General features: G+C 35.9%; 1 protein-coding gene and 1 long non-coding RNA gene across 5 annotated transcripts; both read right to left on the bottom strand.

The window, feature by feature from the left end:
* Nucleotides 1-19,107: 19,107 nt before the first annotated feature.
* LOC110726023 lies at nt 19,108-21,559 on the bottom strand. Its single transcript, XR_002512287.1, has 2 exons — nt 19,750-21,559; nt 19,108-19,299 (listed from the first exon to the last, which is right to left on the bottom strand). It is a non-coding gene; the product is annotated as an uncharacterized LOC110726023 (long non-coding RNA).
* A 31,616-nt stretch (nt 21,560-53,175) lies between these two features.
* On the bottom strand, nt 53,176-65,395 carry LOC110726022 (3-phosphoinositide-dependent protein kinase 2-like). 4 transcript variants are annotated; one of them, XM_021905492.1, is made up of 11 exons: nt 65,330-65,395; nt 64,982-65,224; nt 61,742-62,077; nt 59,828-59,929; nt 59,623-59,731; nt 59,396-59,549; nt 59,101-59,266; nt 54,354-54,488; nt 54,094-54,257; nt 53,697-53,919; nt 53,176-53,484 (listed from the first exon to the last, which is right to left on the bottom strand). In XM_021905492.1, exons 2-11 carry the CDS (start codon nt 65,204-65,206, stop codon nt 53,401-53,403), a joined length of 1,698 nt encoding a protein of 565 aa, XP_021761184.1. In that variant the 5' UTR covers nt 65,207-65,224; nt 65,330-65,395; the 3' UTR covers nt 53,176-53,400. The 4 variants fall into 4 exon arrangements, with proteins under 4 accessions (XP_021761184.1, XP_021761187.1, XP_021761188.1 ...); XM_021905495.1 differs by lacking the exon at nt 65,330-65,395 and having other exon boundaries at nt 61,742-61,794; nt 61,897-62,077; nt 64,982-65,323; XM_021905496.1 differs by lacking the exon at nt 65,330-65,395 and having other exon boundaries at nt 59,471-59,549; nt 61,742-61,794; nt 61,897-62,077; nt 64,982-65,323.
* Nucleotides 65,396-72,089: the final 6,694 nt, after the last annotated feature.

The raw sequence follows: 72,089 nt of genomic DNA, 5'->3' as shown, positions 1-72,089 counted from the left end.
TGAGGGATGGAGTGAGACATACAAGGTGGAGAGAATGCCACCTCGGGCTGAGGCTGGGGTGGTGGAACTGGTGGTGGTGGTGCTTGCCCCCTAGCGGTGGCAACTAAAACATCATAAGTGTAAGAAGGTTGCCCTGGGGGAAAGGCGGTCAAGTCAGGACTGGGTAGGGGAAAGATAGGCAAAGGTTGCTCGCTCCCATTCCTAATACACCAAAAGGGTGTCTGCTCGCTATCCGGTCGAACCCACCCCAACTCCTCAAAATACCTAGCAGTCATATAGGTATCTGCTCCACAGTTGGTCAGCTGGTGGGGTCCATCCACTACAAAACCGGCCTTTTTCACTGCTATCCGAGTGATAAGGCCTCCTAAACGGATGGGGGTTTTTGATGTGGTGCTGGCCGTGGCATGCCTACTCAAATGGTGAACAATAAACCTACCTATGGTTCAATTTCCCGTACCCATACACATAGTGTCCTATGACAGCTAGTTCGTTAAATTGGGCATTATGGGGCTCGGCCCTACCTAAAAAACACAAACCCGCAAATCTTTGCCAGATTTTTGGGACAGGGTGGTGAATAGGTTTGGTACTAGCATGTTGGGGGTCAAGAGTAGGCAAACTAGTCAAAGCATTATATATGTCACCCATTTTATAGTCCGCATGCCATTGGTGATATGGTTCAGAATTTAATTCAAATAATTTACAAAATTCTACAAAAGTTAAACTAATATTTTTATTGTTCAACCTAAAAAATAAATTTGGCCCATTTCTACTACTAACAACATGTAAAGAAGACAGGAATTCACAAGTAAGTTCTCGGAATGTAGGATAGTGCATATCAACAAATTTTCTCATGCCAATGTCATTTAAAAATCGTTTTACAAAATCATACCTACCAAATGATTCTAGAGTAGGGCGGTGTAACCACCGAGAAGGAATTACCTCACGACCGATTAAGTGTTCCAGCCGCTCCTTTTGCTCTCGGCTAGCAATACGGATCGTCGGCCTTTATGGAAGTTGCAAATCTGGGTCGTATTCCTCCCTCGAACTGGAGCTCCTACCGAAAATGGACCTAGCCCTCTTTGAAGCCATGGTAGAAAATGGGTTTGAAAATTTATTTGAATAAAACTGAAACTTTTTATATGAAAATGTAGAGGATGAAGAGAGGATCACAAATATGTAAAAAGTTTTGAATTTGGTTGAGAAATGGAGGAGAAATCTTAGAGAGAAGGTAGAGAGAATTTGAGTTTTTGAGAGAGAAAGTAATAGAGAAAGAAGAAAGAATGAGAAAAGATGAAGAAAGAAGGAGAAAAGGAGCGTCGAGTATGGCTCACGCCCGGTCGGGCGATCTAACTTGAATATTGCGTTGTGTTCTCGCGCCCGTCCAGGCGGAGTTTTCCCGGTCGGGCGATCTGTTGCCCCGATTTTCTCCAACTCTCGCGCTCGATCGGCGCCCATCGCCTGGTCGGGCGATCTATAGCTCCAAAATTTCCCCCCTTCTCGCGCCCGGTCGGACGAGGCTTGCCCGATCGGGCGGACAAAATTGTCCGTATACGATGCTTCTCGCGCCCGGTCGGGCGAAATTACTTTACTTTAAAGCCTTGCTCTCGCGCCCGGTTGGGCGAGCTTTGCCCGATCGGGCCCGAGGCTAAATCGTAGAATTATTATTTTCTTCTTTTCTCCAAAATTTGGTTAACTCTTTTCCATCAAACCAGTACAAACACTCATAAAACGCATTAAATTCCCTCATCTTTCCTCTCATAAGAAAAAAAAACGAAAGAAAAACTAGTCTAAAAACATTAAAAATACGGGTTGCGTCCCGCAAAGCGCTGGTTTATCTAGGTCCCGCACGACCTTCTTACCAAGTACAAGAACTAGGACCTTTTGCCTAACGCTTGATCGGGTGGTTTCTCACCCGGCCTAGCGGTGTTTAGGCTGCGATGCGGCTTCCTGACATACCCTGTGGGACGCCAAATCACCTTATCTGGTGGATCCTCCTTGACTTGGACTGGGGGATCTTCAATGCTACGCACTAAAGATCCTTCTTTGATCGAAGGTTGCTTCAAATTGTCATTGCATTCAACACTTGTAACTCGATCTGGCGGAACACTTACCGTAGGCTCAAAACGCACAACTTGCTTGATCGGTTCCACCTTTTCATTCTCGAAACCAAGACCAACAGTGTAAAGTGCTCTTTCTATTGCATAGACTTCCTTCTTCCATTTGTCTATCTCATCTGAAAGGGATGCAACACAAGATACCGCCTCCAAGGGATCTTTTTCAAGAGCTTGGGGCTTGTTAGAACAATCTTAACCACATTAACACTGAAACATTTTTCCTCAGTCATTGAGCTTTTAGGGGTATTATTAAGATTGAAAATAAATTTATCATCCCCTATTGATAGTGTTAACTTACCACTTCTTACATCTATGACTGCTCCTGCAGTGTTAAGGAATGGCCTACCCAAAATAATTGGGGTTTGCATATCCTCAGCCATATCAAGAACAACAAAATCTACAGGTATATAAAATTTACCTACTCTAACGGGGACGTCCTATAAAACACCTAAGGGGTATTTGAAAGAACGGTCGGCCATTTGTAGAGTTATATTGGTGGCTTTTAATTTACCCATATTCAACTTAGAACACACAGATAATGGCATGACGCTAACACTAGCACCCAAATCACATAATGCATTATCAATCAAGAGATTGCCAATATGACAAGGGATAGAAAAACTACCCGAATCTTTTAATTTAGGTGAAGACTTATTTTAAAGTACGGCACTACACTCTGCAGTGAAAGCTACTGTCTCTACCTCACTAATAGACCTTTTCCTCGTCAATATTTCTTTCATAAATTTTGCATACGAGGGGATTTGTGTGATTAATTCAGTGAAAGGAATTGTTACCTTCAAATCTTTTACCACCTCCAGGAACTTACCAAACTGCTTATCCAAGTTTGTCTTTAATTGACGATTGGGGAATGGAAGTTTGGTAATTGGCTTAGGAGCATTGTTGCTCTTGTCTGGAGTAGCCACCTTCTCTGGAGTCGTACTCTGCAATGTAGAATTAGATATTTTAGTTCTATCCTTTAGCCTTGCAGGGCTATTAACTACATTTTTTGGTTTAACGGAATCAAGATTAGCATTATTTAATAAAACAGGTTCATCAACTCTGGGCATAGGGAGCCCTTCATAGTTTGAACTACTCCTTAGAATAATTGCAAATGCTTGATCCGTAGGCCTGGTTGGCTGTGTCGGCAGAGCTCCCTGTTGGCGGGCTTGTAGAGTAGCGGAAAGTTGCGCAATTTGATTATCTACAATTTTATTATGTGCTAGAATTGGATCAATTGTCGCATCTCTACTCTCCATGTGCTTTTGCATATTAACCAACATTGCTCTAATTTCCACCAGAGAAGGGTCGGAAGATGAGGAGGTTTGTTGTGGTTGGTTCTTTTGGCCTGCATTGGGATGATAATATTTCTGCTGCTGCTGTTGTGGCGCCTGTGGTTCTTGTGCTGGTGGATTTTGAACATTAGTACTCTGGTAGGAAAGGTACGGATGATTCCGATACCCAAGATTGTAGGTGTTGGAGTATGGGTTATTCTGCCTATAAGCTTGAAAGGCATTAACTTGCTCCACGGAACTCCTGCAATCTTGCTCCCAATGACCTATAATACCACAATTTTCACAGAAAGCCTCATTAGAATTATTATTAATCGCAGAAACATTAGCTACATTAGCAGTGCTCAGATTATCTAATTTTTGGCATATAGAGGTCAGTTGATCTTGCAAAAAGGATACAGAGTTAACACTATGTTTCCCCTTGTTAGCAAATCCTCTAGGATTCCCATATTGGGAATTGTGTATCGGCATATCTTCAATAACCTGACCTGCATCATCAACATTAAGATTCATAAATATCCCACTAGCTGAAGAAACTAAAATTATTCTAGAGGAATTTCCAATGCCATTATAAAAGGCTTGGATTAACTGCCATTGTGCTAAATTATGGTGAGGGCATTCTCTTTGTAAGTCCTTGAACCTCTCCGAAGCCTCATATAAAGATTCATCGGCTTCTTGGGCAAAGTTCTGAATTGCACTCCGTAGTACGGTTGTTCTCTCTGTAGGATAATACTTGTTATAAAAATTCAAAACAAGAGTTTCCCAGTCAGTTATACCAAGTGCAGTTCTATTTAAGCCATTAAACCACAATTTAGCTTTTCCAGTTAAAGAGAAGGGAAAGAGAATCTCCCTGATTTGGTCTTGAGTGACCCCAGCTTGCCTGATGGTGTTACAATATTGACAATAGTCGGCAATGTGAAGATTCGGGTCTTCACCCTTGGCTCCACTGAATTGCTTCCTCTCTATCATCATTATAAATTGAGGCTTAATTTCAAATTGAACCCCATCAAGAGCCGGAGTAGGGGTGAGATGCGGAAAATCTGTAAGCTTGGGTTGTGAGTAATCACTAAGCTTCTTTGGAGCCGTCATCTCTGATTCTGGATCTGATGATACCTCTGAATCGCTAGAACCAGTTGGAGGATCGCGGTGATTATTATTATCACCAGAATCCGCCAGGATTTGCTTGTATAAATTTTTCTGTCAATGGAAGGAACGTTCGATCTCAGGATCGAATGGGATGTAACCTGATCTGGAACACCTAGGCATAAACAAAAACTAGAAGCAAATATGAGATTTGCCTCAGAGAACTAATGTTCTCTGAGACAAAAAGAAAATAACCTAGACTACAAAAATAATTAGAAATAAAAATAAAACCGTTTCCCCGGCAACGACGCCAAATTTTTACAGGGTAAAGTCGTATCCCCTAATCAAAAATAAATACCTAAGTCCTCTAACTAAAGTAGATAGGGAAGTAGGGTCGAACTCCACGGGGAAACAAGTCTTTCTATTCCTAATTAACTAATATAATCCAGATTACGTAGTAAACAACATTTATATTTGAATAATAAACTAAACTACGAAGATTGAGAATAGGGAGAAAACAATATATAAAAGGATCTAGGGCATAGGTTCACCAATAAATAATACGCGAGGGTAAAACATAATAATCAATCATAGACATTGCGTAAATAACATGATTAACAAGCTCTCACAATTTATTAATCAACATAGATCTAACAGGCTCTCGCAATTTACTAGATCTAAGTTCTTATTGAAAATAGCCTTTAATATCAAATTAACATCTGCTCGATTCATCAATTCAATATTGCTATACTTTTACAAGCCATAATTGTAAAGCGTTAAAAAAATTCAATAAGAAATTATTATGCAATATCAAGAACCAATAATAGTCAATCATCAATGCATCAATTAACCAGATTGTAAAGGGCCTTCTCTACATATTACAATCACAGAATTAATCTACCGGTATTAAATCTCATCTCTCGAATCTCAACTTAACCATTTATAAATTAATCTGCCTATTGAAACTAGACTTAAACATCAATTCTCATCTGTCGAATCTCGAATCAATATTGTTAAACTCATGCATAAATAATCTGCGCAAATCTAGTCACAGAGCATTAAACCAATCAATAGGGAATTAATCTAGCATTAATAATCAACAACAATAAATTACCCCTTCATATTATTTATGGATCCCCATAAACCCTAGAAATAAAACTACTCACACATAATAGAAACTAAACTAATCAAAGCAATAAAGTAAGACATGATTAAAGGAATAAAATAAAGAACTAAGATTAAGAGAAGAGAAATCGTTACCAAAATAAATCTGGAATTAAGAGTAGATTAAGAACAAAGGTTTAAGAGAAAGAAACCTAAGAGAACAATTAAGAGAGTAAAGAAAGAGTAAAAAGGGAAGAGAGAGGAAGAGAGTGATCTCTAAAATCGTATTACGGAGGAGTATTTATACTCCGTACAAATCCTAAATTAAAACTAACTAAAACGACGCTAATCCCCTCCTAATAAATACACGCACCCGATCGGGCGAGGCACCACCCGATCGGGCGCGCCTTTTTGTTTCCTAATACTAATCTCGCGCCCGGCCGGGCGCGTCACCGGGCGCCAACCTTAGCTTCTCCCGCCCGGCCGGGCGCGCCTCTGGGCGCCAGCCTCTTTGGCCGGGCGACTCACTTGGACCACTATTTGGACTACGATTGGGCTCCGATTCTTTGAAACAATCTGGGTTTCCTCTTCCGGTCTTGAATACTCGGTCCAAATGCCCCGGTATCACCTATACCGAGCCCTTAATCACCGGTTCGATGGCTCTAACCGGCCCTGGGCTATAAAATCTGGTCGTGCTTCTCCAATGTTCGTGATTGCTCCAAAATATCTCGGGAGAATACTCCAAAAGCATAAATCCCTGCAAAAGTCAACCAAATCTACGAAAACACTAGAAAACACCAATTAGTTATAAAAGTGGCTCTAAAGAGCCAAAAACACTACCAATTATGACCAAGGGACGGGGGTAAAATACTATATAAAACAGACTCATCAATGTGATACCAAATTGCAGTGCTTAACATTATTAATGTTGCGCAGGAACTGCAAACAAGTGAAGCTAGCATGGAGATGGAGCTTGAAGGTGCACTAGAAGTGTTCGAGTGACCAAAGATAGCTTCATAGTTTTAATGTCAGAAATTTTATAATGATTTTAGAAATTTTCCGGTTTTGATGAGACAATTTTCAATGTTATTTTGAATACTGATTTGGTTTTACTTGGCATGGAAAGTGTTGATCCATGACCAAGGTAATCAATTGTTTTCATTTATGCTAAATATGAGTTAAAATTTGTTTATGACATTATTATAAGTATATCACAAAAGAAAAATTAGATGATTCAAAGTAAACTTACTTACAAGTAAGGTTAGATCAAATAGACTATTTTCACATCCAAAATTACAATTGGATGGACTTTTATTATTATTTGATTATGAATCACTTGAGAATTTAAAGTCATGCTTGATAAGGTAAAATGACCATGTCGCCTTTTAATCGAAATAGTGAAAGAGCTAATGTCCTTTTGGAACTCATACATATGATGTAAGTGGACCAATAAGTTCAAGAATTAACAAGAGATTTAACTATTTCATTGCTTTAACTAACGATTTACGTAACTATATCGATAATTACTTAATGAAGTAAAGCTTGAAATCATTGAAACGTGCAAGAATTCCAAAATGAAATGCAAAATCAACTTGAGATAAACAATTTAACATAACAATATGATTGTTGTGATAAATATTTAACTCAAAATCAATGATCATCTAAAAGGAACTGTTGAATTAGTTCACAATCCAGAAACACTACAATTAAAATATGTGTTTAAAGAAGGAATCAAAAATTTCTTGCCATGGTTCGATCCTAGATTAGCTTTAATGATTACAAACACTACAAGAAAAAGGGGAATTAGCAACTGATTTTTGCGACTACCATAACAATTAGTCGCAAAAATATTTGTTGCGACTGAAAAAGGCGAGTAGTCGCAAATTTTGCAACCGATTTTGCAGTAGTTGCTATACGGTCGTTAATTAGCAACTGATTTTTGCAACTAAAATGATAATCAGTCGTAAAAAATATTTTTGCGACAGAAAAAGACGAGTAGTCACAAATTTTACAACATATTTTATAATAGTTGATATGCGGTCGCTAATATGCAATGCTCTTATAATAATTTGCAACTAACACGGTAGGCGCTAATATTATTTTTAAAATTTATTAAAAAGAAATAAAAAAAACCCTTTAGTATAATAAAAAAAAAACTGTTATTCCTCCAAAAAAAAAAAACAAGTTGTTGCCGCAAAAAAAAAAAACAAGAATTATCTCTCTTATTCCTTTATTCATTACGTACAGACGTACAGTACATACTCTTCCTTACAAAAAAAATTCAGAACTTCAAATCAAGCCGCCATCACCGTCGTCTTCATCTACTGCCGTTGCACCCCCACTACTTCACCCAGGTTAGTTACTCATTCTTCCCCTTCGTATCCTCCATTCAATCTTTCTCTTACTGCAATTTTTCAATTGCGAATTTTTAGAGTTGTCTTTGAGTTTTTTGTCAAATTTTTTATTTTAATTTGGTTTCTATTGCGAATTGATAATAATCTGATTTTTTTATTGAATTGCAAATTGGTTTTAATCTCATTATATCACAGAAGCGAGAATTATTCTTGAAAATAATATGAAGTGAGTAACTAGAATTAGGAATCAGTATTTCTCAATTAGGTTTATGGGTTATAAGGGGTTATTCTTGAAACACGAAGTAAGTAACTAGAATTAGGAATTGCAAATTTTAGGGTTATCATTGTTTGTCTAATTTTTTCTTGGGAAATTCTCATTTGTAGCCTCGTACTTTCGCTTATTTCCATTGGTAGCCACTTTTTATATGAATTATCTTTGGTAGCCTCAAACTTTTAAAATTTTACTTCCGTAGCCATATTTACTATTGTAGGGAATATTTCAAGCATCCCACACTTGAGCCCCACTGTGATCATACACTTAAGCATGGTGGCGTCTAAAGGAAGGAAGCTAGAGTAAAAGAGTCGCCAACAAGTTTTAGAAATTTGAAAACTGTTCACATGGTGAAGGTTACACCCCTTAACGATCCATGAGATCGTTAACTCCAATAGGTCTGGAACCATGACTGGAAGTTCGGGGATGAAGGTACAAATCAAACCTAAAGGAGATTGAACTTGCCCAAAAAATAGGCCTCTACTTTATTCTTCTCGTATTCATGTGCGTTTTCTAACTAACATGCAATCAATAGGTTAACCATAAACCTGTTTAATCTATGTTGGTTGAATATTAATGCACAACCAAATCTATTATTGGCGATCACTTAATTTATAATCATATTAGCCTAAACAAGATTATTAATTATCTTATTAAGCATGATTACAAGTACAAATTCCCTTTAAATATTCATGAAAGTGTGATCAAGCAATAACAATAATAAACATCAAGCAACATAACAATCATCATCATAATCTCATCAAAGCTTAATAATCTAGCAAGATCCTAGGCATGATACTAACAATATTAATAACAAACCCTAGCATGTCACTAAACATTAAAGATCAATTATCCCTAACATGATACTAACATGATATTAGGAAAGAAATAGGAAGCATCATAATATTAGAAATATTAGTTAACCCTAAACATATTACTAGGAGGCAATAAAACATCCTAACATGATACTAGGAATCAACAAAATAATCTAAGCATGAATATCAAAGTAATTACTTACTTGGATGCCTCATACCTATTTCTAATAACAAAATACACACGTTAGTAACTTCAAGGAAAATAATAAATCAAACAATTAATTTAAATAATTGAAATAGAGATTAGAGACCAAACCCTCTGAAATTATCAACCTTTCACGTTTAGGGAGAAGGCAACTTCGAACTTGGCTAGGTGTGTCTAGAACTAATGTATGAGGAATTTTGTAAGAGGGAAGGTTTAGAAAAAGAATAGAGAGAAAGAAAGCTTCTAGCTTTTAGAGAGAGAGAGAGAGATGATGGATGTGAATGATGAATTACGAGGAGATACGACCCCTATTTATAGAAATATAGTCTGAGATCAAATCAATTCATATTCAGAATAAAAATACCTCTTGTCGCCAATGACAGGAGTTAGCGCCTAACAACAGGAGCAGCGACAGGCCTGTCGTTTGGCGCTGGGACAATTTTTTACGGATTTTTTTTATCATATCTTTTGATCCAGAATTCCAAATAACATAAGATATGTCGTTGGAAAGCTCTTGAAGTCAACTTTCCAACACAATTGGAATTAGATTAAAATATGTTTTAGATAAAAAGATATGGCCGAAATAGTGGAAGGGTGTCAATTTTGGATAGAGTTTTGTATTCCTTTTTTCGTTATAGCTCGAAATTAATATTACTACCTCCGGTTCAAATTAATCGCTACTTTGGAATATTTTATATCTCACAAATAATACCCCAAAGTTGCGAGGAATTTGTACCGGAGGTAGTATAATATATCATTGGAAAGATAATTTTAAGATCTATCCAACCATATAAGATTTGGATAAAGTTTATTAGGCACAAAAATAATATATGACTGTCTTTGAACATCTTTAAATTCAAATAGAATTAGGACTTAAAAAGGAAAGTTTTATTCAATTTTGGATTCTTTGATCATATCTTTTCAAAAAGAATAATTAAGATCTTTTAGAAACTCAGAGAATATTTTAATTAATCCTAATTAGTTTAGGATTGGGATTAAACCTTTGGACCCTCCACATGATCATTGGGCCATAGGTAAAATCCGGTTTGAGCCCATTTTAGTATTTTGGCCATAACTTCCTCATTATTCATTAGAATTGGGCTTATAATATATCGTTGGAAAGGTATTTTCAAGCCCCATCCAACTAAAACATTATAGGACCCTTATCGTGGACAAAACTAAATTGGATGGGCTATTTTTCATAAACAGAAAAGGAATATTTTCAAAAAACAGAAAGAGATATATTTTTATTAAAAACAACCAAATCACTAGACTTTTCACAATTTCTCTTTGTTCGATAATTAATGACGTGAAAGATATTCATCACTGGGTTTGGTTTTGGGGAGACACATTTGGGTGTCTACAGAAGCCCGCACTTTGACTGATTTTGGAGAAACGTAATTTTTGAAAACAAAAGTCAAAGTAGCTATAGGGACGGAGAATAATTCAGAACGCTCTACGACCCTAAATCATTCTTGTAATGTCGATACCTGCAAACTAGCGTTAATTAAACAGATAGGAGAATCAAGAAACGCGTATCTTGCACCGTCGAGCACATTTCTCAAGCTAGTAGACATCGCCTGAAGACTGCTCCGCTTGTAGCTGCCTTCAATTTCTTCTGATTTGTGACCATCTTCCATATCCTAGGGAATATGATCGAAGATAACTCCGCTTGTAGTTACCTCCTGTTTTTTGACAACCTTCCACATACTAGGGAACATCATCGAAGATTACTCTGCTTGTAGCCATCTTAGCTTTTTTTTTTTTTTGGAAAATATGAGAAATTTTATTACCAAAAGGAAAAGTTACAACTTACAAAAGCTAAGTTATAACAATCACCAAACTCCACAAGACCTGAAAAAACAGGCCAACCAACCACCAAACAGTTCAAGCTCAAACTCCTGCCACCTTCTAGGAAGGGTTCAGAAGAAAGAGACAAGAACAACCTGAACTCAAGTTTCCAGCCACCTTCTAGGAAGGGTTCTGGAAACTAAGCCCAGGAACACAGAACAAACACAGAGCAGGACAGACCTGCAGGCAAAAAAGACACCACTCAAGCAAAAGAAAACCTCCACCTAGACTCAGTTGCAATAGCAACAGGACTAGACAAAAGGAGGAATAACACCAGTTCAGAGAAAACAGCCAAACTAAACACCATAACAAAGTGCTGACCAAAAACCAGCATAAACAGCAACTGCACCAAAAATCAGCAACAGAAACCAGCAACAAAAGCAGACTTCGGCAACAGCAAAGCTGGCTTGCAGCACCTGCAACACAGACCAGCAGAACAGCAACCAGCAAAAGCAGCAGAAACCAGCCACAACAGCAGATTTCAGCAACAGCAGCACAAATAGCAACAGGTTCAGCAGAACCAGAACCAGCTGACTTGCTGCCCTGAACAGCAACAAAACAGCACAGCAGACCAGCAGTCAGCAACAGCAACAGATACCAGCAACAACAACTGGTTTCAGCAACAGCAACAGGTTTAGCACAGAACCAGCTGATTTGCTGACCTGAACAGCAACAGAACAACAACAGCACAGCAGGACAGTAGCCATCAACAACAACAGAAACCAGCAACAGCAGCTGATTTCAGCAACAGCAACAGACAACAGTATCAACAGCAGAAACCAGCAGCAGAACAGAGACCAGCAATAGCAACAAAAAACGGCAACAACAACACAAACCAACAACAGCCTTCAGAAATTAAAAACCAGAATTCAGAAACCAACAGCAAAGCAATAAGAAATCAGAATCCAGCAACAAAGATCAGCAACAGCAACAGAAAAACAGAACAGCAGAAGCAGCTCCCTGAACCAACTAAGTAATCAAGTATTTGCTACCCGCTGGGATTCTACAGGCTGAATGGAAGATAATATCCCTAACTAGGACATCAACAGGCTTGCAACAACCACTGAACAAAACTGCATTCCTCTGAATCCAAATACCATATACTGTTTCAGTGAAGGCTACATGGATCACTTTGTTTTTCAATCTGGAACTTCTGTAGATTTTCTTCAACCATTCAATCTCATCACCAAACTGTTGAACAGGCTTGGAAACACGTAAGATACCCAACACCTTGTTCCAAACCTGGCTAGAGTACTCACAATCAAAGAATAAGTGCTGAACACTTTCATTGCTATTCAAGCATAAGAAACACCTTGGATCACAAGAAATGTGTCATTGTAGCAACCTATCCTTAGTGACAAGCCTATCCCACAAAGCTAGCCACAAGATAAATACACTTTTAGGGGTTGCTAAATTATGACAAATGACCCTCTTCCAAGGAACCTTAGGAACTTGAGGCCTAATAGCAGCATAAAGCTTCTTGATTTTCATCTTGTTGCCCTGTATGAAACCATCCCATCCCCCTTGATCATTCACAACATCTCTACAACTCAAAATCTTCTTCAAGAACTAAGAGCATTTGGCAGGGGTAGGAGTGGTCCAACAATCTTTATGCTTGAAATAATAGATATAGACCCACTTAACCCAAAGATTATCAGCCTTGTGAGCAATATCCCAAAGTAACTTAGTGACAGCTGCTTTATTCCACTCAGGAAGAGAAAGCAAGTTCCAGCCACCACAGACTTTAGGAAGACAGACATAATTCCAAGCAACCAAAGATTTCTTAGCAGGGGCAGAGGATCCAGTCCAAAGAAAGCACCTGAATCTAGCCTCAATCTCTTTTAGAATTTTCTTTGGCAAGATAAAAATTTGAGCCCAATATGTCTGAATACCAAACAACACACTCTTCACCAACTGAAGCCTCCGAGCATAGGACAAGTGTTTAGCTATCCACCCTTGGATTCTAGTAGTCACCTTCTCCACCAAAGGCCTACACTGAGCAATAGTAAGCTTCTTGGAAGAGAGAGGGACCCCAAGATACCTAAAAGGAATGGTACCTTGAGAAACACCAAGAAGCTCTCTCAGCTCTGTCTGAACATCAACAGAAAATCCTCCAAAATAGACTTCACTTTTATCAAGATTAGCAGAAAGCCCGGAAGAACCCGAGAATTTCAAGAAGGCTTGGAAGAGAAGCTTAACAGAGACACTATTAGCTCTAGAAAACATCAATAGATAATTAGCAAACATCATGTTAGTTAGGTTTAAATCCATCTTAGCTTTGTTGTGACAATTTTCCACATCCAGGGGAACACCGTATATCAATGTTGCTACATCTCAAGCTTTTTTCTTGAATCATGGTGACAACTTTCCCAATCATAGCGAATGTCGTCGAAGACCCCCTCGTCACGATCTGTTCTTCTAAAACCTAGGTGACAACCTCCACAATCTTAGCGAACGCTGTCGAAGACCGTCCATCTCGTCATATCTTCTCAAATCTAGGTGACAACCTCCTCAATCTTAGCGAACGTCGTCGAAGATCGACCATCTCGTGCCATCTTCTCAAATTTGGGTGATAACCTTCTCAATCTTAGCGAACGTCGTCGAAGACCGCCAATCTCTTGCCATCTTCTCAAATCCATATGATAATTTCCACCATCTTAGCAAAAGTTATCAAAAATTGCTTCATCTCAAATCGTTCTTTTCTCAAATCAAATAATAACCTCCCCAATCATTGTAAAAGCTATCGAAGGTTGTTTCATCTTGAACCATCCTTCTCAAATCCAAGCAAGAGACTCTTTTAATCTTAAAGCCTCCTATCGAAAGCTTCTTCATCTTGAATTTTCAAATCTTCTTATCTTTACTTTTAAGAGTAATCGACCTTTCTAGCTTTGGGAAGAACCTTATCTTAAGATTCTTCGATCTTGAAGTCAATATCTGTAGAAATCTCCATCCTAAGAATCTTTTGTGATTACAATCAATCACTAATCAAATTAGTTTTCAAATTCGCTAAATCAATATGAAATCGATAATTTGATTGTCATCAGGCCAATCATCAATTACAACCGTAATTGAGCCGACTAATAATCAAAGGTGTCAAAAGTTGTTCATTCGATATGACCGTCATCAAGCCGATCACTTACCGTGATTGTAATCAAGCTGACTACTAATCATCACTACTAGAAAACATGTTAATTGCGACGGAAATTTTTCATCGGAAACACCTTGTTTTCCGTCGGAAAACCCATTTTCGACGGAATTTCGTCGTAACCGGTTGTCGGAAAAACACCCTTTTCCGACGGAATTTCCGTCGGAAATGGGTTTTCCGACGGATTTCAGTCCGCCGAGAGTATTTTCAAGCCCGGCAAAGTCCCTCGGAAAATTCCGACGGAATTGAATTCCGTCGTAAATTCCCGACGAAATTTCCGTCGAAAAATGATTTAAAAAAAAAAAAAGGCCACCACCACGCTGTACCACCGCAAGCCGTCACCCCACACCACCTACCCCCACCTCACACAACCAGCCAACCACTCACCAAGTCACCTAACCCACACCCAACCCCACCAACCGTATCACCATCACACTAGCCCGTTGCACCACCCACACCATACCCACCAGCCACCTACACCAGATCCACCACCCCACTACCCACCTACAACCACCACCGCCACAGCCACCTAACCATATTTACTACTCCACCACCCACCTAAAATCACCACCGCCACCACCAAAAATCATCACAACCCAAAAATTAACAAAAAAAAAATCTGAACGCAATCCACAAACACAATCTCCATCCAACAACCACCACCCACCACCACCATAAATTGTAAAAAAAAATCCAATAAAACAACAAAATAAAATCAAAATTGAAAAAAACGAAATACATACCTTAATTAGACCACGCATAACCTCGAAATTGGGTTTAAGAGGCCAAATTCGAACATAAAAACTCTAAATCTAGAGTTTTCATGGTCGAATTTGACCCGAAAACCTTTGTTTTAAGCATGAAGAGAGAAAGTAAGGGCGAAAAAGATGAATATTGTTGTTGATGTTGATGTCGGCGATGGTGTTGTTGATGTTGGTGTTGGTGTTGTTCGTTGTTGATGTCGGTGGTTAGTGTTGGCTATGGTGGGAGATTTAAGGGGAAAGTATAGTAGAGGAGAGATGGAGAAGGAGAACGAGATCGAAAGAGGTGTTGGTGTTGTTCGTTGTTGATGTCGGTGGTTAGTGTTTCCTTTCAACCTAATCTGCTAAAATCTTTTGCAAATTAAAGCACTTCATCTCTAATTTACCAATCCATGTAAGTTTTGCTCAAACTCCTCTTATCTTGGAAGAACTTCATGCGTTTTATTCGCGATTTTTCGAAAAATCTGGGAATTTCCATTCTCGCTTGCTCTTCGGGAGTGATAGTGCCTTGAAACTCAGTTAAAAATCCTATCCTTCAAGATTTTAACGAATCCAAGTTAATTTTTGTAGAGATCTTTCATCTTTGGAAATTCACCATCATGACCAATTACTATTCCAAACGAGGTTCTTGATCAAAATCTGGATGTGCTCAATTAATCAGGCTGATCATGAATCTAACTGTGATCAGGCTGAGTCTAGTTTATTTGCTGAGCCATTTGCGTCCTTTTTCTTCAAATCTTTTGTGCCTACATTTATATTTTGGACTATAGGACTTTGCTCATCTTTTTTTTTAGGGTTACCTTAAGGCTTAGTGTTGCTTGACTCATTGCATAATACTTGTCATGACTCGACTTAAAGCGTTTTGACATATATGGCTTCAAGGTGTAAACTTGACTTAATAATGACTCACTTCGTGTAACTTGTGTGTGCAAAGTATTGACTCATGAGACTCGATGTATACATGACTTATGTGTGCATTCGACTCGAAAATGCAGAAAACATAATTTTCGTCATTTTTGTTGAGTGTACCGACTTTCTCCCAAAAAAGAAAGATGCAAAAAGACATGAGTTAAGTGTTACGATGCATATCGAATGAGCTTAAACAAATGTATGGATCAATGTCGTATCTTAGGGCACGAAGATTGTAACATTCTAGGCTATCTCCATTGTAAATTTTGGATGAGAGTATTTAGGTAACTTAGGCACGGTGGCTAAGCACTTCATACTTTGTGATGCAATGATGACAAGGTATGCTTCCACGTTATGTTAAGATTTCGTGGAAAAAGGTTCTAAGGGAAGTATCATTTGGGCATGAATCTGTGACGTGTGTGAAAGTTATACTAAAGTTAGGCTGTAAAGGCTAACGGTATGGAAAAATATTATTTCAATAAGAGTCAAATGATGGTGAGTCTTAGGATAGGTAAGCTAATGATGTAGGGATCAAGCACCCCAAGTCTAGATCCAAATGGATAGGGATGAGCATTGAAAATTCCTTGATACGATCATGGTGTAAGTGTGTGAATATGAATATGAATGCATTTTTATTACGGTCGCACCCCAATGTGAGGTTGCCTACTTTTCCGTTAGGAATCAGGCCGAACGTAGCTCTAGCTTAACCTCACACAAGTGTGTGTATGCCTCAAAGAGTTTTTTTAAGGGTTGTAATGTGGTTAAGCTAAATGTTGAATTAGAATAGGAATGAAGGCTCAAGACCCTAGATAAGCCCCCAAGGTGTAATCTTTATATTTTTATGCTTGAGGTTTTTTTCATTTTTGAACTCTCTTTCTTTTGTTTATATATTTATCTTTTTTTCTTTTTTTACTTTATCATTTTTTATTTTGATAAGTGTGGGCAATCTCGATCATGCGTTCTCTCACTCACTTGGCATTCATGTTTATCAGGCACGATACCGAGCACTCGATAAGAGACGCAATCTGAGACGTATTCTTATCAAAGATATGTTCATATCAAAGACATTGGAACACTTGCCCTTTTGTACACTTTTATTATTTTTGCTTTTTTTAAAAAAAATCACTCAAGCTTTTATTCTTTGAAAATTGCATAAATTGCACACCATCCCATCCTAAGTTTAGGTAGATGTGGGTCGAAGAAAGAAAGGTCTATCGTTAGACGAAGCTCAAAGTGGTTTATCAAGAAAGGATGTATATTTATAGGTTGAAAGGTGATATGATAGGCTATAAGGGATGTCTCGAATCTTGGGTCTCGTTACGCTGTCTTGGATGTTGAGCCTACGTGCGATGAAAGAGATGAAGATGATGCTATGCAGACTGACATCTGGGAACAAACTAATTCCACCAGTTGACCGGAGACTTGATTATTGGTATATCGATCGAACCTTTGGTATACCTTGTGCTTAGTTCGATATAGCTTTTTTTTTTAAAAAAAAATTTAATGCAATGCGATGATCATATGCAAGAAAAGAAATGCTCATTTTTATTAAAATGTAAAAAGGAAAAAACCTACAAAATAAGATCTAAGGAGAATAAAAGGGGCCTATGCTAGACTTATTGGGGAAAGGATTAATAATAGAAAAAGGTCATGAAATCTTGTTTTTGAAGCTCGCTTCGTGTCTTGCGCTCTTATTATCACTCGGTCTTCTTGCTAGCTGGAGGTATGGGAAGCTTGTTATTATCAATTAAGTATTGGATGGCCTCTTTTAGCTTCCAACAACTCTCAGTAGTATGACCCCTACCTTGATTGTATTTGGAATGTGCATCTGGGTTCAACCTAGGCAATCTCTTCTCAGGTGCGGGATCTTGAATAGGTCCTATGGGAGTAATGAGTCCCTTGGCATGGATTCGATTGAAGGCAGTATCATAGCTCATCCCAATAGGAGTGAAATCTTTCCTTAGTTGCTTTTTAGACCCTTGATTTTCCATTGCTAAGACTTCATTGAGATCAAAGGTACTGACATAGTTACTAGAGTGGGAATTTTTGGATGAAGAAAGATTATCGTTCTTCTTTCCTTTCCAGTCACTGTAGTTACTATTGTTAGTAGCTTTTTGCTTTGCAAGGTCATTTTCGATTTCAATACCTATGTCATAGACGGCTTTAAAAGTATTCAAGTTGTGTTGATATTTCAAATGCTTCGAATACTTATCTTGAAGGTTCTTGATGAACATCCTTACAGACTCCTTTTCAGTAGGGACCTCGACCATATTAGCGGAAGCTTCCCTCCACTTGTTAAAGAAAGAAGTGAACCCTTCGTTTTCCTTTTACTTTAACATCCAAGTTGTATATGGTCTGTTTCACTTTGAATGTTGCACTTATATCTATTAATGAAAGCGTTTATTATTCCATCCCAAGTAGAGGTCTTCTCTTTATCAAGAGAAAAGAACCAATGTTGACAAACGGTTTTTAGAGATAGTGAGAACAAAGAGTGAAAAATATTCCTATCAATTCCCTGAATGTTCATTATAGTTTCAAAGCCCTTAAGTGAAAATAAGGATTGTCTGTTGGCTTGAACTTAGGGATGTCATTGGCATTGAACTTCCGCGGAAGAAGTTCCTTGTCCACTAAGACCCCTTGTGAGCTAATGCCCTGGAATCTATAGTCATTAGATAGTTTTCTCAAGCTTTCTTGCATCTCCATTTGTTGTTTCTTCATAGGGTCATTGATTTTAAGTGTCATAGCCTTCACCAATTCAGTTACGTTAGGCACGTCCTTCCTAATTTCATTGACTTCTTCTTGAGTTGCCATTATCTTCTTAGCTTTTGTTTTCCGACTAATTAGTTTGTCAAAAAGCAGTACTTTTACAAAGGTGTTGTCCTTGATTAATATCCCCACTACTACAAAATTGGCCAAAGAGACCCGTCCAATTAGCTAAAGAGACTGCCTTAGAGGCGGTCTCTAGCTAAGCGGTATCTTTAGCAAAGAGACTGCTTTATTAGAGATGGTCTCCAAATTTAGAATACTGAGACCGCCTATATAAGATAGGCAATCTCTTTTTTTGGGAAAAAAAAGACCGCTTATTAAGGATAGGTAGTATTTTTTTTTAAGAAAAAAGAGATCGCCTATTTAACTTAACAGGTCTCTTTGGGCGCATTTTTAATAAAAAAAAAATAGCTTATTTAATTTGATTTATGCTATTTTCAGTTCGATAAAATTAAAAGAGAATAATATATTTATATTGCCACATTAATGTTTGTACTAACAAAAAATTTTAACAAACTTTAATTAAATTCTAGTACATATAATTATATCAAACATGTAGCTTGCCTACTTGAATACTCTAATTTCTTCCTCTCTCTTTTGTTATGAGATTCTTGTGTGAAAAACAAGCATATCTGTCAAAAAAAAAGGCACACAATAAATCTATCATAATAATTGAGAATAACCAAAAAAAAATTAAACATTCATTTAGAAAACTTAATGAAAAAATGAACTAATAAAATAAAAGATCAACTTCTTTTAAAAACAAGAATTTGCAAATTAATGGTAGCAATTAGATGAATGATAAACAAGAAATTTGCTAAATCAAATCCAATATATTTCCAGCCATGTAAATTAGATACTGATCCACTACTCTACAGTTTCATGAAATTAAAACGATCATAATAACAATGATAATACTACACAACACAAAAATCTAAAGTCTAACCGCAAAACTTAGTGTAAAATACATCAAAGAGATCAAAATCAACTAAAATTGAAACCACCACAAAAAAACAAACAAAAACCAAAATATAGAAATAATAATCAATTAAAAAAACGAAATCAAAGATGAAGAGACCTACAAGTAGTCTCGGAAAATTTGAAATCATTATCCCCAAGAATTTGAATCTAGATCATCAATTCATCTTTATAACAATCAATCGATTTATCAACCAAACATAAAATGAGTATCATCTAACGACATAAACCCATAAAATGCTTCTAAACCATGATAATAGAACTTAAATCGCTCTTTCAAAATTTGAGAACTGGAAATGCTTCATCAAACCTCGCAAACTGCAATAAATCGCTTCAACACTCATCACCAAATCAAAACTTGATTCCCCTACAACCACGCATCTCTCAAACGATTTTGACGCTCCAAACAGGAGGGTTACTCCGGGGATTTAAGAGGTGAAGGAGAGGAAATCCGTTTAAGAGGAAAGAGAGGAGAGAGGAGAGGAAAAGGAAGATAAAGAAGATCAGATGGAGATTGAATGTTGGAGGCGGAAGTGGCGGAATGAAGAATAGTGAAGTGTTAGGGTTAAGTTGTAACATGTCTCTCCCTTTTCTTAATTTTTTTTTTTTTGAAAAAAAATAAGAGAGACCGGTTAAGTTGCATATTGGTTTCTCCCTTTTTAATGTTCAAATAAAAAAACTTAAGAGAGACCGGTTAAGTGACATACAGGTCTCTCCCCTTGTAAATTTCAAATAAAAAGAACTACGATAGACCAATTATCTATGATAGATGGTTTCCGTTAAATTTTAACCTCACAACACAATATCAAAGAGACCTGTTATCTATGAAATTGGGTCTCTTAAAACAAGGAGGCTAGTTATTTAATTAACAGGTCTCTTATTTCAGGTCTCTTTGAGCATTTTTATAGTAGTGCCCTTCTCTCTATGACCAAGTGATGTAGAAAGGAAACTCGGGGATACTTACTGTTAATTATTTGACTCAAGATCTATTCAACATACAATAAATGGGAAAAGATCATGGAAGAAAAAGAAGAATGATAAGTATGGAGAAATCATGTAGAGAATGAAAATTTGATGTAGATGGAGAGATATGAAAAAATTAGGAATATAATGTACCTCCAACTCAAATGACGGAAAAATCGACTCATGCATGAACCTAAGACATGGTCATGATGACATATACACAAAGTTAGTGCTAAGGCTAGTGAGTGTAGGTGACATGTTTGACTCGTGTCATGACCATGGGACTAGACTATGTGACTAGAATTAATTAAGGACTAAGTCAAGACTTCACGTATGTGCACTAAACTAGACAAGTTGTAGTATTTTAGTCATAAATTTTTATCTGTGTCACCAAATTAGACGAAACCAATGCCAAATCAAAGATAAAACACGGGGCTACAGATCCATAGGTTTTACGGCTCGTAACTCTTCCTAGAACTCTGGATATGACCAAAACAAGTTGACGTTTGTGCAGAATACGGGAATAAAAAGCTGGGTTGACTCAAGGGAACTATGACTCGATTTTAGACATATTTATTGGTTCAAATTAATTAATCAATTAATTAAGCAAAGTCTTTTAGCCGTTGGTTAGTTGGTTAAGACTTTAATTACAAACACAAGACAAGACAAACGGTTAGCTTAGCCACATAATAAGTATGCACAAGTAGTCAAGTAGTCACAATATGATGCAATGAGTTTGCATCCTAACCATGACTCAAGTTCTCTAAAGTTTAAGGATAAGGTTTAGTCAAAGAGGGTCCATGGTTATAAGTCCGGATTCACCGCGCAGAAGCCTTACCTTTGGAAGGGTTGGCGCGAGTGGATGGGACCCCGCGAGTTAAACTTGCTTCCATGGTTTGGTGAATTCATCAAAATCGGATGTACCCTTCGTTTCCAGGAGCATTCAATTGGGTAAATGGAGTGTGATGTTTTTGAAACTTGCGTTTCTCCAAAGTCAGTCAAAGTGGGGGCTTCTATAAACACCCAAATGTGTCTCCCCAAAACCAAACCCAGTGATGAATACCTTTCACATCATTTGATTATCGAACGAAGTGAAAGTGTGAAAAGTCTAGTGATGAGGATTTTTTTTATTAAAATGTTTCTCTTTCTGTTTTCAAAAATATTTTTTTTCTTACTCTATTTATGAAAATAGCCAGTCTAATTTGGTTTGGTCCATGATAAGGGTCCAATAATAGTGTAATTGGATTGGGCTTGAAAAGAGCTTTCCAACGATACATTATAAGCCCAATTCCGATGAATAATGAGGTAGTTATGAATTTGGCCCAATGATTTTACATGTGGACTAATGATATAGAGGAGGGCCTATTAATTATTATTCCTAAAGTAATTAGGACTGATTTTAATATTCTAGGAATGTCTAGAAGGTTCTTTTTAATTATAATAAGATTATGATTTATAATTATATTTTGGAAATTTTGATTTTTACCACCTTCAAATAACAACTTTATTGAATTTACCACCTCCAAAAAAAATGATTTACTTTACCACCTCATAAAAAAAATAACATTCAGTTTTACCGCCTAATCAGCACTCCGGTGACGGAAAACGGCTGTGGGGCCCTTTCTCACCTCCCTTTCTCACAATTTCCCTCTATCTCCTCCCTTTCTCACCTTCCCTATTCAATTTATCACCTTCCTCCTCTTCAATTTCTTCTCGCCTCTTCGATATCTTCTCTCTCCTCTGTAATATCTTCTCTCTCCATTGATTTTTCATCTTTCTCTCTGTAAAAAGTCTTGCCATTGGAGCTCCACATTGGCATTTTTTCTCCTTTGAAGGTGATATGCTAAAAGAAGACATTCCCCTCTTAAATTCATTAACAAAAGCATTGAAATTAATTGTATATGAACACAATTGCCATAAACTAACCCCAATTTTACTGCCCAATTGAAATATCAAAAACCCCCAAATTAATTTACACTTACATGAACCCTAATTATTTATAATGAAATTGGTCTTGAATTAATAACACAAAACGTGCAATTTCAATTATACTTAGCAATTGCAACATAATCACGCAAACAATTGCAAAAAAATTACAACAGAATTCATGAAATTTGCTTACATTTTTGTTGTTTGTCGTCGAACAGTTCACTTGATTCAGGGCCGATTACAATCTTCAATAATTTGATAATTTGAGGATGTGGGATTGTTAAGGATCACCCAAATTAAGGATTTGTGAAGAAAATCGCAAAAAAAGCTTCAAAATTCACGAATTTGATGTAGAAATGAAGAAGTTAGGTTTAGATAGAAGGGAAATTGAGAGAATTTGGGGATAATTTCAAAAACTAGTCGTTATGGTGGGCCCCACAGGCGTTTTCCGTCACCGGAGTTAGGAATAAGTGGTAAAAATGATGTTTAATTTTTTCATGAGGTGGTAAAGTAAATCTTTTTTTTTTGGAGGTGGTAAATTCAATAAAGTCGTTATTCGAAGGTGGTAAAAGTCAAAATTATTTTAAAGATGTTTTATTTTTAAAAAATATATTATTTGTCACAAAAATGATTTTAAATCTGCTTGACGCGGAATTACCTGCTTAACCGGTTTAAGAAGGCGATTCCGCGTACAAAGCGCGTTTTACTTTTGAATCAGCGCGAAACGACAAAGCTGTCGTCTGGCACTGCCCTTGTCGTCTGGCGCTGAATCCTGTCATTGGCGAGAGGAGGTATTTTATTCCGAATATGACTTGCTTTGATCCCGTGCTATTTTTCCTATAAATAGGGGTCGTATTTCCCCGTTTTTTATCATTCACAATCATCATTCACAACCATCTAATTCTATTATTTCTCTCTGTAAAAGCTAGAAGTTTTCTTTCTCTCTATTCTTTTTCTCAAAATTCCGCATACATTAGTTCTAGAAACACCTAGCCAAGTTTGAAGTTGTCTTCGCCCTAGACGTAAAAGGTTGATAATTTATGAGGGTTTGGTCCCAAATCCTATTTCAATTCTTTGATTAGATTTATTATTTATTATTTTCCTTGAAGTTAGTAACATGTGTATTTTGTTATTAAAAAGAGATACGAGGCATCGAAGTAAGTAATTTAATTGCTTTATTGATCTTTTGATATAAAAAATCATGCTTAAATTATTTTGTTGATTCCTAGTATCATTTTAGGATGTTATATTGCTTCCTAGTATCATGTTTAGGGTTAACTAAAATTTCTAATAGCATGTATATTATTATGATGCTTCTTATTTCTTTCCTAATGTCATGTTAGTGTCATGTTAGGGCTAATTGATCTTTATTGTCTAGTGACATGCTAGGGTTTGTTATTAATCTTGTTAGTATCATACCTAGGATCTTGCTATTATTATTATGCTTTATTTTTAACATGATTATTATTATTATTATTGTTATTGCTTGATCACGCCTTTTATGCATGTTTAAAGGGAATTAGTACTTGTATTCTCGCTTAATAAGATAATTAATAATCTTGTTTAGGCAAATATGATTATAATTCAAGTGATCGCCAGTAATAGATTTATTTGTGCATTAATATTCAACCAACATAAATTAAACAGGTCTAGGTTTAACCTATTGATTGCATGTTAGTCAGAAAGCGCACATGAATACGTGAAGAATAAAGTAGAGGCCTATTATTAGGGCAAGTTCAATCTCTTTTAGGTTGGATTTGTATCTTCATCCCCAAACTTCCAGTCATGGTTCATGACCTATTGGAGTTAACGGTTTCCTGGATCGTTAAGGGGTGTAACCTTCACCTTGTGAACGGTTTAACAGTTCCTAAAACTTGTTGGCAACTCTTTTACTCTAGCTTCCTTCCCTTTGGACGCCACCATGCTTAAGTGTATGATCACAGTGGTTCTCAAGTGTGGGATGCTTGAAATATTCCCTACAATTATGTTGTGATTATTTAGTGAACTCTAGCGCATCATCAAACAACATAAATGGAATCTAACATGCATAATCAACTGAATGCATAAATAAGACATAATATGGCCCCTAATCCTAAGACAACTAATAAATCAAATGCTCCCATTTGAACCTTCATAGATCTCATCCACCTCGCTCCTTTGGGCCTTCACTTCATGGGCTTCTTGGATTAACTGCAACCTGTAATTCTACTCTGTTCTATCTACTACTTAAATAAATTGAAATATAATTATAAAAATACTTTATCGGTACATCGACCATACTTACATTACAAAATACATCACGATGCGCAGATCGTATTTAGTAATCTACTGGGCCATACTAGTCATTATATAGCAACAAATAGCATCATATATTATAATGTGCCATATAATAAATCACTCATCGTGTTTTCCTAAATTACAACATCGAATATTCATAATTAATTACTACAATTAGATAATGTCATATATTATTCGTGACCATCAATAAAAGTATCGTATAATATAAATTAGTCATGAGATAGAATCAAATCTTATTTTAATCTCAAAAAAGATAAATCATATTTATCCTCAAAGATTATCCTAAAAAAATTAGGATATTATGTCCTATTTACTAGCCAATCACAAAATTACATCGAATAATATATGACATAATATATGACATTATCTAAATAAGAGTCCATGTCAAGCCCAAATATCTAACTCTAATCTAACTACTCTAGCCCAACTCCATTCATGGTATGTCATATCCTCATGAGGCCCAATAATGGGAATCTTACTTGTTTAACCCAATACCCTTGTCGTGACCTCATAGGATCCATTCTAGAGGGCTTTGGACTATTTGACTTGTCCAAAGATCATTTATCATAATCTAGCAATAGACAATGACGACCCAATAACGAACTTATTATCTCCATAATAGTGATCCTTGATATATCTAGTAATTGCACTTATCAAAGACATAATTCCCTCAAATTCAACATGCAATAGATGGGAAGAGATCATGGAAGAATGTGGGGGAGTGACATATATGGTGAAATCATGTGGAGAGTGGAAAGATGATATAGATGGAGACTATAGATGTTTTAGGAATAGAATGGACCCCTAACTCAAATGACGGAAGAAACGACTTATGCATGGACCTAAGACATGGTCATCTTGACACATATATAAAGTGTGTGAAGACTCATGAGTGTAAGTGATATATTCAAGATTCGTTTCATGACCATGTGACTAGACATATGATTAGATTCGAACAAAGACTAAATTAAGACCTCACGTATGAGCACTAAACTGGATAGGCTGTAGTATTTTAGTCATAACATTTTATCTGTGACTCTAAATTGGACGAAACCAATGCCAATTGAAAGATAAAACTCGGGGCTATAGATCCATAGATTGTACGACTCGTAATTTTTTCTAGAACTCCGGTTATGACCAAAACAAGTCGACGCTTGTGCAGTATACGGGAATAAAAATCCGGGTTGACTCAAAGGAACTATGACTCGATTTTAGGCATATATATTAGCTCAAATTAATTAATCAATTAATTAAGAAAAGTCTGTTATTTATTGGTTAGTTTATTTCAGCATATTTATAATCACAAGTCAAAACAAACGATTAGTTTAATCACATATAAATCTGCACAAGCAAATAATGAATAGTAGTCAAATAGTCACAACATGATGCAATGGGTTTTCAACCTAACCATGGCTCTAGTTCTCTAAAGTTCAAATATTATGGTAATCAAAATATGGTCCATGGTTATGAGTCCGGATGCATCGCATGGAAGCCTTACCTTTGGAAGGGTTGACGCGTATGGATGGGAGCCCGCAAATTAGACTTGCTTCCATGGTTTGGTGAATTCACAAAATCGGATGTACTCGTCGTTGCAATGAGCGTTCAATTGGGTAGATGGAGCGTGAATTCCTACAAGGTTATAGCCATATGTAAAACACATATGGGTTCAGAAAAGAGGAAAAAACTGAATTAGGAAGTAAAATCGAGCAAACATTACTATAACTGGTCAAAGCAAGCATGTAGATTTCTAACTCGATATTGGAAAAACTTGGCGCAAGACAACATGGACAATCGCAAGGAGATGGCCCTGTTGCGTCCCGATATTGTTATCGCATCGTCTAAGAAGGGTGATCCCATCGTAAGGGGTACTCTCCTTAAATGCCCTTGGCCACTTAAAAGCATAGGATTTTACACTTATTAGGGTGTAGTAGGATTTGAATTCCTGACTGTTTGGGGGACCTTGAATTAGAATTGATTCTATCATTACGCTTTTTTGTAAGAAACAAGTAGGAGTCGCCAATGAGTTTTAGGAAAAACTCATAAACCTCGTTCATGCCTTTCTTCCATGTGGAATTCATGGAATAGTTAGCACAAATCATAAGTTTACCCATGCCAAAATTGGTCTATAAACCAGAAATGAGTTCGGGAGTGAGGGTACTAAAATAACGTTCCTTTTAGAGGGGAATCGTTATCCTAGCCCTAGTACGGCCTCTACTAGCTCTTCCTTTTTTACAATTTCATCACCAAACAATATATGCAACGCGATACCTAAAACTATGTTAGTTGATTTTATTTACAAACATTAGTTCACGTAGGAATTACATCGTAATGTCGTTATTCTTATTTAATCAAATTCGTGAAAGAACAAGAAAATAAACAAGATTCACCTTGGCTTAAGTGATCAACCAACAATTATTTAATTCAATTCTAATCTTTATTTAACGCAAGATACTATGTGGAATTGATTAATTAATTATTTTAAAAGTGATCAAATAACACTAATTAATTAATTAAAGTCCTTTTAAACAAGAAAATAAAGGTGATTTAACTAAGTGCTCGGGAATTTACCACTTCTCTTTGCTAGATCTCCGTCTAGAATACTTATGGACTCCTTCTAATATGGAAAATATAAAAGATAGATTTTAAGAAAATATTTTCTAAAAAGATTATTTTCTTTAAATCAGTTTGTTAAAAAGATAAATCTTTTAACAAATATCTTTTTAATTTTATTTTCTGAAAAAGATTTTATTCCACTTGATTTACAAAAAACTGTGTTGAAGGATAAGTTAAGTTAACTTATTTATCTTTTAGAAAACCTACTTTCTATACGGGTAATACTTGTATAAATAGTAGAGAACAAAATGATTTTAGGTTTTTGTGAGTTTATGCGTGGAGAAATCACTGTGCTATAATTGTGTAAGTTTACCAAGCTTCTAACTTGTCATATTAGTTTCGGATTTCATGCTATGCTTACCTGTCATACTAGGTGTCATACACTTGTATTGGGTTGGGTTATTTGGGTGAGTTTATTGTTTGTTTTACATACAGTTTTGTAAGCTTCTAGGTGAGGCTGAGAGTTCTGTACTTAGGTGGTGCAAGCAGTTTGTACTTTGGCAGTACGTGTAGTACTTTGGTGAAACGAGTGAATCTAAGTGTGGCACTTAGGTTGGGTAGGATAGGGTCCTATCAAGTAGCAAGTCCAGTGAGGATCTTGTGAAAATAAAGGTCCGTGTCTAATAGGTTGTAACTTGGTGTTTGCCCTATTATAGTGAAGTTTGTGTGTTTGAAATCCCTAAGGCAGGGTCGAGGTTTTACTTCCAGTTGGGCCCTGGAAGGTTTAATCGTAAAATCTGTGTGTTCTAGCAAGTTCCTATATGCATTGTTTATTAATCCGTAAAAATTAGTCATTAGGAACTCTATACAATTCACCCCCCCTCTTGTATTAATCGTCTCAACTAACAATTGGTATCAGAGCAAGGTACTCACTTGTAAGCAGATAACTTTGCTGAGTAAGTTCCTGGAGAGATGAATTACAAGGAGAAACTTGAAGAAGGGTATTCCACCCAACGTCCACCCATGTTCAATGGTAAGTTTTACACCTACTGGAAGAACATGATGGAGATCTTTACCAAGGCTGAAAATTACCGGGTTTGGCGTGTTATTAAAACTGGTGATTTTGTAATAACTGCAACCAATGATAAGAACGAGGTAGTTCCTAAACTTATTTCTGATTATGATAAGGAAGATTATCATAAACTTGAATTAAATGCTTTATCTATAAAGTATTTGCACTGTGGACTTGGACCTCATGAACATAATCGTATCATGGGATGCAAGTCTGCTAAATAGATTTGGGATCTACTAGAGGTAACTCATGAAGGTACTAATGAGGTAAAACGTTCTAATATTGATTTAATAATGTCTAGATATGAAAGGTTTGAAATGCAATCAAAGGAATCTATAGAGGAAATGTTTACTAGGTTCAATGATATTATTAATGAATTAAATTCCCTTGGCAGACACATTTCTATTGATGAACAGGAAAGAAAGATCTTAAGGAGCCTACCACAAGATGAGCGATGGAGATCCAAGTTTACCGCCATGCAAGAAGCCAAGGAATTCACGAAGTTTAACATGGAACAACTAGCTGGATCATTGATGACTCATGAACTTCACATGAGTTCCAATACTGAAAGTTCCAAGAACAAGAGTCTTGCTCTTAAGGCTCAAGACTCCGAGGAATCGGAAGCTGATGAGGAAGAAATGGCAATGCTAGTTAGAAATTTCAAAAGGATGATGAACTACAAGAAGTTTGATAGGAACAAGAAGTTGCAAGTTCCAGAAACACAAATTGTTTCAAATGTGGGTCTAAAGATCACTTCATCAAAGATTGTCCACAACTAGATGTCGAGAAAGGAAAGATAAAGGGCAAGGAGCAATCCAAAGAGTCAAGAGTCTATAAGCCTTACTTCACCAAGGACAATATGAAGAAAGCCATGTTGGCTGCTTGGGGAGATTCAGATCTAGAAGAAGAGGAAGATCAACCATCAGAGAAAACTGCGCATCTATGCTTGATGGTAAAAACTGATGAAAAAGCAAAACTGAAGGAACTAGAATCTTAGGTATGGTTTTCTCAAAAAGAACTTAGACATTTCTATAAAGAAAACTTAATATTTGCTGTGTTAGAAATTCAAGAAGAATTTAAAGAATTGCATAGAGCTAAACAGCAAAGTGATGAAGCTTTGGTAACTTTTAAAGAAAACAGTGAGTGGGTTGATAATATGAAATTTGATATTCAATATAGATTCTTTAGTCTGTTTGATGATAATAATTATTTGAAAGAAACTATAGACAGGTTGAAACATGATAACATAATGTTAAATGTGGAACTATCCTTGATGAAACTCTGTCTTAATACTCCTGATTCTGAAGTTCCTCCACTTGCTCAATATCCGACTTTTGAAAAACTAAAATCTGATTTGGAAGATATAAAAGTGGATAAGTCAAGACTTGAGGGGGAACTTGAGAAAGCCAGGAAAGGTAAACAACCTGTATGATACAGAGTTCCAGATTGGATCACCAAAGCTCAAACTTAAAGAACAGAAGGTTTGGGTTTCAAAAAGAAGTTCCAAAAGGAAAAGAAGTATGTTGACCTTCCTAGTAGTATTATTTGTTATTTCTGTGGCAATACAGGACACAAACAGGTTAAGTGTCCTAAGAAAGAAAAGAGTACACAGAAAAATGAAAAACATGTAGAACAGATTTGGATCAAGAAGAATGATGAACCTGCTGATGTTACACAGGAACCTAAGGAAACCTGGGTTCCTGAAACTAACATTTGATTCCTCATGCAGGTTCTAGTGAGGGGGAACAACACTTGGTACCTCGACAGTGGTTGTTCTAAGCACATGACTGGAGACAAATCTAGATTTCTCTCACTGGATGCCTACTATGGGGAAACTGTGACCTTTGGTGATAACATGACAGGAGATATAGTTGTTATTGGCAAAGTAGGAAGGTCAAGTTCCCATGCAATTGATAATGCATTTTTGGTCAAGGGCCTCAAGCATAACTTGTTAAGTATTTCACAATTTTGTGACAAAGGTAACTCTATAAGCTTTACTTCCAATAAGTGCAGAATCATTCACAATGACACTAGGAACATTATTTTAGAAGGAATTCGTAAAGGGAACACATATGTTGTGGATCTTAACGAGGTTCCTAATAGCAGTTTAACTTGTCTTAGTGTCATTGAGGATGATCCTCTATTATGGCACAATAGATTTGGCCATGCAAGCTTCACCTTACTTGATAAATTGAGATCTAAGGAAATAGTGGAGGGACTTCCTTGCATTAAGTTCCTGTATGACAAAGTGTGTGATGCTTGTGTTAGAGGAAAACAAACTCGAGTTTCTTTTAAGTCCAAGAAAATGGTAAGTACCAAAAGACCTTTGGAACTTATTTATATGGATCTATGTGGTCCTATGAGAATCCAAAGCAGAAGTGGTAAGAGATATGTTATGGTCTTTGTTTATGACTTTTCAAGGTTTACTTGGGTTTTCTTTCTTGTTAGTAAAGATGAAACATTTGATGAATTTGTAGCCTTTGTAAATAAAGAACAGAGAAGAATAGGTAATCCATTGATTCACCTCAGATCGGACCATGGAACTGAATTTGAAAACTCAAAATTCGATGAATTTTGCACTCAGCATGGAATGGATCACAACTTCTCTACCTCAAAACTCCACAAAAAAATGGAGTGGTGGAATGAAAGAACAGAAGCCTTGAAGACATGGCTAGAACAATGCTGATCTCAAGTGGTCTGCCTAGAAACTTCTGGGCAGAAGCAGTGAATACAGCATGCTATATTCTTAATAGAGTATCAGTTAGAGCCATCACCAACAAAACTCCTTATGAGCTAATCAAAGGGAGAAAGCCTAATATTTCTTACTTTAGATCTTTTGGTTGTAAATGCTTTGTTCATAACAATGGTAAAAGGAACTTAGGAAAGTTTGATGAATGTAGTGACGAGGCAGTATTCTTAGGATATGCCTCTAATAGTAAAGCATATAGAGTTTATAATAAAAGGACAATGTGTGTTGAGGAATCTTTACATATCATATTTGATGAAACTGAACAATTGAATGAAATGTACAGAAGTATGATGATGATTTTGAAATTGGACTTTTACGCAAGACAGATCCAGAAGAAGAATCAACATCATTGCAGAAGCAGCAAGTAAAATTGCTGAGAAAACAAATCCTGAAACAAATGAAGATCAAGAAATGGAGAATGCACCAGGAACTCCTCCTCAAGAATAGAATCAAAATCAGAATGAGGAAGATCCTGTTGAAGTTCCAACTGAGACTCAAGAACAAGTTCCTACTAGAAGAACCAGTCAGCAATGATCAGGAAAGATTGTATCCAGTAAAGGACTTTACAGCTAAGCAATGGAAATATCAGAAGTCACATCCTGTAGATACAATTATGAGTGATATCTCAAAAGGAACTCAGACTAGATCTTAGCTTAGAAACTTTTGTGCATTCTATGCATTCCTCTCTTATATGGAACCTAAGAACTATGTTAAAGCTTTAACTGACGCAGACTAGATTAATGATATGCAAGCTGAACTAAATGAGTTTGAAAGAAATAAAGTCTGGAATTTGGAACCTAGACCCAAGAATAAGAAGACTATAGGTTTAAAGTGGGTGTTCAAATATAAGCTAGATGAGCATGGGATTATTGTCAGAAACAAAGCATGACTTGTTGTACAAGGTTTCAATCAACAAGAAGGAATAGAATATGAAGAAACATTTGCTCCAGTAGCCAGGTTAGAGGCTATTCGTTTACTTATTGCTTTTGCTGCTTATATGGGATTCACGTTGTTCCAAATGGATGTTAAATGTGCGTTTTTAAATGGATTTCTAAATGAAGAGGTCTATGTGGAACAACTGGATTTGAAAGTCAGGAGTTCCCAAACCATATCTATAAGCTTGACAAAGCTCTTTATGGGTTGAAGCAAGCTCCTAGAGCATGGTTTGAAAGGTTATCAAAGTTCCTTTTGAAAAATGATTTTAAACGAGGCAAAATTGACAAAACTTTGTTTTTGAAATCAAATGGAACTGATATCCTAGTTGTACAAATTTATGTTGATGATATTTTATTTGGTGCAACTAATGAATCTTTGTGCAAGTATTTTGCTGACCTTATGAGTGGAGACTTTGAAATGAGCATGATGGGAGAATTAAATTTCTTCCTCATATTGCAAATCAAGCAATCTGAAAAAGGAATCATGATCCATCAACAAAAGTATATCAAGGAACTTATCAAGAAATACAAGCTTGAAAATGCTAAGACCAATGATACTCCAATGGGTATAGCAACCAGATTGGATGAAGATCCATCTGGAACTTGTGTTGATCAACCAATGTATCGAGGTATGATAGGATCCTTACTTTAACTAACAACTAGTAGACCTGACATATCTTTCAGTGTAGGTTTGTGTACCAGGTTCCAAGCAAACCCAAAGGAGTCTCACCTGAAAGTAGTAAAGAGAATCCTTAGATACTTGAAAGGAACTGATGACTTGTGTCTCTTCTATCCTAGAAGTGACTCATTTGATTTAAATGGCTTTACTGATGCTGACTATGCAAGTGATTTGGTTAATAGGTAAAGCACTTCAGGTATGGTACAGTTTTTAGGACCTTGTTTAGTTTCTTGGGGTTTCAAGAAGCAAAACACAGTTGCATTATCTACAGCTGAAGCTGAGTACGTGGCAGCCGCAGCATGTTGTTCACAGGTACTCTGAATAAAGCAACAAGTTAGAGATTTTGGTCTTATTTTTGAATGTGTGCCTATTTACTGTGATAACACAAGTGCTATATGTATTTCTAAAGATCCAATTCAGCACTCTAAGGTAAAACACATCCACATTAGGCATCACTTTCTAAAAGATAATGTGGAGCAAGTGAATATTAAATTGGAATTTTGTAATACGGAATATCAACTTGCAGATATTTTGACCAAACCCTTGAACATAGAAAGATTTGAGAAATTGAGACTAGAACTTGGAATGATCAAGCTAAATTGATTGCTTCTGAAGTTCCAAGATATGGCAAAGTCGAAAATATTGGAAATAGAGCAAAAAGAGCATTTAGCACAATTATGGTGTGCTAAACATAGCTGAAGTGTCACCGTTGTTAATTACTAAAGGTAAGTTCATTAAATTTCTTAAATGTGTAAGTTATTAAATATGTACATTGCACATATGTAAAAAGTGTGTTCCAATTGTGTATTTATAGAAAGTTTCTTTTAATTAAATGAATTTGGTAAGAAAAGTATTTTGGCAAATTCATCCTGTGAATTTAAAATTGGAAAAATTAATTGAATTTGTTCAATTAATGACTGGATAGTGAAATCTTTTAAAATCCCTCACACCGCTTCATTAATTATAAAAGCTGATTTCACCTACCTCTTTCACCTCACTGTCAAATCAATTAACCCCTTTCCAGTAAAAATCCTCTTGAATTTTAAAACCATCTCTAGAACAACAATGGTCATCATTGCTGAAATCATCTTATCAGAAAACTCTCAAAGCTTCAAAAACACCATTCAAGAGGAAACATCTCCTTTAGCCATGGTGAACTACAAACCTTCTTCAACTTCAACCAAAACCCCTGAGAATCCTAAAACCTCATCTCCAAAACCTAAAGAAGTGGAAAGTAAGAGTGATCAAGAAGAGTCATCTGTTTCAAGTGTCCTTCAAAGGCTGAAGGAGTGGAAAGAAAAGAAACAAAGAGAGAAGTCTCTTGAGGAGCAAATTGAAGAAGTTGACGAGTTTGCTCAAGAGAAACATCCAGAAGAGACCAAAGAAGATGATGAAGAAGGAGGAGAGATGCATGAGGGAGAGGAAGACAAAGAAGATCCCAACATTTCAAAAAAGGAAGAATCAGAAATGGAAGATGAAGAAGAGGAGGTAACTGATCAAGCCGAACTTGAGTCACAGGCAAGGAGGTATGTTGTAGGACATTGTATTGATCTAGATTGGTGTAGGAAAGCTAGATTCCTAGTGTTTCTTGATTTGGTTAAGTTCCAACGCTGGGAATACTTGTTGTCAAAAGTTTCAGCAAAATATTTGTATCCAATTGCTATGACCGAGTTCTGTCAAAATTTTCAAGCAAAATTGGGGGTAATTTCTAGTGTAGTTGATGGGGTAAAAATTGAATTAAATATTAAAACCCTAGGTAAAATTCTGAAAACTCCGACTGAGGGGTATAAAACATACATTAAGGGAAAAGCTAGTGTCAAAGTAGGAAATTACTTGACTGATGACATTGTTGATGCCCTAGGTGGTCATAGGGGGAAGAAGATCATGAGTCACAATGATTTGAACCCGTTGAACAAGTTGTTGTTCAACTTAGTTAAGAAAACCATCTTGCCAAGAACTGCAAAGAAGGGAGAGGCATGCTTGATGGATATGGTTGTAATTTATTATTTTAAATGTGATTTAAGAATATAGAATCATTAAAAGTTGTTAAATTTGCTCCGAATCAGCCCTAAACCACTCAAAAAAATTCGAACCCCCCCCCCCACTATTTTTTGAAAATTTCAAAATCATAAACCCTAATTTCTGAAATTTGTGTTCCGGTTTTGATTTAATTTGATAGATATGTGTTTAAAGAATTTAATCTATTTGATTTCATGTTAAATTATGAATTTTTCATGATCAATTTATTTACTTTAAAAGTTAAATTGAATTGGGGATTAAATTCATGAAACCACAATTTTAAAATTGAATATGATTTAATTTTAAAATTCAAAGGACCACATCAATTTAATTTTAATAAAATGTTTTATTTTAATTAAAAATAAAATAAAAAAAAAAGGTTTTGGATGCGAAAGCCGTGGCTGGGTGGCGCTGCCACGACGACTGCCGCACCGGTGGTGGTCCAGGAGGGAGGGCGGGCTGGGCAAGAAATCGAACAGGAGCAGCACAACAGTGCACCATAAGAAATTGAAGGAACAATAATAAACGATGAAGGAACTTGACTATGATGAAACTGAAATCTATTTAAGTTCCAGTATGGAGAATGTTCCTCAAAGAAGTTGGTGGTTAAGGTAAGGGAACTTGGTTATCAATTGGCAAGATGAATAATGTGTTGTGTTTAGCAGGAGGTTTAAGAGTATGAAATGAAGAACAAATGCAGTGAACCTCTTCTTAAAAGGTCTAAACGAAGAGCACAATTTCCACTTCATGTTCCCTCTACTTATTTTGTTCCATATGCTTCTTTATATATCCTTTAAGCTTGCGCTTTCATTTTTCTATTCATGCAATCCATTTCTAACTTTTTAGCTCTGATCTTTACTTGAATTTTAACTTCTTATTTTTCAAGTTCAATTAAGGGTTTTGAAGTTGGGCCTTTGGATTGTGAGTTGGAAATTAGTGTGGAAATGGTATCCGTGTTTGAAAAGTGAGTACCTTGAGGCTTTTAGGAACAACAAGTGTTTAACCAGTATATACTTACTTATTATATGGTGGTAGGTGTGACATATGACTTTAAGTGTGTATAATTTACGAAAAACAAACGTGTGGAACAATACCCTTTTTGATAATGACAAAAGGGGGAAGAATATGTATGATGCTTATGGTATGCAGCAATTAAGTCTAAAGTTATTACATCATGATTGTTGAAAGTATTTATATATTGATAAATGATGTGTATTGCTAAGTTCCTAACTATTAAGTTCTTGTGTATGTTCTTAACTTGTTTAAATGTTATTTCCTTGAAAAACTAAGGGGGAATAGATGTACAACGATTATCCTTTAATATGTGATGAGCATCATTAGTTTGTCATCATCAAAAGGGGGGAAATTGTTGAGCAATTAGGTTTTGATGATTATAAACTAATGATGATTATCTATCTAACGTGTATGTTAAGTTGTGCATAGAAAGAGCAAGTTATGCTTGGAACAGGATACAAGGAACCTGAGTAATGACAGGTATATATGTAAGGAACTTGAGCAATATAGGATAAGCAATAGAGGAACAAGAACAACGATAAGTGTTATGGTTAATAAGCATGATGATGGCTAAGGAACCATGAAGGTAACTATGTAAACATGTGTTTACATATGTTAGCTTCATAAGGTAAGTATCCTATACATATATAGGTTATGTATGTGTAGGATTCTTTTAATTTAGTTTAGTTTTCTTTATTGTTTTTATAAATAAAAATCTAACCTTCTGTTTTTCTTTGTTATTCTCAGAAGTTTGCTCAGTTCGTCATCATCAAAAAGGGACAACTTGTTGACCCTTATGAGGTTTTGATGATGATGTTAAGAGTTGAGCAAACTTCCATTTAATAAGGATTTTCTAGTGTTGTGATGTTTGCAGGTTCAGTAAGCGTTGAGAGCTGAAGTAGGAACTGAAAGAGAGGAACTTTAGAGGATCCATGAGGATACAAGTAAAGTTAGAAGAAGAGTTCCAGAAATGGAACTTCCAGAAGTTTCTTAACATGAACTTCAAAACGGGTTGTAACGACCTCGTTCCGGTGTAATGCTAGGGCAAACCCTAAGATCCAGAATATATCAAGACTACAGGATTCTAGAACAAGAGTTTCAGAGAAGCAACATGAAGACAGAGAAATAGAAGTATATTGCTCTAGGATTCATGTAAGTATGTTGGACATAAAAGTCTGTCTGGAACAAGTCTATATAGAACCAAGGTGAACTCTAAACAGTCAATGAAATTAGAGTAACTGACTTGTCAGGAACTCAGAGACTGTCAGAGTTCAGGAACCTAATAGGAACTTAAGTATGCACGTCGTTAAAAGTCGGTTTTAATGATATATATATTTACCTTATATGTGCATATCTTGTAGGGATTTGATTTTACTGAATAAAGATATTTATCTTCTAATAAATCCCTTTTGGAAAAAGATAAGATTGTTTAAAAAATATTTTAAACAAAAAGATAAGTTTTGAATAAAATCTGATTTTATGCTAAGTTTATCTTATTATTATTGACAGCTTTTATTCTTAACAAAAAGATATATTTTCGGAAAACTGATTTTTAGAAAATATCTTTTAAACTTATCTTTTTAGAAAATCTATCTTTTTCAAGATGAAATGAATAATTCGAGTGTACCATAAATATGCTCATATGCATTCATTCAAAGTTGAGGCTGACGAAGTGTAGTGGTCGTGCTTAATGGTTTTATCCTTCACCACGAAGCTAAGTCAGTTCTCCTGGTCAAAGTTCCTATCAGGTTTTGGTTACAGTACGTCCAGTGAAATCCAGCCAGGTCTCGAGTGTCCAACATGTTAGTTTTATCTCTTTATTCATAGATATGTACTTAGGGATATTCAATGAGATCTTGTAATGAGAAAAATGGTTTTGAGTGTTTTGTATTTTAGGGTGAGATTGTGAATTCTCTTAAATTCAAGTTTGTGATGATTTTGAATTCTCTAAAATTCGAGTGGTAGTTAGTCACCCCGAGTGTGTCTTGGGTTGCACAGTGAGAAAAAGGAACCTGAGTGTGTCTTAGGTCGAGAAAGGAACCTGAGTGTGTCTTAGGTCGAAAAAGGTGCCTGAGTTTGTCTTAGGTCTGATAGGGTAGGTTCTTATCAATTAGCAAGTGTCTTAGGAGAAACTTGCGAAGCAAAGGTCTGTGTAATAGGTTGTACTAGGAGAGTTGCCTATTATAGTGGAATTTGTTTATAAGTCCCAATAGGGCCGAGGTTTTACTTCCAGTTGGGCACTGGATGGTTTCCTCGTAAAACTTGTTGTGTGCTTTAAGTTCCTTTACGTTTTGTTTTTAATTTCCGTATAAGTTCCGCGATTGGAACCTACTACCATTCACCCCCCTTGTATTAGTTCATCTAAACTAACAGCGCATCGTGACGTATTTTTGTAATCTAAATACGGTCTGCGTACCGTTAAGTATTTTTGTAATTTATTTTATTTTATTTAAGTTATAAATAGAATAGAATAATATTACAGGTTGCAGTTAACCCAAGAAGTCAATGGAATGAAGGCCCAAAGGAGCAAGATGGATGAGATCCATGAAGGTTCAAGTGGGAGATTTTTGCTTTATTAGTTTTCTTAGGATTAAGGGGCCATACTATGTCATGTTTTATTTATGCATCATTAGATTATGCATGTTAGATTTTATTTATATTGCTTGATGATGCGCTAGAGTTCACTAAATAATCACAACATAATAAATCTAGGTCCCGGTAATATTGAGGTAGCTTTTCCAATCAAAAACCCGATGAAACCTTCGATATTTATGATAGGTCATGCCAAAGCTGGGTGTCATATTATATCTTTGGGGAGTGGGGGTAAAATAAATTTTACAATTTTGATTGGTTATACTCAACAAGGTTACCTAAAGAGTTTAGAACCTTGAAACTAAGGGTAATAATTATACATGTGATGGATAATTATTCAACCAAGAATTACAAAGAGTTGTAATCAGTAAAGAGTTTACTCACCTTGAAAATGTAATGGTTGATGGTAGGGCCAAAGTCCGGTCAATTATTGCACAAATAAAGGATCTTGGAATCATTTCATTCAATAGGGATCAATTAAAATTGAATAAATGCTTTAAAGTTACCAGTTTTAAATTCGCTTATGGTACTTTAAATTTATTAAACATAATTATTGAATTTTGCCTCGTTTGTTTTTGTTTATAGATGAATAAATTATATGACAACACTGTTTTACCAATGAAGCTTAATTTAAGGCTGAATCTCAGAAACTTCAGGGAATGGGAAAACGAGCTGAGAAAAGTTCTCACAAGCCATAAGCTCGAATCTCGTTTATATATACCTGTTAAGAGCGAGTATACTAAAGTTTATAAACCTAAAAGGCTTGCGGAAATTGTTTCGGATGCAAAGAAAATCGAGAAAATCATTTTAGAATCTATTCTAAGTTGTTGGAAAAGAAGATTCAGGCACTATAAGCTAACCAACTTGCATAAATGTCTTCGTGCTATCTATCGAGGTGGCATTGGGGCATTAGGAAGTGGAGGCTTCAAAGATCATAATGTAAGAGAGGTCGTTAATTCAATCCCTTAGATTTACTATTCCTGGATTGACAGCATAAGGTATGAGGCTTACAATGTTCATTGTAAGATAATGGCTAAGAAACTCATGTCTGGTCAGTTAGTAAGGGCCCATGTCAATGAACTGATTGAATTGTTCAACCAGATGGATGTCCTTGGGAAACCGATTGATGATGACTCCGCGCATGATATTATCTTGTTCTCACTCCACGATGGTTTTAATATAGTCAAGCTCAATCATAATGATGAGGGCTCGTAAGTGACATTAGTCAACCTTTTACTCAACCATGCTGAGGTAAACCTGGGCACCGTGCCGGGCCGTGCCGCCGCGGGCCGTGCCTAGCGGGCCACGGGCTGGTTCGTGCCGTGCCGGTCGTGCCGGCGGGCCCAGGATTTCGTGCCGTGCCGTGCCGGCCATTTTCACAGGCTAGCCCACGGCACGGCACGGCCCTCGTGCCTGGCGGGCTCGTGCCGTGCCGGCCACGTGCCGGCCTGCGGGCTGGCAGCGGGCTGGTGCAGTTTTCAATTTTTTTTTTTTTTTTTTTTATATATATATATATGACAACATTATAAATTAATAAGTTTATAATGTATATAAGTTATAAAATTATAATTATAAGTTTTATAAGGTTATAACTTATAAGTTTATAACTTATAAGTTATAAGTTATTAAGTTATGAATTTTATAATTATAAGTTGAATATTTATGTTTTATAATTTGTATATTCAATATTTATATTTATATATTTACTTTATAGTATTACTTTAAAATTTAATGTTTATGATTTATTAGTAATTGGTATAATTTTATTTTTTTTAATATGAATTTACAAATTGTAACAAAACGGGGAAAAAAGGCAAATTGGACTTTGGATGTGAATAATGCGTACTTTATATTATTATTACTTGAGTTGAGAAAATTGTACAATGATAACAATGATAAAAATTATACAATGATGGTATTAAACAAAAATTGGAAAATGATAAAATTGATATTTTTAAAATCGTACAATATACAATAATTGTCTATTCTTCTTCTCCTTCTTCTTGCTCGTCTTCGTCTTCGTCTTCGTCTTCGTCTTCGCCTTCGCCTTCAAGGTCATCGGCTAGTTGCATAGATTGGGAACTAGCCTAACCCGAACCGGAAGCGGAGGTTCCTTCTTCGTTGTCGTTGTGGTCGTAAGAACGGTCTTGTGAGCGATTTTCCGCATCCAACCAGTCTTTGAAACACACGCACATTTCTAGTGTTTCGGGTTTTAGACTTGTTCTTCTATCGTCTAAAACCCTTCCGGATGCGCTGAAAGCTCGTTCGGAGGCGACGGAGGAAACTTGGATAGCAAGAATGTCTCGTTCCATTGCCGCCAAAGTTGGATGCTTCGAGCTTTGTTGTTTCCACCATGAAAGGAGGTCGAGGCTGTTTATCTCATCGTCGTCCATGCCTTTGGTGAAGTCGTAACTCAGGTACATCTGCAACTCCGAGACGTCGCTTTGCGTTCTCCTGATTGATGAATCACCTGAAAACCTTGAAATCAAGTTAGTAGCTTGTGAAAATAAATGTTTGGCCTTCTTTCTTACGTTTTTGGATGGTTGGGAAGGCCCTGAGCGAGGAACGGTGCCATATTTGGCTTCATAGACTCTATATAAAGCAAAAAAATGATGATCCTTCACATTAGTCTTATAGTTTTCTACATCATCGTCAAGAAACATGCATTGAAAGTAAATGTCAACTAACATAAATGTGTTTTCATACTTTTGCCTAGGATCTAATATGGAAGCAAAAATATAAATCAAAGGAATCTCACTATAATATTTACGCCACTTTTTTTCCATTGCTGGAAGATACTGATCATAATCACTTTGATGGAGATGATCAGCGAAAAGTTGGGCGAGTAAGCATGCATTAGAAAGAAAGTTTTGAGCACAAGGATTGTAAACAGTAGAAAAACAATACGTCATGTTATATAATAACTGTAAAAATTGCATATATCTTTCACAGTTATTCCAATCATCATCATACAAAGCATTTTGTGGAAATTTTTGGTTGTAAAATAATGTTAACGGGCCCTTGTACTCAATTGCCTTTGTTAACATGTCATAGGTGGAATTCCACCTAGTTGGGCAATCGGCTCTAATTTTTATTACCCTTATCTTTTGTTGTTTTAGAAAACTCTTCCATTCTTGGTATCTCATGTTAGAGCTATTAATAGACATAATAGCATCTCTGATTTTGCTGTAGTATGGGCCAATTGCCCGAACTCCATCCTGTACACATAAGTTAAGTACATGGAAAACACATCTAGTATGAAGAGCTTCACCGTCTAATAGTACATCGGTTAAGTTTTGTTTGATAAGATTAGCTGTGTATGTCATAGAGGTTGCATTATCAAAAGTCATAGACATCATTTTATCTCGAAGGTTGTATTCGTCTATTGCTTGCATTAAATGGTGAGCAATGTTAATGCCGGTGTGTGGGTATTCCAGCATTTTGAAATGTATTATTCTTTTTTGTAACATCCATTGATCATCTACCCAATGGCAAGTCACACATAAATAGTGATATTTATAACCACTATCCCAAGAATCGGCTGTTAAAGATACTCTACAGTTAAGGTTACTCAATTCGGCTTGTAACCGGACTTTGTACTCTAGGAAATTTTTCATTGCGGCGGAACGAACGGTTTTCCTAGAGATTCTTTTATGTTGGGGTTGTAGTGCTTTGTTAATGTAGGTGTTGAATGCGTCACTTTCCGAGAAAAGAAAAGGTTGTTCGGCGTGTACTATCATTTTTCCTAGTTCATCCCTATCCCTCTCATAGTTGTATGTAAAGCCGTATGGATGGAATTGGGAAATTTTGGGCTGGGTTGGATCACTAGCTGGTTTTGCACAAGCTTTCATGTGTCTAGATAAGTGTCACGTCCCGTTTTTGGTAACTGCCGTGAATACACTATTACATGTTTTACATTTTGCCCATTGTTCACCATCTTTACTTAGGACAAAATAACGCCATACCTCACTCCTTCGGTTTTTCAAAAGTAGCAACTCAGTTTCGGTTAACCATTCATGATGTGTGTGATGGTTAGTAGTGGGACTAGTGGGAGTGGCAGTAGAAGGGGTAGAACCGGAGGGAATTCGGGTACTTTCTTGGCTACCTTGGCTAGAAAAATAGTTTTTTTTATCACTGATATAATTAGGTGGAAATTGGTATGGTGGTAGTGGAAATTGGTTTAGTGGTGGTGCTGGAAATCCCGACGTATTATATGGCTCATAGCCCGGGGGGAAGTAAATGGGGTCATTGGTTTGACTCGTAATTTGGGGGCTCGTTGTATTTGGTGGTTCCCTAAAACTACTACTACGGATAAGTCGGCCTTTCCCCCTAGACCTAGATGATGGGTTGTTCGATGCCATAATTAACAATTAATTTTTTAATAAAAAGTGGTTAACTATAATAATAATAATTAATAACAACAATTTTAACAATAAAAATATCAATAATATTAATTAATAACAACAACTATAACAATAACAATAACAAAAAAAATAAATAATAACAACAATTGTAACAATAATAATAATTAATAACAACAATTATAACAACAACAATAACAATTAACAACAATAATAATTAAACAAGATTATTCTAATAATAACAATAAAACAATAATAAATTTAAGATTAGTTTAGATCTTACAACCGTGCTTCAACGCTCCACTAATTACGATTACGAACTTTTTAATTTTTTTCGATATTAGGAAAATAATTAGAGAATTTAAGAGAATAATTAGAGAATTTAAGAAAATAAGGATTATTAGAGATTTAGAGAATATAAGAGATAAGAAGAAGAGATTGTGATTTTGTGATTTGGGAATGAAATGGAGGTGAGTATTTATAGAATTTTTGGGGAGCAAATTGGCAAAAAACTAGCCGTTTTTTTGGCTTATTAAGGAGCTAGAATAAACGGTAACATTACCGTTGGCCCGCGGGCCGTGCCTGCGGGCCGGCACGACGGGCCAGCACGGCGGGCCATGGCCGTGCTCGTGCCGGGCCGTGCCTGGGAATTCTCCGCCCTGTCCGTGGCACGGCCCGTGGCACGGGAGTTGAACTTCGTGTCGTGTCGTGCTTGAATTCGGGCCGTGCCGGGCTGCGCCGAACGGCGGGCCGTGCCGGGCGGCACGCGGGCCAACCCGGCCCGTGCCCAGGTTTATGCTGAGGAGTTCCGAAAAAGGAGAGGAAGCGAATGCTTCTTTTGTGGTAGTTGGCCATGCCATACACCAGGGTGTCCTCATCATACACTAGTGAAAACAGAAGGTAAGGAGTTACTTGATGTTTTATTGTAGAAATTAATCTTACTTCATCTTCCACTTGGGTATTCGATACTGGTTGTGATGCTCATATCGTAAATAACGTGCAGGACTTGAGAGAAAGTAAGAAGTTAGCAAAAGGGGAAGTAACGATTCGAGTAGAAAATGGAGCAAAAGTTGTTGCACTTGCTATTGGAAGTTATCACTTGAAAATTCCCTCTGGACTTATTTTGGTGCTTAATAACTGTTATTATGTACCAAAATTACCAAGAACATTATTTCAGTTCCTATTTTAGATTTTGAAGGTTTTACATTTGAAATAAGAGACAAATGTTGTTTTATTTCTAAAGAAAATATGTTATATGCTAACGCAAAATTAAATAATGGTTTGTATGTCTTAGAATATACAACTCATATATGTAGCATAGATCATAAAAAGCAAAGAACATATGGTTCAAACGTAACTTACCTATTGCATTGTAGGCTTGGTCACATTAACCAAAAGCGCATCCAGAAATTACATAAAGATGGACCCCTTTCTTCCTTTGATTATGAATCATTCGAAAATTGTGAGTCATGCTTGCTTGGAAAAATGACTAATTCACCCTTCACGGGTATAGGTGAAAGAGCTAGTGACCTTTTGGGACTTATACATACAGATGTATGTGGACCAATGAGTTTAAAATCAAGGGGTGGATTTAATTACTTCATTACTTTTACTGATGATTTAAGTAGATATGGTTATATTTACTTAATGAAGAACAAGTCCAAAGCCTTTGAAAAGTTCAAAGAATTCCAGAATGAAGTACAAAACCAACTTGGGAAAACAATTAAAGCATTACGATCTGATCGTGATGGTGAATATTTGACCCAGGAATTTGATGAACATCTGATTAATTGTGGAATACTTTCACAATTAACCCCTGCAGGAACACCTTAGTTAAATGGTGTGTCAGAAAGGAGGAATAGGACTTTACTAGATATGGTTTGGTCCATGATGAGCTTTACTGATCTTCACATATCATTTTGGGGATATACATTAGAAGAAGATGCCAGAGTACTAAATAGAAGCCCGTCCAAAGCAGTTGAGAAGACGTCATACGAGTCATGGACTGGAAAAGTTCCAAAGTTGCCTTATCTCAAGATTTGGGGATGTGAAGACTATGTAAAATGTTTACAAGGCGATAAACTACACCCTAAATAAGACGAATGTTTCTTTGTGGGTTATCCCAATGAAACAAAAGGGTATTACTTCTACAATCGCGAAGATAAGCCAAGTGGGAGTAAAGTAGTTCTCGAAGAAATTCGAGACGAGCAACAAATGGATGTGGATAACACCACATCAGAGGCGAGGGCGCATGAGTCGATTAATCATGCGTCAGAGCAAGCTAATTCGACTAGCAAGACTCCTATCGTCCCACTTGAATCTAATTCATGCGAAAATCTTCAAGGAGTTGGAGAGATATTTCTATTGTTGCTCCTACCCCACGTAGGTCTGCCAGAATCAGAAACAAACAGTTTATTGAGGTTCTGATAACTAAGGATTCTGAAATCTTCTTATTGAAGAATGAGGAACCTACAAGCAAGCTTTGGCGAGCCCCAACTCAGATAAATGGCTTGAGGCCATAAAGTCCGAAATGGAATCGATATCTGAAAATGAAGTATGGACCCTAGTTGACTTGTCTAATGGGGTAAAACCTATTGGTTGCAAGTGGGTTTACAAGATTAAAACAGATAAGGATGGAAATGCCTACATCCATAAAGCAAGAATAGTTGCAAAAGGGTACAGACAAATTCATGGTATTGACTATGATGAAACCTTTTCCCCAGTAGTTATGCTTAAAGTCCATTCGGATCCTTCTAGCGATTGCTGCATTTTTTTATTACAAAATTTGGCAGATGGATGTCAAAACCGCCTTCTTGAATGGGTTCTTGATGGAGGAAGTGTATATGATACAACCTGAGGGTTTTGAAGATCCAGAAAATCCTAGAAAGGTATGCAAACTTCAGAAATCCATTTATGGATTGAAGCAACCATCCAGGAGTTGGAATCTTTGTTTTGATAAAGAAATCAAACAGTTTGATTTTCTCAAAAGTGAAGAGGAACCTTGTGTATACAAGAAGTCTAGTGGGAGCAGCATAGTTTTCTTTGTCTTGTATGTATATGACATACTACTCATGGGGAATGACATACCAATGCTTGAGTCAATCAAGGAATGGTTGAAGAGTTGTTTCTCCATGAAGGACTTAGGTGAGGCTAAATACATATTGGGGATCAAGACCCATCGAGACAGATCTCGAAGGATGATTGGATTGAGTCAAGAGACTTATATTGATAAGGTTTTTGATAGGTTTTCCATGAAAGACTCTAAGAGAAGATTTCTCCCCATGTCTCATGACACTACACTCAGTAAATCTCAGTGCCCTAACACGCCAGAAGAGATGAGACGTATGGTTGATTAACCTTATGCTTCGGCAATAGAATCAATCATGTATGCCATGATATGTACAAGGCCGAATGTTTCATATGCTCTAAGTATGTGAAGTAGGTTTCTGACAAATCCAGGAGAAGCACACTAGACAGCTGCCAAGAACATCCTTAAGTACTTGAGAAGGACTAAAGGAATGTTTCTAGTATATGGTGGCGAAAATGAGTTGGTTATCAAAGGTTATACGGATGTGAGTTTCCAAACAGACAGAGATGATTTCAGATCACAATCTAGGTACATTTTCTGTCTGAATGGAGCAGCAATGAGCTAGAAGAGTTTAAATAAAAGCACTGTCGCAGACTCTACGACAGAATCAGAGTATTTGGCTGTTGTTGAAGCAGCTAAGGAAGTAGTTTGGATTAAGAAGTTCCTAACCGAGCCGGATATCATACCAAGTGCTCAAAAGGGAATCGAGTTGTATTATTGTGATAATAATGGCACCATTTCTCAATCAAAGGAGCCTAGGTCACGCTTAAAATCCAAACATGTAGAGTGGAAGTATCATCTCATTCGAGAGATCGTTAACGGAGGAGATGTCAAGATGTGAAAAATTCATACGGATGAGAATATCGCTGATCCGCTTACTAAACCCCTTCCATTTCCAAAGTAGGAGAAACATGCTAATGAAACTGGATTGAGGCAAATGATGTAATTAGAATTTGTATTTGTTTGTTGAGAAAAATTAGTTACATGTGTAATACATTCATTTGCAAAATTATGTTTAATCAGAAATTTTATTATTTCTCTTATTTAATTATGGTTTTCGATGTTAAATAAAATGTCAAAAAATAATTATGGATTGATGGGCTCATCAGGTTGATGACCTGGTGAATGAAATCCCACAGGTGAACAAAATCCATATATTATTTGAGTTCCTAGTTCAGAATCATTAAACTGGACATAAGTGATTTCTTAAAATGGACTAGCATGTAAGATTGATTAGATAGTGCAGTTTCATGGGCTATAGGAGCATAGTGATGATGCTCGGTCAATCACATGGATATGCATGAATGATGCATGATGGAACTATAGACCTACTTTGAAGTTCAAGTATAGAACTTCCGGATATATTAGTGGATTCCTTTGACATGAGTGGAACACTGATTCCATTCAATGATTGATTTAACTGTGGTACACTCAAACGTCTAGCCGTAACTGGGGATTATAAAGGGAGTTTCCTGGTTGCTTCATGAGTTGAGTGGGAGCTTTGGTTGCCACAAGATTGGGTTGAGTCTACCTATTTAATTAGGAATGTGTCTTGGCCCCTTGAAGAGGGAGAATTCAGAAAATACATGGTCGTGCTCAAATGTATTACATAGTAATCATTTGTTCAGTGAATCTAACTCAGTATTTCAAGAAAATATTTGTAGACTAATATGATCACGACATGAGATGCAATCATATTATCAAATCGACACACATTGACTTAAGGAATTTGAATATTGCGCACTTGTCTCAGACAAGGTCAGACAAGTGGGAGATTGAAGGAGTTATGTCATCGATAAGTGAAATTACTAGATACATCAAGGATCACGGTTATGGAGATAATTAGTTAATTCTATAGGGTTGTCAATGTTTGGTGCTAGATATGAAAATTGATCTTTGGGCTAGCTAAATAGCCCAAAGCCTTATAGAGTGGATTCTACAAGGTCACACATAAGAGTATTGGGTTAAACAAGTTAGAGGCCCATTATTGGGCCTCGTGAGTTTATGACATACCATGTTGATAGTTGGGCTTGGATAGTTAGAAGAGTCTAATGGGTTTTGGACTTGACATGGTTTATTTCTAGATATGATCTATAAATATAAACCATGCTTAGGGCTGCATGACATAACAATTGACATACAGTGAATGGTCATACAATCAACCAATCTTCCCAAAACCCTAACTCTCTCTCTCTCCACTTGGCTCTCTCTCTCCTCCCTGTCTGTACGGCCCTCCTCCTCGGGTGGCGCGTTGGTGGTGTTGTGGTGTGCTCGTGACTCAAATCTCCGTTGAAGATTGATTGAAGTGTTCGGTCACAACTCACTAGCATTAGTGGAGGTTTAATCCGTGCTCGTGGACTTAGTAGAGGAATCACATATGGGGTTCTTGTTCTCCTTATTGTTCTTGCTCGATCACTTGTGGAATCACGCTTGAAAGGTATAATTCTTACTTCTTTATGTGTTATGTATGAGATCCTTGGTTTAGGTGCTTTATGAATATGATTCATGTCTGTTCCGCAATTTAGTACCTATAGTCTCCCACACAAGCATCCCATACTTGATCCCCACTGTAATCATACATTTAAGCATGGTGGCGTCCAAAGGGAAGGAAGATAGAGCAAAAGAGTCGCCAACCAATTTTAGGAGCTTGTAATTCGTTCACAGGGTGAAGGTTACACCTCTTCACGATCCATGAGATCGCTAACTCCATAATGGTCAGAAACCATGACTGGATATTCGGGGATGAAGGTACAAATCCAACATAAAAGAGACTGAACCAACCCTAAAGAGGCCTCTACTTTATTCTTCTCATACTCATGTGTGCTTCCGACTAACATACAATCAATATATTAATCCTAAACCTATTTGATCTATATTGGTTGAATATTAATGCATAAACAAATCTATTATTGGCGATCACTTGAATTAAAATCATATTATCCTAAATAAAAATTTTAATTATCTTATTAAGCATGATTTTAAGTACTAATTCCCTTTAAACCTGCAATAAAGGGTGTGATCAAGAAATAAAAATAATATCAAGCAACATAATAATATTGATACAAGAAATCATCATAATCAATATGATCTCAATCTCACCAAAACATAATAATATTAGCAAGATCCTAGACATGATACTAACAAGATTAATAACAAATCTTAGCATGTCACTAAACAATACAAATCAAAGCTTTAGCTCTAACATGATAGAATAAATAGGAAGCAACCTAATCATGATACTAGAAAGCAACAAATAACATCATAACATGAGACTAGGAATTAAAATAATATAAGCATGCTTTCTATAGAAATATAGCAAATTGAATCACTCACTTGGTTGCCTCGTATCTGTTTCTATCAAAACAATATACACATTAGTAGTTTCAATGAAAATACTAAACAATTAATTTAAATAATTGAAAACGGGATTTGGGACCAAACCCTCAGAAATTATCAACCTTTCACGTCTAGGACGAAAGCAACTTCGTGCTTAGCTAGGTGTGTCTAAGTCTCGTGATGGACGAATATTGTATTTTTAAAAAGGAAGGCTTAAAAAAAGGGAGAAAGAATAAGCTTCTAGCTTGTAAAGAGAGAAAGAATAAAATAGATGATGGTTTATGGTGATCAAGCTTGTTGATTAAAGTTAATGATCAAGAAAGTTGATGATTGAAAAAAGGGGTGATATGACCTCTATTTATAGAGAAAAAAGAGGGTCGAAGGATTAAGAAAAGAATCCGAAATCAATGATATGCAATTAGATTTGGCCAGGCTTAATTGTATGAGTTATGAAATATTGATTCGAGATTTGAAAGATGAGAATTGATATTTAAGCATAATTTCAATAGGAAGGTTAAATTAATTTATAAATGGTTAAGTCAAGATTCAAGAGATGCGATTTAATACCGGTAGATTAATTCTGTGATTGTAATACGTAGCGAAAACCTTTTATAATCTGATTAATTGATGCATTGATGCTTGATTATTATGTTTTACCCTGTAATATTATTTATTAGTGAACCTATACCCTAGGATTTTATTATTTGATTTTCTCCCTAATTTAATATCCATAGTTTAATTCTTTTACAACAACAATTTGATTACTTAATAATTTAGATTATTTAATTTAATTAGGAAGTGGTTCAACCCTACTTCCCTATCTGGTTTAGTTAGAAGACATAGAAATTACTTTTGATAAGGTGATACGACTTTAGTCTGTCAAAATCATTCCACTGTTTCTTGGCATTATCATAATGAGAGAGCATGGATTTTTCCTCCAGATCAATGGTGTTCATTAGCCAAGAAACAAGCATACCACTTTGTCACCCAATCATCCTTCGTACACGGCGAAACATAAGACATGATACTACCATCAAGAAACCCAAATTTCCTCCTAGAGGATAGAGCAATACGAATTGAGTGACACCAATCACTGAATTTCTCAAGTTTGAGACGCTGAGATGTGATGGAATCCCGGGCCGATCTTGCTGTCCAAGGCAGAATGGAGAATTACTCAATTTTTGGTGGTGGTGGAGGTGGTGTGTCACCTTCACCCATGAATTACAGTGGACCAAAAAAAAAGAAAAAAAAAAACCTAAGATCAGATACCATGTTAATTTTGTGTGAGCTTTATGACTTGATTTTCATTGATGAGTGTAGACACTTAAAAATGTCTCCCCAAAAAAAAAAACCCGATGATGAACAACATTTCACCGCAATTATTAATCCATGTTTCCATTCAATACATTTCATAAACCAATCCATTTCCTAGCTCATTTCCCTAAACCATAACTTGTTTTCCACTTTTCGTATCCACATCGCAAAATCGAGAGAAACTGATTTTGTTGCTCAATAATTTTGATCCAATTATTATTTTGTTAGATAGGACTTGAAATAAACTTTCCAAAATATATCATAAACCCAATTCCGATTTAAAACGAAGAAGATATGAGCCAAACACTAAACTCGGCCCAAAACCGACACCCTTCTACTAAAACGGCCATATTTTAAAATATAAAAATGATTTTGACCTGATTCTAATTGGGTTGGAAAGAAGACTTGATAATCTTTCTAATGATATATTATATGCCTTATTCCGGGTTACGGATCAAAAGTTATCGCAATTTTAAAAATGCATAAAAAAAACTGGAATCGTCGCGCAAGCAATAAAACCACCGCGTTGCGGGGGATAGTGACGTGGCATGAGGTTGGATACCGTGTCACGGCACTCTGTACCGTGTCGCGGTACACATACCATGACACAGTGCTTTTCCGCGTCAATCCCACGTGACTTTTTCATCGTGAGACGGTATACTGTACCGTGCCACGGTGGACTTTGCCGCGTCACGGTACACATACCGTGACACGGGGCAGCTCCGTGTCCTTTCCGCGTAAACCCTTCAAGCGTTTTATCTCCCGTAGCCTAATTATTTCTCGCGTCAAACAATATTTCCCGTGTCGAGGGATTTTCTACCATGTCGCGACAATTTTCTGTTGTGCCGCGACATGCTTTGCCGTGTCTCGGCATTATTTTTTAGGGTTTTTATCTTTTTAGGGTTCCGTGTGTTCCCTTTGCTCATTTTCCCTATAAATACCCCCTTCTTTCTGCAGTTGGTGGCATCAAATAATTCTCTATTCCTCTCTTTTACACCAAAAATCATTCTTTTCTCTCTCTCTCTCTCACATTCTAAGCCTTAAACCTATAATCCTAATTACACCATTCTTCCCTTAAGCACTCCAAGGAGTCTATACTAAACCCGAGGTTCCGTTCTTAAACCAAGGCGTGAAAGGTATAAATAACTGAGGGTTTGGACCAAATCAAATCTACATTTATTTAATTTAATTTTCATTTGATTTATATTTTTATTGAAGTTACTAACAATTTATTCATGATGTAGCAATTTAAAGGAACGCGCAGAATGTGAGTAATTAATTAATTTAATAATTTATTTTATTTTTAATATTTCTAGTATCATGATTATGTTTATTTATATTTGATTTGACTCACGATATTATTGTTAAATTGCTTCCAATATTAATGTTTATTCTATTATATTTTTTATGATCACCATATTGCATGTTTAAAAGGAATATGTAATTGAAAATCACGCCTAATAAGATAATTTGGACAACCGATTTAGGTTCCTTTTTAATCTTATTATTAATTCAAGTGATCACAAATATTTTAGAATTATGTGTTGCATTAACATTCAACCAATTTAGCTTAATGATAGTTTGGAGCAAATTGAATATTCGTTTTCATGCCTTTGAGATCGCAGGAATCATTTTTCAATATAAGAATTGAGTAGATCCCAATACGGGCGAATGTGACTCCATGACTCACTTCGTAGCATCATCCCCGATCCTCCTTTCGTGGTTCTGAACCATATGGAGTTAGTAATCTCATGGATTATGAATGGGGTGTAACCTTCACGGGTCAATCGTTGTTGTTTTCGTTGTCCCTTAATTCGTGGTTGCCTTTTATGATCCGTGAACGGTTTACAAGTTCCTTAAAAACTTGTTGGCGGCTCCCTACTTTCCTTGTCCCTAATTGTATGTCAATTCCCACTTCATATGAGTATCAAGCATATTCACAACATGTTTTTAACGTGGGCACACTTCAAACGACGCCTACAATGAGCAATACTGTACATAAAAGCATACAAAAAGCTAACCCTAGGACCACCACAATATTAGTGACTCTAGGAATTAGGAAACTTATCAAAAGATAACCATAAAACTATTCTATCAAATATTGTCCAAATCTCCTAAGTATATTCTCAATACACGTATAATGTTTTTTTTTTCAGTAATCTATTCATAAGGCTACTTGTCATCCAAAGTTCCAAACTTGGTAGAAGAAACACGTATCAAATTAGATGTTTTTTTTTTTTGGAATAAAAGTTCAGATTATTAGATAATAATCGAAAGTAAAGCTGAGATTATTCAAAGTTAATCTCTTTAATTATAGGTTATTAAAGTGAATTTTTCCTACTTTCTCTTCCTTTTTCCTTTTTTTTTTTTTAAGAGTAAGGGGAAAAGTTTAGATTACTAGATAATAATCGAAAGTAAAATTGAGATTAATCAAAGTTAATCTCTCAAAGTTGAGATTATTAAAGTGAATTTTTCCTACTTTCTTCTCTCTCTCTCTTTTCTTTTTTTTTTTCTTTTTTTTTTCTTTTTTGTGTGTGTGTGTGGGTGGTGGGTGGAGGGGAGGGAGACGGGGGGGGGGGGGGGAGAGGCAACAATTGTTAAAATAAAAAAAGAACGAAAATTTGTTGAATTATGCTACAATTGCCTCAAAAGCAAAAAATATATATATTGGTGAGTCGGGCATCGGCATTATGCCTTGAGACTACCAAATCCTGCAATGTGATAACTTTCTATTCAACTAAAATCTTTCTTGAAATCCCCAGATTTCTGTGAATTTTCAATTACACTATATTCAGAAGTAACAAAAAAGTATCGCTGTTAAAAAAAAAAATAAAAAATAAAAAATAAAAAAAATCAACGGTTCTGAAGCCCTTCAATGGCTTTCTTCCACTGCCACGCTCTCTGCTTGGGATCTTCAAATGACATAACCTTCTTGGGCTGAAACAAAAAAAAGAAGGAAAAAATGACGAGCAATGTATGTGAATGTCAAGTGTAAAAGAACAATGTAGTTGATTAAATATAAAAATGGGGAAGAGTGCTACATAATAGGGCATAAGGACTTCAAATAACATGAATCAGATTAATCCTTTGAAGAACAAACTTATTCATGTACATTGCACATCCCCAAATTTGATACAAGAAACACTCACAGTGCATATCTTAAAGTGAGAGGGACTAGAAACTTGGACATTAAGATCATTCTGATTATCAGACCAAATTATGTTCCCCTTCACTACCAGTTTTGACGGGTCCACGTAGATCAACTTTGGTTTGTTGGTAAGAATAAGCTGCACCTTCTTGCTAGACAACTTCTGCATTTTCTTCACCATAGAGATCATGAGAACAGATTCACCAGGTTCCAAGAATTGTTGCCTGTCAATACAAGCGTACTATGAAATTAAAGCAGCTTAAACAAAACAGTCTGATTGCATGGCAACTTTAGCAAGCTAGAGATACTAGAAACAAGATAGCAAGGACTCAGATAAATCAAACCAGAGTCCACAAGTAAAAGAAAAGGAACAATTGTGTGCACAAAAGAGTTCCCACCATTTTGAATCGAAAGAGTCAATTGATGCAAGCCTTGTTACGTGACCCGCTCCTTCTGTAAATGATGAGGTACCACCATTCACATCAATTTGCTTTACAGCACTATCTCCAATATGTGTGCAATTCCAAGGATCCTGTGAATTGTCGACACCGCCATAATTACCCTACATGGTGCAAAGAGAAATCATCGAGTAAGGAAACTCTGGCAGAACATCAACAGCCAAAAAGATTGGAAACTGAATGGTGATGAGGAATGTTACCGTAGGTTCCCTGACAAGTTTTGGAGAGGGAATGTCTCTCAAGTTAGCCCAGTCAACTCCACGGAAAAAAGGATGATTTTTTAATGCAGCATATCCCTCTGGTCCAGCACCAGGTCTTTTGCTAGGATCTACGGACTGCAAATTAACACCATCAAGAACATATATATAGAGATCCATACATTTATACGGAAGCTATGAGCCTATGAGCAGTTTGCATATTAATCCCTCTGCCCCTTTCCAAATCCCAACTTGGCAATATTTAAGAGCATAACTTAAGCCACTTTCATTCTTACTATTCATTTCTTCACAAAACAATCCTCTTAGTGATATTAAAATAAAAATTAGAAAATCATTGATTTTTTATGTTTTAATGCCAGAAATAATAGACTATAACGAACACAATTACTTGTCCTATAACAAACAAATATTGCTGATAGCTTCCTCCCACTTGCATAGCCATAGGCTAGAGCTCTAAAAGTAAGAGATAAAAAGTTTCGTATGGAACATAAATTAAACGAATATAATCCCTGCATTCCTGATGCGAGAGCATCCATAAAGTCCAAGAATTGAATAAGGTTTGAACTGGCTTTAAAATAGTTTATTTTGTCCAGAACACCTATTTGGATGACTCCTACAGTCCTATTACATGACATGGCTTAGGTGAATAAAGATTATCCTTGTGTCTTGAGATTCATTTGATGGTTGGACATAGAATAGAAAGGAAAACAAAATGTATGTGCTTCTTAGTGAATGGGACAACTTAGGACTGCAATATCTTCTTTGTTACAAAACAATTTAAGTTGATTCTACATGGTGATGAAAGTTAAGATCAAGAGCATTCCATAAATAGGTCATTAGCCTATTTTGAGCATCAGATGAAGAAGTTTTGAAATTTTCAAGTTGAACAGCTGAAACTGCAAGTGGTGCGACCAGTCGTGCAGATTAGCAGGCTTGTGCAAAATGAGCAAATTTCCATTTCACATGTTGTACAACCACTCGTGCAAAACTTGCACGGTCATGCAACATAGGAACAGATTCAATGATACAGGAGCACGACTTCCATGAACACTTGTGCAAAACTTGCACAGCATGCAACTTAACAGAAACATATATATACTGTTTTAAAATGAAATAATCTTAATCTTTCATTTTGTAATCTACGGGTCCATAAAAGAAGATTCTTAGGGAACCCTAGAGTAGTAGTAGTCACCCTATATATAGGGAAAACTGGAGAAGAAAGCTTGTATGAAACCTTCTGATTATTTATGAAATGATCGAGATTTTTTTCTCTCCTACTGCATCTACATTCATCGTTTATTTGTGGGAAACAACTTAATTTATGTAATTAATCAATTTTTAACCTAATTATTTAAGAGATTAGTTAAGATAACCTTGTACTCGTCAAAGTTGATAATTGTGGAGACAAGTTTTACACTTTTTTTTATTTATTAACACTTTGTTTGAATAACAAAAAAGGAAGGAAAAGAGGGGGAGGGAAAGAGGAAGGAAAAGGTAAGCCCCATTGTCCCTCCAAATCTCCTCCGATTTTGGAGGGATTACGCTTATAAAGAGAGGATCCCTCCCTCTCCTTCCCCTTCCTTCCCCCAATCTTTTACCCTAAGAAAAGAAATTTCTCCCTTTTTCTTCTCGTCTTTTCTTTCCATTTTCTTCTTTCCAAACAAAGTGTAATTCATTGGTTTTCTTTAAAACCAAAAATCTAAGGAAGGTGGTAAATTGTATGAAATTTGAAGTCTTGGTGATTACCTCACATCAAATCATAAATGCATAACGTAGTAATTTATACATGGCAACTTATTACAATTTTTAATGTCTCTCACTAAGATATAAAATGCACCATTTTTTTCATGCTTGCCAATGTAATAATTTGGTCCTTAGTATCTTTAACTATACATTAGTAACAATTATAAAAAAAAAAAAAAAAAAAACTTGATATTTGAAAAGTAGATATAGAGACGAATCTAACTAGAACCCATACAAATAGTCGGTCAAAGGCGATTGTGTGAATAGTACAAAAGCCCAAACTAAACCTAGTACAAACACACTCTCCCCCTAATTTTCTCTCTTTACCCTTATACCCTAACCTTAGCGGCTACTGGACGAATATCTACACCAGCTAGCATTCCTAGCAGTGACTTCTCTCAACCGCGACAATCATCCTTAGCTAGCAGCGAGAGGTTGATGTTGTTGTTTCCGCCCCGATAGATTGCCGATGATGGTGGGGCGACTCCATCTTCCTCTTTGATAGTTATGAACTTATTTATAAGATTAGCCTAATTATAAAGCTCAACTTATTGTATAAAGATAATTTTGCTAAGCAATTATCAATTATAAGATCTGCATTAAAAATTGTCTATGAATTAATGTTCATTTCTACTTTGAATTGTACCGTTTAGAGGTATATTAGTTGTACCGTACACTCATTACTTTGAATTTTATACTTTATGAATATAAATTGGTTATTTTTATAAATGTGTAGCAGATTACTCAGTATATTTTTGGAGTTATTTGTTTGATTATTGAAATCTATAGTATAGTAACAAAGGTAGCATGAATATAAAACCTCTCACACAGGAATAAAAATGATGACAAACCCCCCTTATGCTATTTAACCAACAAAAAAGGTTTAGACAAAGTAGAGAGCATCAATAACAAAAAGAAACAGGGGCCATATGTTCTGTAAAAAGAGAAAGACTGGATGATTTACTCCATACAGATTGGCATAATATTCCAAAATAATGCTTTGGTAGAACTTTTGACGTACATAGAGAGAAGTTAGCTTTCTTGTTTCACATCATTCTATCCTTATCCAAGCAATTGTCATTACCCTTGACGTTTCACAGAGATAAAATGTATGAGTAGTGGCTAACACCATCATGAAAGAGCAATATTTCCGTGACTGATGTTGATCTAGCATAAATTAGTATTATCATAGAAAAAATGGCTGCTTTATGCTTTCCTTGGTTTTCATGCTACTGCAAGCTTTATGTGGCTGGTGAATTGTATAGGTTTCTCTGTGATACAAAATGGATTTTGGGGTATCTATGAGTTATGTATTGATTGATTGCAGAAGCCCGTTATAGTTTAAATTGGCTCAGAGTTGGTGCCAGCCGACCAAGGAGATATAGGTTTTGTCAGAGAGAAGATGGTAAAGTGAAAAGTGGAAGGGGCTTGAACTGAAGAAGATATAGGCATACAACTAGTTATTGACCGGGGCGATGCCCCCGATCATCATAAATTATAAGTTTGATTAAATTAATTTAGAAAAGTTAATGTTGAACAATATTAATAACTAAATGAAAATGTAATAAGAGGTCAATATGAAAAAAATTTCAATTAAATTAAACACAATTATATAGCATTAAAGTTAAATCAATGAAGAGTTTTTGTTAAAAAGACTCAACATTAATACAATTTAATATGGTGAAAGAGGAGGGATGACACATAGGATGACATGCAGTGCACATAAGGCATATGGGTGACACATGTTGTTAGCATGTTGTTCCCATGAGTTTTAATAATATTATAGATATGCAAAATGTATCTATGAATCGAATCTTCAGAAATATATCTGTTTGATCTTCAAGTGGACAAATTATAAATTATATCATTATTCACAAATGAAACAGTTAGCATAGAGGTTATCCTATTTAATTGACACATGCTATGTAGTCTTCTTCTTTCTGTTTATTATGGGAATATGAATCAAGTAGTCTTAACTCTTAACAAAAGGATAAAAATAATACGTAGTAATACAATTTAATGTTAATACGTCTACTATGACAAGGGCTTTTGGTTGGGGGTTAAATTGAAATAAATTCCTACAATTTATTGAGGGTCATTGCTCAAATTTGCATCCTTAAGAATGAATAAGATTAATTTGAAATCTTTATTTATTTTTTTTATTTAGTGACTCAGATCTCCTCTTCTCTCGCCTCAAAACATAAAGCATCCCAAGCACTGCGCCTTGTGCCCTGGTAAAGGAGAACTGAAGCGCACACCTTCTGTATGGGGTTGCATGTTACAGTGCAGAGTGCTCCTAGGTGAGCCTTGTGCCTAGGCATGTCTAGGGTCATTTTGTAAAAACAAGCTCACATACAACATGACAAACACCCAAGTGTTGAGTCTATGCAATAATTCATGGACACAAGAATCATGGTGTTTACTTCTTTGTACTGGCTCACGTGATGCGAGTACATTTATCTAGTGATATTATATTCACCATGGTACAATATCCATTAGCTTGAAAAGGAAAGGTGTATTACTTTGGGATTATTGACTTACTAGGTGCTAGTTATAGTCTCAAAATTTATTACACCCAATATTAAGCTTCCACAGCAGGTGCAACATGAGCCATGCCCTCACATTCACAAATGCCCTCTCAATTGAGTGGGAAAAGTTTTACCCTACAGTGGAGAAGCTCTAGAACACATTTAGGGACATAAACCAAGCTTTTAAGTAGCTCAGAACCTTGAGCGCAAGCTCATAATTAAAAAATGTGATCATGCTAGATGCTACATTCTAGGCTAAGTAAAATTGAGATGCTGCATTCTAAGCAATGAGAAAATTAAAATTGAGATCCATTCCCAATATTTGATCTAGGCTAACTAATTTTTGCTCAGTCTCTATAGTGATACCTTATCAGCTCAGACCAATCTATAACTTAAAGTTATCTAGAAACATAATATAGATCCACATGCAAAAACAAACTAATTGATAACGGCCTTACCAATAAACGATCAATGAGGTCCTTCGCCTCCTCTGAAAAATAATCTGGAAGCTTAAGCTCTCTTGCGATAATTTTTTGGAAAATCAACCACTCACTTGCATCTTTGAATGGAGATGTCCCTGAAAGCATCTGATACAAGGTGCAACCAAGCGCCCAAAGATCGTTTCTGTTTCAGGAAAGGAACAAACTGCATGAAAATCGATAACAGAAATGAATCAACAAAGATTTAAATTGTTGACACATGGGAAAACAATTGATATATTTGATAGATGGCTCTTTTTACAAGGAAACCAACAGTTGCAAGAAGTTGCTTCTAAGTCCATTCCACAAACTTGCTTTTCCCTTGTTCATCAACATGTTATCCACATACCCAAATGTTGCAGGTGAAGAATTTAGGACTTCTGGAGGGACATATGCGGCCGTTCCCACAAAAGTGCAAGCTTTGTCATCTGGTTTATTCATAAAAGAACAAAATTTAGCCTATGACCAAACTTAACTATCCAAAATCTACAATAGATGTACCTGATGCAGCATTTGGAAGGACTGTTATGCTGCTATCTTGCATAGGTTTCACACTGCCAAAATCAGCAATCTTAATGTGACCATCTGAGGTAAGCAGCAAGTTCTCTGGCTGCAAAATATAAGAACATTAATGAAGTAAACATTACACGGAATTATATCTATACACTTGGAAAGCATTGAGAAAATCAGCTAGCCAAGAGTTTACCTTAATGTCACGATGTATCAAACCCAAACCATGTATATACTCCAGTGCGTCCACAACTTCTGCAGCATAAAAGCGAGCTTCAGCCTCGGACAAACGACCTTTCTGCATACAGTGATATTAATCACATACGAGAGACATTTACAAATACAGAGTAATTCATTGATGCGAAAAAAGCATATTAACATATTTTACCCAAACTTATAACTGTGGCAGATTACAGTTGAAATTAATGTCAGGACGTGGGAAGTAACAAAAGCTTCAGTAATTACAAACATCAATGGTACTCTTATAGTCATAATAATGTTAATTTCCAATTACGAAATCATTACAAATTTACTGTAATTTCTACTACTGGAATTGAATTATTATAGTACTCTTGCTGCATTATATGATTATAGTGACTGTAATCCTTTCTGCATATATGTTTCAAATTAACTATTCTAACTGATTAGGTTCTCAGAATCTCAGATTCGCACAACGAATGAAGTGGCAAGTGTTGGAGAGCACCCCCATTTCAAGCTAACCTAACTCTTCCCGGGAATACTTCACCAAGAAAAAAACAAAATGAAGAAAAAAAAAAGTTTATACCTCTATTAATTTAATGCCTGTCATTTAGTCCATAAAGAATTATCTCTGCAATTTTCTAAATTTGTGACACAATTAAAGGGAAGTAACGAATTAATACAAGTTAAAATTAAAGAGTTGTTTGGCTTCCTTTTTTTTATTTTGAAGCCAAAATATGTAAATATCAAAGGTAACTCTCCCCACCACACCCCCCCCACCCATAACCGCCCTCCTCCTAATCAGAAAGCTAGAATCACGAAGTTAAATAAATTGGGGTAAAATTATAATATTTCTTTGGCAAATATGGAATATAAATAACTTTGGGAAAAATTGCCACCATTAATCCCAACTTCCCCCACCCCCGAAAAGGCGAAAACCCCTCCCTTACTGCCGGAAACCGTCGCCCAGCCCTCCCCTTCCCTCGAAACTCACCCCTTCCCTTCCCCCACCCCCAAAAACCCCTCCCCCGAAAACCGCCACCCAGCCCTCCCCCTTCCCTTGAAACCCACCCCTTCCCTTCCCCTACCACCAAAAACCGCCACCCAGCCCTCCCCCTTCCCTCGAAACCCACCCCTTCCCTTCCCCCACCCCCAAAAACCCCTCTCCCGCTGCCGGAAAACACGCCCAGTCCTCCCCCTTCCCTCGAATCCCACCCCTTCCTCTTCCCCCACCCTCAATTTTGCCCCCTCCCCCCCCTTCCCCGACAATCAGCCACGAAAACCTACTATGTTGGTGGTTTCGAGGGTCGGGGATGGGTGGTGGAGGATGGTCGGAGGTTTTTGGTGGAAGTCGGAGGTTGGCCGATGGACTTGAGGGTTGGGGTTAGGGTTCCGACGGGATTGAGGGTGGTGGTGGTGGTGGTGGAAGTGGTTGTGGTTTTTAAAAAAAAAAATTGTTTTTTTTTTTATTTTAACCAATCAGGTTGCGACACGTGTGCAACTAATCACAAGTCAGCAAAATTTACCAGTTCAACCGGTTTCAAGTCATTTGGGTGCAATAGAAATTAATAGGGTATAAAGTTGGGATTGATAGTGAATAATCGAAAGTAGGGATTATTATTGGCGGACGAGGCAAAGTTGGGATTATTCAGGGCAATTTTTCCATAATTTTATGGAGCGAGGTGAAATGTAGAATAGGAAGAAACTAATGAAAAAGGCGTAGTGTAACCCATATCACATAAACAGTGAGAAAAAATAAAAAGTTGATCTGACATTTAGCGAAGATAGATTGTACAGACATTACTGTTTTCTTGATCAATTTGTAAGTGTATTTGGTTATCTCTTGAAATAAGAGAATTTCTTGAAAAACCCAAGATAGTAATTGAGCAGAATATCATATTCATATACTTACCCTGGTTATCTGGTCAAAAAGCTCCCCACCTTCACATGATTCAAGAGCCATATCTTCATCACCAAGAAACAAGTTTAACAAAGATTTGAAAAAAAAAAAGAGAGAGAGAAAGGGCCACATTACTGAAAGATAATGAATAGACAAAAATACCCTACATAAAGAAAAAGTATCCTGAAAAGTAAAGAATAGTCGCACAATGCCAGGATGATCTAATTGATCAAGAACTATTCTTTCCAACTTCACATAAGAAGTTTTATTTTCCTTAGTGATGAACTTCTTATCCATAATCTTCAAGGCATAGATAACCCCTGTATCTTTCTTCCTTGCCCGCACCACCTGCAAATCCATGTATGAATTAGAAACAGCACACAAATTAGTGAGAAAAAATTCTAATCGAGGAAGCATGTAAGCACGTAAAGACTGCCAAGATACATCCATCCTATAATTTACAAGATAAAAACTTGAAAAAAAAAAATCCCTCTAACAAGTGCAAAATCCTGAACGTCCAACCAAATATTCAGGAAAAAAACTCTCTTATAGCCTGACTCATACGGCAGGAGTTGTCCGGGTTCCCACTATGATCCTTTACAACTAATGCAATACACCAAAGCCACCAAAGAGAGAAAAACACAACCCACTTACAACACTTTATCCGACAAAAAGAGTAGAAACGTGCACACATACACGCACACAATTGACTATAGCACTAAGAAGAAAATTAAACCAGTAGTTATCGTCATGAATTTTCAAATTTTGATTTCCTGCAAACAAACTTTTAGTCTGTCTTCTAAAATTTAAAAAACGTCTTAATTCAACTTCATCCAAGTCACTTCAAGAATGAAGTTAGAGCCTAAGCCCACATTTTACTATACTTCAACCATAAAACCCATCATCCAATGTCACGTATACACTGCCCACCAAAATTGATGAAGTATTCTTGTGATTTTGGACAAAAGTTTTCTAAGAAAATGAAACTCTACAAAAGGTTATTAAGTTAGAATTCTTCAGGATAGAAAGAGATTTTACAGAGTGGTTGTTAAGAATGTAATTTGAATTAAGGGCAAACATATCAAAAAATTTTAAGTCTAGTCTCTTAAAATACAGGTTTCAGGGGGGATTGGGAGAAGTTGGTATATAATGGGAAGAGTAAGAACATGAAAGAGAAGAAGTCTTCATTGGAATTTTAAGTTATTCATAAAATGTACCTCAATCTCCTCCATCAAAGTGTTCACACAGTTTGAAAAAGAAAATTAAGATTCTCAATCTTCAATTTCACACAAAGCTTGATGAAGAATGATGCTATAACAAAGATTAATATGCCTACTGAAGTTAACTTGAAACTTTCATAACTTTTCATTGTTGCTCAAATCGGACTTATGATCTATCAACTGAAAGCTCTAGAACTCAAATTTCATCTATTAGTGGAATGAACTTGAAATAATTTGTAGCAACAAGCAAAGAAGATATTGTTGCCCAAACTTGACCATCCATTAACAACTAAGCACATTAACATTGATTTCACCCTTGCTCTTGTCGAGACACATAAGTAACCTAGATACACTTAAGCTAACCCGTAAAATGGGATAATCATCCAAATATTGGTGTTGGGAAATAAATAACACCATTCAAAACTAGGTAATTTATCTAAATTCAACCTACGAGCTTCATGGATGCTTCCGCAACAAATACCCTAAGAGATCAATACTAAACCATACAGCCTCTAAGTTGCGAGTTCCCATACAAAGAAAGGTATGCCGTGTACCTAAGTTGTGCCGGTGCAATGAAGTGCCTTTTTCATACTAGGTGGGGCAATTTCAACCCGAGGTAGTGTGCTTTACTTCAATGAGCCACATTAACATAGCTGAAACATTTTACTTGTAAAATTATCCAATATGCCTTCAAAGTTGGAACACAATTACAGGAAAGAACCCACTTCTTTTCAGTATTTCTCTTACTTGCATTGGGACCACTTTACTTACTTCTTTCCAAATATAAAGAGCCTCACTCGAACCCCTCAAAAAGCAATGGCCAACTTCCCATTAAATATGACAAATAAAGACACCATTATCAACTAACACACAATCAAATATGAAGGTTGTTTTGCATAAAATACTGCACTGAAACTGATGAATGATTCTACTTTGACTAACGTGACTAATCTATGACGGAAAGAGTACTATAAATTGGATCTTCAACTAATGAATGATTGTCATAACAAATTTTAAGATTTTAAAAGGCAGAATTAGCATTGTAAAATTGTCATAACAAGTCATGTCCAAATTTAAAGATTTTACTTTTTAGGTGTATCGTGAATTTTAGTCCTTAAATAATAACATCCTGGAGGAACACAAAGTTACAGAATTAGCAACAAAATTAAACCATTGTCAACCAGAGAGGTTCACTTTAATATTTAGAGTGTTGTTGGTACATCGCATCCTTGCCCCTTTCCAAAAACAAATAAGGAAAGAATTTTCTGTTCAATTGGGTTTTGCTAAGTGGTCTAAATCACATACACAATCATATGGAGGCAAGTGATGAAACTCTATTGCAATATGGAAAGCCCAAAGCAAATTAATACGAGGTAAAAAAATAAAGAAGTGACCATTCACAAAATTTGTACATTACTCGTACAAGTACCAATGTAGCATAGAATAATACATCTAGCCAAGGTTTCCTTTTAATGAGATCACTACAAAGTCATTGCTTCTATCCTAAACATACGCTAGCTACCTCTGCAAACTGGATATACACGAGTCTCCTTACCGCCTCAAATAACCTCGTCGCATAAAATCCCTTCAAAATTGAATAGAATACCACATTCGCCAATCACCAAATGATCCCTTAAGTTTTAGATGCATTTTGAAACCATGGACAATCATCGATTATTTAAACAAAGAGAAGCACAATTACAAGTAACTATTACTACATTAACCATCCAGAAGCTTGCATGCAAAATGATTTCTATCCATCATATCACCCATAAACTTTTCCAATTTTATGAGCCAAGAGTCTCTAATCAAATAGCTCATACAACTAGCAACCCTTCCCAAATGCCAAGGCATGTAATATGCACATTTTAGGAAAAGTCACTGGAAATCATCAAAATTTTATATATATATATATATATATATATATATATATATATATATATATATATATATATATATATATATACATGAAATAATCAATTGAAAGCAATAAAATAACCCAAAAATAAAAATTAAAAATAAGAACCATAACCTTAGAATATGAACCAACACCATAGATCTTCCCTAATTCAAAATCTTCAACGGTGAAATTCTCCTGAGGAGCCCTAAATTGAAAGCTTTTACTTCTTTGAACACCGCCAAGACCACCTCCGGCAGCGCCTCGGCCGCCATTATTGGATGAATCATCTTGAATCCTCAACTTTGAATCAAATTCCTGCTCCATTATCGCACCTTCTCCTCCGACTACTGCCAACATCTCTCTTTCTCTCTCCTCCTTTAAAATAGCTCACATTCTCAGTTTCTCACCATTCCATAAAAACTTCAAGGAAAAAATAAAGGAAAGAAAAGAAAAACAAAAGCGAAAAAAAAAAGGAAATACCACTGAATCTTGTGTCTTCTGAAAACTTTATTAACAGCTTTATTTATTTATATTTATCTTCCTTTACTTTCGTTCATTTTGAAAATATATATCACCTCTAGCACTGTCAAAAACCGAACCGAACCGGTGAAACCGAACCGATTCAAACCGATCCGAATGAGAACCGAACCGATTAAAAACCGATTTTTTGAAACCAAAGACCGACCCGAACCGCATTTTAGTAAACCCGAAACCGAACCGATCCGAGTAATGTTAAACCGTTTTAGAACCGAACCAAATCTAAACCGAACTGGAAAGGAAACCGAACCGAAAATAAACCGAACCGTTTCTAACCCGAAACCGTTTAAACTGGCATAAAAACCGTTATAAACCGAACCGTTATAAACCGAACCGTTTACAAACCGAACCGTTTACAAACCGAACCGTTTACAAATCGAACCGTTTATAAACCGGACCGTTTATAAACTGAACCATTTATAAACCGAACTGTTTATGAACCGAATCCTTATAAATCGAACCGTTTACAAACTACTTACTACTAGGAGTGGTTATTGGGTGGGTCAGTGTGGGTCGATGCAGATCATTTACGAAGTGAGTCGGTTGCAGGTCAAGATGAATATTTAGCGGGACATAAATAATAACCAATAACTCGAGATAAAAAAAGGAACAACATATCAATATGTAATGTGACTAAAACTATTAATACTTGTTCTATGAGATTAAAACATTTTAGCAATGAAGCAACACAATATATATTAAGCATCACTAGTTCACTACAATACAACATCCATGTCTTCTTAATTAGATGCAAAACTTTCATCTATCACTTCTTTACCAATTTCAAGGACGTCTTCTTCAATATCACAATCATAACCACGTAACCAATTTTGTGTGGTCACCAACGCCTCAACATTCTTAGGCAAAAGCGCACTCCTATACTTGTTTAAAATACGACCACCCATGCTAAAAGAAGACTCTGAGGCTACCGATGTAATAGGAATGGCCAAAACATCCCTAGCCATAACAGCTAATATGGGGTACACACTACTTTGAGATTCCCAATACTTAAGAACATCGTACTTCTGCCCTTCATAAATTGGTTGTCGAGGAGTACACAAATAAGAATCAATCTCCATCGATGGCCGATTTGATGTGTCATCCTCCTCATCATCATCATTATCAACATACTAGAAAAGTTCAAACAAAATGCTTTTATTAAATAATAAAATTAAAACATAAAATTATTAATTTTGTAAACCACAATAATCAGAAATTGATTACCTTGAATATATCATCATCCAAGTGACTATTTGAATTTTCGGTAACAGCTGGGATGGAGGGTGGAGCATTTGTACTTGATGTAAAACCGGAAGACAAAGAAGAATAAAAGTTATACAACTCCAAAAGAGCATCTTTAATCACCTTCGCCTTTTCAACACATGCCTCATCAACATAAAGCACTTTTAACATCTTCATCACTCGAACAAGCTTATAACGAGGATCAAGAACAATAGCAATTGATAGGATCAAACTATATTCATCCCAATAGCCCTCAAACTTTTCAAGCATAACTTTTGCCATGGGTGCAAGTTTAGGATCTATATGGGCTTTACTTATTGTGTGCTCAATTTTTAAAACACTAGCAAAATACAAATTTGCTGAAAAAACAAAAACACAACAGTATAAATCAAGTGGAAAAAAAAGGCAAATTAAGGGCAAATAAAAAAAAATAGGCAAATTAACACAGCAGCTCCGGACCTGCTTGCTTCAAGCAAAGCACACCAGCAACCTAGCCCAGCAACAGACAGACAACACAGCCCAGCTAACACAAGACGACAGCAAAACCACAGCTACAATACCCTAGAAAACCAGCAGCAACCAACCCCAGCACCCAGCCTGCAGCAGAGACATCAACTAGGACAGCACAAACCATGGCCAGAAAGACTCTGCTCTGAACAGGGCAGAAAACACCCAGCAGATCCTACAATCTAGCCTTGTACATCTAGCAGATCTGGCCAGACATTAGAACAGCAGCAGCACAGGACAGACCCTAGCTAGTACTACATGCTCTAAGCTGAGGTAGTCCATCTACAATTCAGTCCTAAAATATACTAAACACTATTAGACAACTCCTATCTGAATGCACTTGCACTTTTGCAATAAAACAAAACCCAAACTTAAATCAAAAAATCCTGCTAGCATTCAGCATTAACCCACATAAACAGAAACACTAATGAGAGAACAATGCAGCTGATAGAACAAAGGATAGCATTCAATATATTTGAAGACTAATAGAGCATTATAGACAAAGCCATACATTTTAAATGCTCAACAAACAGCAAACAGTCACAAAGGCAGACCAGCAACAACACAGCAGCCTGAAAAAAACCAAGCACAATTAATTATACGAAAAGAAACCACGAGCATGAATAAGGTAACCAAATCAACTCAATTGTTGCTCATGGTACTACAACCACAACCCTGATCAGAACTGAGCATAGCCAAAGCTGGTAAGGCCAGAACACCTCACAAATAGATATAACAAAAAATGAACAACAAGAACAATAAAATTAAAAAATCAGAAATTAAATGAACAACAAGAACAATAAAATTAAAAATTACATGAACAACATCAAAAAATCAGAAATTATATGAACAAATCAGAAATTATATGAAATTATATGAACAAATCAGAAGTAAAAATCAAAAAATAAAGACATGCAAATCCTGCAAACAACGAATCAGCAACATAAAACCGAAATGAAAACAAAAAAATTAACATAAAATTACCTTTGAGCAGTGACGGCTTGAAGGAGAGGAAGATTTGAAGATGGAGAACTGGAGAATGAAAAAAAAAAACGAGAATGGAGAGATCGAAAAAAAAATCGAAAAAAACGAAACGAAAACAAAAACAATTAACTAAAATTTACCTTTGAGCTATTGAAGGCTAAGAGTTCAGAGCTTGAGAGTTGAGAACTTGAGAATGAGTGAGGATTCAACGCTTCGATTTGAGGATGAAGAAGAAGAACGGTGAATGCTGTGGAATGAAGAGGATGAATGAAGAGGATGAATGAAGAACCTAATTGCCTTTCAGTCTTTCACAGTTTCACGTTTCACTTTTTTTTTTTTTTTTCTCTTTTGCATAATATATGAACCACATGTTTATTTAATTATTAAAGAATCAAAATATCTAAATTCTAAATCTAAAATGTGTTTTTCCTTTTGGTTTTTGGAGGGAAATTTCCCACCATATTTTGTTGAAATTGTCAACCAAAAAAATGAAATTAATTTTCCACTTTGTAAAAATCAAAATTTTTAATTTTATTTTAATAACATTAAACAAACTTTTATACAATTAATTAATTACATGACTTAAAAAAAAACTAATTACATTTCTCGGATCCCGATAAAACGATATTCACCTTCATAATATCAGCTTTTATAATTTTTTTTAACACACACATTAAAATATTAAGTTCTTTAAATTATAAAATGTGAATCGGTTAGCGTGTAATTTCTAGGCGTTGCGATTAATAAAAAATCGAAAATTGTTCAATAAATAATGATGTCATATCTTAGAGAGTTAGAAGTACTACGGATTTGTTATATGGTTATATTTATATCAGTTTAGCTGTACCTATAAGCAATACACTTGTAATCGTGTAAACTTATAAATGATATAGTTGACTAGTAGATTAGTACATAAATACAAATTACTTAATTAGATATGAGTTATGTCTACATGAGTGATTGACTAATATGACTATATGAGCAATTGTCAATTTAGCATAGCTGCATAACAGATTAGCAGCGTACTAGACTATCATACTCGGTAATATACTAATACCATTTCAGTATTTGATCTACTAGACTCAAGTTAAAAGTTACTCTTTCTGATTAACTTGTTAGTCTAATTAAGTAATTACTAATTACTAATTAGTGACTTAAGCCTTAAGGGTAAACCAGTAAAGGATATACAAAAATATAATAATCTTATGTTTCTCATCCCTTTATACTAATAATATCTAACTATGAGAATATGAGATGGTTATATGTTATGTATCTGTATAATCGATTGAAGGAATCAACATTACCTTCTTCTTCATTAATGTTTTCTTTCATTATACAAATCAAACTACTCTGTAATATCTTCATGTATAACTTTATGCAAATATATAATGATAAACGAGTCTTAATTATCAGTCTTGTTGACTAATTAAGTATCGAATACCAAATTGCAAATTTCGATGTCACAACAACTCATCAAATCATGATTATGACACTATTAACTAAATGATCAAATCAGAAGCAGATAATAATCTGATAGTAAAACAATAATACATTAATGCACTAAACTTTTATAATCTACTTCATAATAAACTAGTAAGATCAGTATAGCTAAACTTAAATCATAACATGATATGTATTTATAAAATTAATGAGAATTTGCATATAATATGATGCCTCAATATGAAGTGATGAAGTCTCGGCTTGATATAAAACTTGTTAACTAGCAAAAAGTTAGAAAGTAGTACAAAATTTTTTGAAATCAAAAACAGACTCGAACCGTAATTTAGTAAATCTGAAATAAAACCGATCTAAATAATGTTAAATCGTAGAAGAACCAAACCCGTGAACGAACCGAACCAGTTATAACCGAACTAAAATAAAACTAAACCAAAAAACAACCGAACCGTTTCCAACCTGAAACTGTTTGAACCGGGATAATAACCATTTACACCGAACCGTTAACAAACCGCAACCCGTCTGCACCGAACCGTTTACTACCTGGAATTTTTACAACCCGCACCGTTTACAAACCGAACCGAATTTAAAACGGGTTAAAAACCATTTACACCGAACCGTTAACAAACCGCAACCCGTCTGCACCGAACCGTTTACAACCCGAACCAAATTTAAACCGGGTTAAAAACCGTTTACACCGAACCGTTAACAAACCGCAACCCGTTTGCACCGAACCGTTTACTACCCGGACCGTTTACAACCCGGACCGAATTTAAACCGGGTTAAAAATCGTTTACACCGAACCGTTAACAAACCGCAACCCGTTTGCACCGAATCGTTTACTAACCGAACCGTTTATAACCTGAACCGAATTTAAACCGTTCAAGAATAAACCGAAACCGAACCGAACCGATAATTATTTAAACCGAACCGAAACCGACCCGTAAGACATTTGAACCGATTTCAAACCGACCCGATTTCAAACCGAACCGATTTCAAACCGAACCGAAACCGAACTGTCAAACCGTTTTGACAGTGCTAATCACCTCCTTTTGTTTATGTCGTTTGGAATTATGTACTCTTAATAATAAGAGCAAGTTTAGCCCCAAGTCTTAACACTTAAATATGACATTATTTTTTGTGATCCCCGTTAAAAATGATGTCATTAAATTCTTGATAAAACTCACTAAGACTTACACAAATTTATCACTTTAGCCCTAAGACTTAATTATTTGACATATTATATGTAGAAAAGTGTAAAAAAAAAAAAAAAAAAAAAGGTAATAAAAATAAAAGTGAGGTGGGTCTCAATCTCAAGTCTTAAGTTGAGTCTTGAAATTTCAATACTTTACTTTAGACTTGCTTGAGATTTTTGAAGAAAAATGGGAAAAGTCTTAAGTATAAATCTTAAGACTCAATTTGATGATGACACCCCAAGTTTTAAGACTTAGGGCTAAACTTGCTCTAAGGGCGTGCTCGGTGCTAGCTTTTGAGTAGCTTTTAGGTAGCTTTTGGTGGCTTGACCAAGTCAAACCACTACTCAACAAAAAATGTGAGTGTTTGGCAAAGTAATGGTTCAAGTAGCTTTTAGTGGTGGATAAAGCTTTTATTAAAAGCTAGGATTATTAGCTTTTGAAATTAGAGGTAGCTTTTGAAAATTTAATGTATAGTTTTAAAATAAAATATTGATTCTTAAATGTAACAGCTAGTCAACCACTACTTTATCGAACAATCATACCTAAATTATCTTTTTTTCACAGCTAGCAGCTTGTTGACAGCTAACAGCTATCTCCACTGCTCACAGCTATCTCCACAGCTACAGCTACCTTCACGGCTATATTTTGCCGAACATGCCCTAAATTGTGTAAAATTGTTATATTGACATAAAATCATTGAAAGTACAAATTTAGTGAAAAAAAGGAATATTATACTGAAGTAAAGAAAGTAGAAGAGAATCGAGAGAGAGAGTAATAATGAGTATTGAAAACCCATTAAAGTATCATAAATTGCACATGAAAAATGGAGGGTTATTGAATATTTAAATTGTATAATAAGGGTAACTTTGTCCAAAACTTATGACTTAAAAAGGAAAGATCTTAAATACTACCTCCGTTAATAGTTATGTGCAACTTTTGCCATTTTTGTCCGCTCGGGTTTATGTGCAACTTTCCATTTTGTTTCTATTTTTAGTAAAAAAAAAGCCCTTAATTATATTTGTTTTATTTTTTTAATCAACAACATTATAATATCCTAATCTAATTTAACCTAAACTAATCAGATTCACCTAATCTAATTATTCCCTCCTTTTATCTTCCGATTCCCCTCCTCTCTCTTCATTTACACAACTTCCCAACTACCCAAATTAATTGCTGATGATTCGTGCTCCCTATATGTTCTGGAGAGTTCATAAGATGAACCCTAGTTCATCTTTTGGGTTATTCTCTCTCCTCTGTTCTTCCGATTTTCTCATTTTTTCACTCCAGATCTACTCTCCTCTTCTCCTTTCTTTCTCAAT

This window comes from Chenopodium quinoa, unplaced genomic scaffold (genome assembly GCF_001683475.1).
Source record: "Chenopodium quinoa cultivar QQ74 unplaced genomic scaffold, ASM168347v1, whole genome shotgun sequence".
NCBI lineage: Eukaryota > Viridiplantae > Streptophyta > Magnoliopsida > Caryophyllales > Amaranthaceae > Chenopodium > Chenopodium quinoa.
The sequence above is the reverse complement of the archived record's forward strand: the minus strand, read 5'-3'. Positions and strand labels throughout refer to the sequence as shown.

Coding starts and splice junctions, on each gene's coding strand:
- LOC110726022 (XM_021905492.1), bottom strand. CDS start 65,206: ATGTTGGCAGTAGTCGGAGGAGAAGGTGCGATAATGGAGCAGGAATTT. Junction 62,078..64,981: donor GTGTTGGTTCATATTCTAAG/GTTATGGTTCTT, acceptor ATGGATTTGCAG/GTGGTGCGGGCAAGGAAGAA. Junction 53,920..54,093: donor GACTCTTTCGATTCAAAATG/GTGGGAACTCTT, acceptor TTGTATTGACAG/GCAACAATTCTTGGAACCTG.